Source organism: Epinephelus moara, chromosome 5, assembly GCF_006386435.1.
Source record: "Epinephelus moara isolate mb chromosome 5, YSFRI_EMoa_1.0, whole genome shotgun sequence".
In the NCBI taxonomy this organism is placed as follows: domain Eukaryota; kingdom Metazoa; phylum Chordata; class Actinopteri; order Perciformes; family Serranidae; genus Epinephelus; species Epinephelus moara.
Window position 1 is genome coordinate 26,897,352 of NC_065510.1, and position 72,089 is coordinate 26,969,440.

General features: G+C 41.4%; 3 protein-coding genes across 5 annotated transcripts in view; 2 read left to right on the forward strand and 1 right to left on the reverse strand.

Annotated features, from left to right (window-relative positions):
- iqce (IQ motif containing E) overlaps positions 1–1,693 on the forward strand; it is a 14,027-nt gene extending 12,334 nt beyond the window's left edge. Inside the window, exons 20-21 of the mRNA XM_050045211.1 lie at positions 362–460; positions 624–1,693. Of these exons, the coding sequence (XP_049901168.1) occupies positions 362–460; positions 624–748 (224 nt within the window). The 3' untranslated portion in view covers positions 749–1,693. The remainder of the gene's footprint in view (positions 1–361; positions 461–623) is intronic.
- A 1,720-nt stretch (positions 1,694–3,413) lies between these two features.
- On the forward strand, positions 3,414–34,273 carry ttyh3b (tweety family member 3b). 3 transcript variants are annotated; one of them, XM_050044328.1, is made up of 15 exons: positions 3,414–3,965; positions 5,300–5,485; positions 13,608–13,804; positions 20,644–20,755; positions 20,861–21,081; positions 22,286–22,381; positions 22,537–22,609; positions 22,746–22,821; positions 24,554–24,609; positions 24,768–24,860; positions 25,052–25,144; positions 25,232–25,368; positions 27,252–27,425; positions 29,276–29,351; positions 31,058–34,273. In XM_050044328.1, the coding sequence occupies exons 2-15, from the start codon at positions 5,360–5,362 to the stop codon at positions 31,190–31,192; spliced, it is 1,665 nt and encodes a 554-aa protein (XP_049900285.1). In that variant the 5' UTR covers positions 3,414–3,965; positions 5,300–5,359; the 3' UTR covers positions 31,193–34,273. The 3 variants fall into 3 exon arrangements, with proteins under 3 accessions (XP_049900285.1, XP_049900286.1, XP_049900287.1); XM_050044329.1 differs by having other exon boundaries at positions 3,414–3,592; XM_050044330.1 differs by lacking the exon at positions 3,414–3,965 and adding an exon at positions 4,117–4,242.
- Positions 34,274–40,991: 6,718 nt separating this feature from the next.
- On the reverse strand, positions 40,992–53,956 carry LOC126390818 (beta-1,3-N-acetylglucosaminyltransferase lunatic fringe-like). The gene is made up of 8 exons (XM_050045288.1): positions 53,454–53,956; positions 46,831–46,879; positions 44,958–45,060; positions 44,722–44,875; positions 44,314–44,399; positions 43,709–43,868; positions 43,528–43,613; positions 40,992–41,743 (listed from the first exon to the last, which is right to left on the reverse strand). The coding sequence occupies exons 1-8, from the start codon at positions 53,826–53,828 to the stop codon at positions 41,677–41,679; spliced, it is 1,080 nt and encodes a 359-aa protein (XP_049901245.1). The 5' UTR covers positions 53,829–53,956; the 3' UTR covers positions 40,992–41,676.
- Positions 53,957–72,089: the final 18,133 nt, after the last annotated feature.

Sequence of the window (72,089 nt, forward strand, 5' to 3'; positions counted from 1 at the left end):
GCAGAGCAGCAATGTCAGCGTTTTTTCCCCAGCATACTCACAAGGCTGCCCCTGAGTTTGATGTGCAGCAGACTTCACTGACAGATTTCGGACTGCACCAGTTTTAGCTTCCTGATCTTGTCTTTTTCAAGGCTTTTTGCAAGGACATAGGGTTTCTCCTTTGTTGCAGTTTTGCTGAAAACATGCAACAATTTACACGGCACAGTGTCATTATATAAACTCAAGCATGACATGGCGAGGTCCACATATGCATCCTGGTAAAAGTACCATAGCTTCATCATCTGTATACACTGTATTTTTGAGGATGTATCTTAATGGCACCTTAATGACCGGTTACTGTATGTGTTGTGTTGTTGCACAGATGCTGCATCCCCCCATAAAGATGATAAAAAACAAACAGAGGAAGAAGACCCCTGGCTTGTCTCTAGCACGCACTCCTGCAGGATGACACCCACAACAGGTTAGAGATAGAGGACATGTTTTTGATTGTCAAAAGCATGTGAGATCTTTTGGTCAGCCCCAGTTTTGTGTGCAGATACAGTGTTGAAAACTACTTAATTTCACCTTTAATGACATGTTCATGTTTTTTCCAATTTATTGTTATGCGTTAATATCTCCTGCAGACCAAACAGAGCTACACTGCACATCTGAGTCTGGCGGAGTCGTTGCAGCTGATTCTGACGACTCTGATGACATCATCATGTCTCCGTCACGTCCTCTGAGAAGCAGAGAAGTCTTAATCTTATAGACCTTCTGGGTTGTTTGCGTGTGTGTGTGTGTGTGTGTGTGTGTGTGTGTGTGTGTGTGTGAAAGAGAGTGTGTGCAGGAAAAAAATGTGCCTGTTTCTACTCAGAGCCTGTATGTCAGAGACTTGCACAGTCACACAGTACCAAATCTTTACAGTTTGGGTTCTTACTGAACCTGCGGGGATATTCCAATATTAGCCATCGTAACATTGAACATACACTGCTGCCTGCAAAGCGCTTATTTTCTCTGCAGTAATAAGCAGAATATTCTTGGAAGCTGGGTGCAGGTTTATGACACGAAGTTAAGAAGCACATAAACACTTGTGTTGATCATGATCTTATAACGATACTGTCATAATACAACACGTTGATGCATCCCAGTGTTGACGTGAGGCCACTTTTAGCAAAGGAGAAAGCACTCACATGAACATGAAACGAACATCCCCTTTAACTTCGAGCTATTATTCTTGTGGGCTATCATCTGTGCCAAAGTGCCTACTGCATGGTTATTCAAATTAAAGTTACAGTAATGAATTTATTTATTTCTCTTAACCTGACTGGCCCAAGTCCGCTGGATTTCACAGGCTTGAAATAATTAATGAATCATATTTTGACATGCCTGATTTGTAACACACAAACGACATCACACTAATCTGTCATGTGTGCTTAATAAATTATAGCTGATCCTGAGGTATGATTGAGGGATGATTCTCAGCCGATGCACTATTGAGTCAAACTGTGAATAAATTATAGATCAGTCTGCTGCAATACTAAACACTCAGTCAGTACAGTGGAGGATACGCAGGGAGTGTGTCTTAACGTTTGTGTTCTGCAATAGACAAATGATAACCTATAGGGAGGTCTACAGAGAATGGATGAGTGCTGTTTTCCCTACATGATGTGTGTAAATTAATTTCTGAGACAGTCAATAAAATGCTGTTTTTATAATGAAACCTTTCATGTCTGCAGTTCTTGTTAGAAAGCATTGATGGAAAGTATCAAAGTACATTTACTTAAGTTCTGTAGTTGAGAATTTCAACGATTAGTTTATGTTTTAGAATTCTACTCCACTATACTAACATAGGAAATATTTTACTCTTTTATCCAGTTATTCTCAAGAAAAGCAAAGATTAGACGAAAGATTTAAATACTCAGGAGGTGGCAGAACAGTCAAGTAAAATAAAGTTGGTTTCTTTAGAGTATAATCACCTGTAAATAAGAACCGTTGTGTTTTTGTCACCTTAGAATAAGCCGTTTCTATCTACATCGGGAGCATGTCCTTGTCCACAGAGATCCTCATGTTGCACTGCCATGTTTCTACAGTAGTCCAGAACAGCCAAACAAACACTAGCTCTAGATAGGCTAGATAGAGCCATTTGCATTTCTGCATCAGCCGCCATAGTTAACAGCACCTCTGCAACAAGAGGAGACCTTTGTGGATACTTCAGCTTCTGGTAAAAACCTCCTGAACATCTGGATTTAAGTTATAGGAAAAAATACCTGTGACGTGCGGAAAAGCATTGAGAAAACACTGATTTGTAACATGAAACTGCTTTAGTCAGTTTTTTTTTTACTAGTTTTAATCACCAGGTCTATTTGCTTTGGAGAGGAGGAGACCTCTGCAGATAATTTGCCTCCAGCTATAAACCCCCTAAGCCATGAACACTGAAAGAATTCTAACTGGGATAAGTTTCAGCTGGTTGCAACTTGTAATCCTCAGCACTGAGATGCCACCAAATCCCCCTAAATCTTACACCCTTCTCCTTTAAATGGAAACTATTCCTATGGTCAAAGACAATCCAGAAATATTAGTAAAAATCAAAAACTCTCTCCCAGATCTGAAAACTAGAGCGCTAAACCTCAAATTTGTGATGTCATAAGGCATAAAGTCTGGAGCTGCTCCATAGACAGTGAATTGTGATAGATGTACGAGATGACAATGAGAGCACCCAGGGGAATGTTCTGAGGATATGGGTACTTTTTTGGTTCACAACCGAGGACATTACAATAGAATAAGGCTCATTTGGGTATAAAAAAGAAAACAAATATTCTGTAGGTCCACAAAATCAGCCTCCCTTTCACTGTCGATGGAGCAGCTACCCTATGACATCACAAGTTTGAGACTTAGAGTTGAGAGAGAGTACTGTGGTGGTGTTCCCATAAGAAACACTTGGCTATGTCTTTTATTTTTTACAACTCATTTTTGTCTGTTTTTCTTCTGTTGTGTTTTTTGTTGATTTCTATACATGACACAAATTTTCTTGAAGTATTGTATCCCTCTTTTCTTGACTGTAGGTGTTCCCCAGTTCTTCTGGGCTGTGGGTAATAAGCAAGCTACAACATTTGTATCTTCCTCTTTGTCTAATTATTACCAACACGGCATGACAGTACTAACACATCCTAACTTAGGGGGTACAGCAAGTACAAGTTGTGATACAGTATAGATACCATATTATGATATTGTACACATACCTCTGTGTAAGTTAAACATCAATGAAATAATGAAATAAAAAACAGTCAGGCTTCCCACTGTAACCTGTATTACCATCATTTTAACGATAGGGGGCGACCTCTTTGCACATTTGTTGTCCCTCATTCACACATACGGGCGAACACACGAATACACACTCTCTCTCTCTCTCTCTCTCTCTCTCTCTCTCTCTCTCACACACACACACACACACTTGCAGAGCTGGAGCTGCCGCAAAGCCCCGTCCTCCAGGGCTTTTTAAACACCGTGTTTGCTTCACGCTCCAACAATATCATCCAATTGAAGAGCCGCAGCGCTAAATGCACTGAACCGACGGTCACCGTGGGAACAGCACCGACGAGCTCAACCCGTTATGGTATTAAGAAAGACAACGACGGCATAAACTATATAAAAAAAGAAAGATACTGGGTTGCGGGTCAACGAGTTTAACCCCTAATCTGCCGTGGCATTGTTGCACTCGTGGAAGGCAGTCAAACCAGGAGGGCGTCTCGGTGAAATGTGAGCGGACCGGGGTCGCTGACCGTTATTCCGTCGTTTTCAATGTGGTTGGGACTGCAGCCGACTCGGTCGTTGCAGCTAGCTCGGTACGGCCGCGTTGATGCAGCAGCGGACGGCTGTGGTGTTCAAATCCACCACCGGATCTGGGAAGACAATAGGTGAAATATACGCCGGCCTGGACTCCCAAGACTACGCTACACGAGAGTCTGCATCCGCTTTGGCTTCACTAGGTAGGTTGTAACACGGTCCCTATTCCCCGACACAGCGGAGGCTCTGATGTCCCACAGACATGCAGAGCCCCTGAAGCGGATTCTTGCCGTTTCTCCTCCTTGTTGCCTTGACGACTCTGTGAGAGACTGCGGTAGTTTCAACGGACAAAGCAGGATAAAGCTAGCTAATCCGTTTTTTGCTAACAATTTATCGACACGACGTGTGAGAATAAATAAGGCTTGCGGCTTGAATATGTGAGGATACCCTCGACTGAGTTGACCTACATGCGGTGGTACAGTTAAGTCAGTGTAATAGAAAGAGTCGTGTCTGTGTGTGGGGTTTGATATAACGGCCATTTCACCGACCACAACACATTTATCTCACGAAGCCTGTGTTTTGCCGTATGGGCGTAAATTGGGTGATGCGAGGTAGCTGTCAGCCATGCTATTGTCTTGCTATAATTCATGTACAGTATGTCATATTACAATATGACCTTAAAGGTTTAATATATGCGTACAATGGGCTGTTTAAAATGACATTTTAGCACGAATATCATCATTATATCAATGCGTTTAATGGGTTGTTGTTGATAAGAGTGGGGATGACAGATTAGCTTTTTAATGATGCTAGTTTTGCCCATGTTATCGTGATACAGGCACAGTACATATAACAAAGCTGCCCATACAATAGGTTACACCAGGAGCTGTAAAGAAAAGCAGCCGCTAAATGGTAAAATATTCATATTGATCCAAGTCATTATGATGGACTCCAGTTGCACAGATTTTTAAAGACAACTGAAATGAAGTAATATGTCATATTGCAGCATTTTAGCCTATTTAATCACACGAAGCAGCATGTGCAGGTGTTTCATTGATAGATAAAGACATAAACAACTGCCAGATAATAGTGAAGAAAGGATGTGTTGCATAATTGATGAAAATTGACAGAAAAACAGGACATTATAATATGACAATGTGCAAGTGTATCTTCAGCAAAAGTCAAAAGAGCATGTGCAGTTTATTGGCATGTTGATATTGGATGGCATGTTTATCCCACCCTTGTCAGTGACTAATCACAGATAACTCATCACATTGGCTTTATAATGTCAGTCATGAGTAATTTGCTCCAGTCGATAGATGCAGGTTGTGAAGTTTTGATGGTAAACAGTATTAAGGACTGTAGATACCGAGCCTTCATCTTGCCTAATATGTTTGGTGAGATGACATCAATACCAGCTGTTTCCTAGCTCCATCTATCATGGCAGTTGGTGTGATTTGAGCATGAAGTCATTTCTGTGCCCTGTTAACCCTTAACGGTCCTGAACTTCCCATTATGGTCCTGAATTTCTCTACAGTGTCCGTGTGAGGAATCAGGTTAGAGAGTGAAGTGACAGCCGGCAGGTAGTTGGATCAGGATGGCTGCTGTGGTGAACTACTCTCCGCCCTGGTGGGTGAATCTGCTCCACCGGTTGCCTCATTTCAACATCGAATTCCAGCTTGTGAGCAGTGACTTCAGACCGGAGGACTCTGAGTACCAGAAGGTAAGACAAGTACAGGGGAATAATTACCTCCCACTCAGAATTCATCATCCAAGTCATCATGCAGCATCACCTTATCATCCCACCTCCTGCCACCTGCCCACACTGTAATTTCACAGCAGAGTGGCCAAATGGTGACTGAGGCTGTCACCCACAGAGTTGTGGGTTCCCTCACTGCATCGATCAATGCTTTGTGTGTGTGTGTGTGTGTGTGTGTGAGTGAGAGAGAGAGAGAGAGAGAGAGAGAGAGAGAGGGGAATGTCCTTGAATTAAGACACTGATCCCATACCTGCTCCATCATTGTTATGGATAAATATAAACAGGATTTATTGATTGATTAATCAATACTCAGGTGGTTCCCAGCCAGGGGGTTGGCACGCATAATTTCAATATAAATCACGCATAATTTCAATATAAATCTGCAAGCAACTACAAGACTAATAGCAAATAGGAAAGAAAAACACACAACATTTCTGCTAAACAAAATTATGCTTTTTTTTTTTACTGTTTTTTGGGGACTGTTTCTCAGAGGTTTGCCTTTTCCTTTGAAAATACTGGACAGTTTCACCTCCTCTGGACTTTAGAAAGTATTAAAATGACACTTTGATGTACTGCTTGCAGCTCCTACTCATCATCCTACCAAATCTGATGAGGGACAGTGAGGAGGCATTGCTTGCCTGGCTCTCCAATGATCATGAGACAAAAAGTGGGAAGCACTGGTTCTGTCAGTGGACAGAAAATGATCGTGACGATGACAAGTTGGATAACTGATTAATAATAGTTCAAGCAATTTATAAAGCCAAAATGCCAGACATGTTCTGGTTCCAGTTTCTTAAATTTGAGATTTGTCCTGCTTTTATATCATTGTAAATTTACTACTACAGTATTGGCTTTGGACAAAACAGGTTATTTTAGGACACAAGCTTGGGCTTTGGGAACCTACAATGGACATTTCTTCTATTTCCTGACATTTTAATGGTTCACTGATTAATCAAATAATTGCAAAGATAATCAGAAAGAAAAACAATCATTACAAGTTGTTAAAAGCTGCAGTTGCTCAGTCGTTCTGTGATTGGGCTAGGAGGAAATCAAATATCATGATATTTTTGGCCAAATACCTTAATATCAATATGCAGCAATAGCCTATTGTAGGTGTTTGTATTGTATTGGTGCTTTTACAAAATATTTATTTTTGATACATGATCATGAGTAATGACTAAGTGGGTGAAGGCAAATAATAGAACAGCTGGAACAGTCTAAGTCCAAAATATGACATCACTTTACTGTAATGCAGCCTTTAAAACCAAGAAAAGACAAAGCTTATGATATTACAGTATCCAAATACTAAGGTGATATGTATATTGATATCATACTATCAATTTATTATCAATATGTTGCCCTCTTCTGTGATAAAACACTTACTGATTCTGCAGTGCTGCCTTAGAGAGCAGCTCTGTCTCAAAGAGGGGCTTTGGCCCAGTTTTGCTGCATTTCATTTGAATCTTCAAACAAGGTGACTTCCAGGTCTCTGCACCAGAAAACACAGCCCCTGCGAACCCGCATAAAGCCGAGACACATCGTTTAGAATCCCACATTTCATGGGCTGCAGTCACCCCACAGTGTAGTTTGCTGACATGTTCGGGGGAGAGGAGGGAAGGCGTGCAAGTTCAAGAGCTGAGCGTGGGAAGGCACCCACGGCCATGAACAAGGGAGAGAGATGGGAACTGGAGAGGGAAGCAGGGAGAGAGGAGTGAGAAAGATAAAAAGAGACTGATTGGAGGCGAGCGGAGAGAGAGAAGGCTCGATGAGCCATGGGAGGTGCTTCTAAATTGCCAAATAGCCACTTCCTGCGAGCTATTCAGTGTTTCACTAAGGGCCTTTGTGAGTGTGTGTGTCAATGTGTGTGACCACTGGAATTTTAAGGACCCCCTTTTTAGACTAATTACATCCTGACATATTTTAGCAGACGGGACTGTTTCTATGTCACTGAGCATCCTGCACCATGATCATATGTTTGTTTGCACGTAATTTGTACGTACGGCAGTTGTGCATATCCTACAGTATGTGCTGTACGTATATATGCCACATACAGTATGTTCACTTTCTGTGTCACTGCGTATTTAGCACTTAGTGTTGTTTGTCGAGGTGAGGTCACAGATCTCCCTCAGGGGCTGTGTGTGTGTGTGTGTGTGTGTGTGTGTGTGTGTGTGTGTGTGTGTGTGCGTGTTATTGTGTGTGTGTGTGGGTGAATATAGGGGTCCCATTCAGGGTGAAATCATTAATTCTGGCTAGACGGAGGGAGGGAGAGGGAGGGATAGGGGGTGAGAAGAACAAGAAGAGGGAGGTTGAATTGGATTGGGGGAGGGAGGGAGTTAGTGGGGAGGGAGGGAAGGGGGGTGAGAGTGGGAAGGGGAGGGCTGGAGTCTGTTGTGAAAGAATGCTCTCTTTCTTTCATTCTTTCTTTCTTTCTTTCTTTCACTCTTTCACTGAAGCCCGTCTTTAGATTGGCTCAGTATATCTGTCTCAAAGGCTTTCATGCATCCACTCATCCAGCTGAGACACACACACACACACACACACACACACACACACACACACACACACACACACTCACTCACTCACTCACTCACACACACATATAAACAAGGTCCTACACAGTGTCCTTTAGTGCACTGAGTCCGTCACCACAACACACACTCTCACACACCCCCACACAATAGAGAGAGATTCTTCTGTGTAGTGTTTTTCTTTCTGATGTGATTTGGCACAGGTTCATTTGTATTCAGCTCTTGAGCTCTGAAGCTGCTCAAAACTTTTTTCTCACACAATGTCACTCACTCACTCACTCATGTTCTTGTTCGCTCCTGTGCAGAAGTTTTTGCTCTTAAACAAACACAATCAAAAAAACTGTTTAGCATTCACTCACAACGAGCAGTTGGTCTCTGATGACTTTGATTTTTATTTGGGATGCTGACTCTGTGGCTTTCTGCAAGAAAACTTTTTTATTTTTTTTCCTGAGGAGCTGAAATTGGAGCTCTTATCCTGAGGTTCTGCAAGGCATTGGAATAGCTTGTGTGTCTATCTGTGTGTGTGTGTGTGTGTGTGCGTTCGTCTGTTTGTATTATGGTAGAATCGCAGAGTCAGCTACCAGCCGCAGTTAAAGCAGCTGCAGAACATTACAGAGGAATCATGTGACCTGTAATAACACATACTGTATTCCCAGCTGTGGAAAGTAAGACTGTAATTGGTATTTTGAAAAGTATGCTACAGTTTGCACAGTGGAAGACATTATCTCATCGCATTTTAAAGAAGGATCAAAGTGGATCGATGTCAAAAGGTACCACTCTTAAATCTCTTTTTGTATTTAAAATTAGAAATATGTCACACAGGTCATCAAAGACTTTTGTCTGAGTACAGATTTTGAGGTTAAGTGCTCTGGTTGCCCTTTGACCTAGTAGCACAGGTGAATATTAGCAGAATGAACTTGAGGTCAGCCAGTGCCTCGGGAAAGAAGTTGAGAGGATAGCAGGCGAGGCCCGACTGTAGAGTAACACACAGGCAGGGTTAGTGCAAGGACAACTTACTGAGGTGGAAGTGATTGATCTTGTCAGCTCAAACACACACGTACATTCACAGGCGTGCACGTACACACACGCAAATGGACCGATTGAAAGTAGATCACTGTGCCTGGGCGTTTAACATTTAGCCCCTCCTCCAGCCTGCAAGCTGATCTCCAGTCGCGTAGATGTGCACACACACACACACACACACACACACACACACACACACACACACACACACACACACACACACACACACTTACATCTTAGTACACTGTACTACACACACATGCACAGTCAAGCTCACCATGCTTATTAGTAGCTAATTGATCCACGCTTAATCTGCTCTGATGGTTTGTCAGCCTGACAGTTAATCTAGCGGCCATCATACACAGTGGGGGTGCAGTGAAGTGGCTGCAGAGACCTGGTCCTCAATCAGATTACACGTTTAACATTAAACCCATACACCAGATATCAACAGTCCTGGATCAGCTGCTGTTGCTTTATATGCACATTAGCACTGACATGATAATGAGAATTTTTAGAGTCAATTTATTGTTAAAATAATTTGTCAGCACAAATGCCAGACTGTCATGGTTCCAGCTTCTCAAATGAGCATGCTTGTCTCTGTTTTGTCACAGTAAATTAAGTACTTTTGGGTTTTTGACTGGTTGTCAGATAAAAAACAAGCAATTTGAATACATCACCCTGGGTTTTGTGATATTGTGACAGGCATTTGCTTGATTTACTTGCAGAATGAAAAAAAAAAAAAATTTTGATTGAACAGTTTTTAGGGCTGCAACAATTAATTTTATCATTAATTTATTTACTAATTATTTTCTCGACAATTAATGCACTTTTTTACATAAAATTTCAGAACATAAAAAAAGATTTCCCAAAGTCAAAAGTCAGATTGTTTCACCTGACCAGGACTACAAGATCCAAAGACATTAAGTTGAATATCACATATGACAAAAAGTGCTTGATTAGTGACTGAAATGAGTCATTTATTATCAAAATAGTTGCCAAATAGTTTTCTGTTTATTGTATTATCAATTGACTAATTGTTTTAGCTCTACAGTTAAATTCATAATGAAATAACATACTTTCTTTATCATATCAGGTTCCTGTATATCTCTGTTTCTTTGTAATCCCATTGTCATTTCTGTAGCATGATATATGGTGGATGGATGTCACGAAAACATCCATATAGCATGAGGTTTCATTCTTAAAGCTTAATGCATTTTACTCTATATGGTATTAAGCCCTGACGTTGATTTTAAAGACACAAGAGATCAAACAATGCATTAGTGCAGCACAGCAATCCTTTGCCATAGCAAAACGTCTCTAGCAGTAAGCCTGTAGATAATAACGTAGGATAATACCAGAGACAAGGAATCTGCAGAGCTTATCTCCCCCTCCTCTCCCATCAGGACCCTCTCCTCCCATCCTCCGTTTATCTTCTTTAACCTGTTGGGAGAATACCAGTCTGGGAAAAAGCAATCAGCTGATTTCCTCTCACTCAGCGAGGCTTTACCAACTGCTTTCCCATGAGAAAATAATAATGCGGTGGTGACAGAAACACAGAATTGACACATAAATGCAGGCTTTCCTCACTGAGTATTTCACAAGTTGTAGCATAGGTTTTAATTGGATGAAGGCCATTATCACTCTGTGATATTTAAACTAATATTATGTCCATCACCTGTGCAGGGTGAATATTTAAAGTTAATTTTAATGCTTGCAATTAATATCTCCTAGCTGTGGGTGTGTGGTTAGAGAGCTCAGACAATAGAAGTACTTAGATGCCTCAGCAGGGACTGAGGGTTGTGGTTTGGACTGCTGAATGAAGATTAGCCCTCATCTCTCCCTTCAGATGTCACATTACACCACTGCAGGTCACATCCTATTATATATCATATTGTATCCTTTCTACTGTAGTGTGCCACTGACCCACTAGCCTGGCTGGATTGGCTGTAGCCCTCAAGGTTTGATGCAGCGCCCTTTGCTGGCCTGGTTATACATCTGTCACAGCTCTCCCTTTACTTGGAAATGCTGACCTTATTAGGCTGCATTGTTTCTCACTGTGAAAAGAGATTTGTTGCGTCGAAGACAAGCCAGTGACAGCACATCAGCTGGCTCTAGTGTGACTAAACAGTCATTTCTGTGGTGTTTCTGAAGTTCAGGAATTTCCCAGGAAAAACAGCATGCTATATCAGGCTCCAGAGATGAGAGAATGTGGCACCTGAAATTGGTTTATGACCAAATACCTGCACAACAAAGGGCATTACGGTTAGCTTCAGCTTTGTGTTTAGTGCTCTTTAGCAAATGTTATCATTCTAACACGCTAAACTACTATGGTGAATGTCTTCATCATGTTACCATTGTCTTTATGAGCATGTTAGCATGTTGAAGTTAGCATTTAGCTCTATCCCTGCTGTGTATATGTGCTACTGTGGTTGTAGACTTTTAAGGCCAAGACACACCCAACCACATCAAAGAACTAGTGGCGACGAAGGCTGACTGTTGCGTCGCCTCACGCCACCTGTGTCTCGGCCATCAAAGTTGCACCTGAACACACTGCAGTGACTACAGCCAATGAAATAACTCTCCATACCAGCCAGAGGCAGTAGTCTGTGTTTGTCATTCAAAAAAGGCAATTAAAAGACTGACAGGACGGATTCAAGACAGTAGTTCACCAGTTTGCACATTAACAACACAACCCCATGTCGAAAGTACAAATGATATATACTGTGCACTACACAAACATCTACAAACTGTTTCTGCTAAGCAGCTCAATGGCTAAAAATAAAATCTTATCTCATGTAACAAGTTTGTTTCGATCTCACACCCTCTTGACTTGAGCTGTTTGTTTGCTTTCCTCACTTCTGTTTCTCGTCTCGTGCACGCAGTTGAACTGCCAATCAGAGCGATTTTTCTTACCGACAGGCTCCGATGCCGATTCAACCTGCTGAATTGGCCAAAAAACAGGTGACAATGGCCGACTTGTCCCAAAAGTGTGGAACACACCGCTGAAACTAGGGCTACAGACGGCCCGACATTGACCAAAGGTCGAGCGTCAGCTAGGTGTGTCAGGGCCTTTAGTGTTGCTGCAGGGGTTCCCAGCCTTTTTGGCTCGTGACCCCTCCAAATAAATAAATTGCAATCCTTCATCAACGGTTGTATATGTTGACTGATTGTGACCAGTTCAGTTATTTAAAAAAAAAATAAAGTTATCCCATAAATGACAAGAACAAAATTGCAAAGATTAGAGGAAAGTAAAAAAAAAAATTGAAATAATTTTGTGTCACAAAATTATGTGGTTTTGTTATCGTGTTAATCATCTTGCAACTCCACAGATTTATCTTTTGGCCCATTTTGGGGGTCAAGGTTGGGATTCACTGCTCCAGACTATTATGCTTTCGTTGCATCCCCGATATATTTAAAAAAAAACAGAAAATAATCCATTAAATGCATTTTTGAATATGATGTCAATTTTGGCACATACACACTCATTGAATACACGCGAATATTTACAGTAGAGGTGCATAAATTGCTGCAGGGTGAGGAAATTGCTGGCTGGCAGTGAGGAAAAATTGAGGTCAGCACAAAAACCAGCAGTGAAGAAGCCTGGGAAGCCAGGAAGTCTGTGAGGATCTTAGAGGTGGAGTCAGATTTTGTTATCATTCATGAAGGAGTCCCCAGAATCACAGTGTTGCTGTTTCAAGCAGAACTGTGGCACCAATCCTTTGTCTACTTTAAGTAGTCTAGCAGGTGGAGATTTTAGGTTTCCAGAAACGTGCCTTAGTCTCCCCATGGCCCTGCAGTACAATGACTTTTCCAGACATTCCCAGAGGGGAACGAAAAACTAACATTGCAGTGTGTGTGTGTGTGTGTGTGTGTGTGTGTGTGTGTGCTAAAAAAAGATTTCGTCAGTTCAAGGCAAATTGCTGTAACAGCCCTCATCTCTGTCTTTGCCCATTTCTCCCTTTTTAGTGTTCAGTTCAGACATCTTCTCTCACGTCTTCTTCTTTTTCTGTCTCTCCAGCCTCTTTTTTTGTTCCAAATTTACCCCCCCCCTCACTTCTCCTTCTGTCTGCCCCCACCACCCCTACCGTCTTTTACACTTCAAAGCTTTTAGAGGGTGTGTGATCTGCGTGGTGGGTCTCTAGCGCACACAGCTCCCAAACTGCATTGCTTCCGTTTACTCCATGGAGGTGTGCGTGTTTGATGGTGTGCAAATGTGTTTTTCATGGTATCCATCAAACACCCATTTAACAGCCACTATTTTTTGTCCTCAAATAGCTGGAGAGAGGAACACAATTTGTGTATTTGTGTGCGTCTGTCTATACAGGAAAACTAAATCATGTGGTCTGTCTTTGTATCTGGTTTCTGCTTATATCAGCTAATTTGCTTCCTGTATATTCAACCCACTTCCTAAATTGTCCCCTTCTGTGTGATAAGGACTGAATGAATCAAAGTCAGGTTGACAGAAAAAAATCACAACATTAACTGTATTATGAAATCATACATTTCTTTTTCTCAATTTTCCCTTTTCTCTCCAGTCCATTTTGCTGCTTGGCGCTGTGGCGTTGCTGTGTTTGGGCCTGGACCTCCTCTTCCTCCTCTTCTACTCATTCTGGCTCTGCTGCCGGCGACGCAAGAGTGACGATTCCTCGCACTCCCATACGCACTCTCAGCAGCCCAGCGCTGACTGCTGCTGCACCGCCTGGTGCGTCATCATCGCCACGCTGGTCTGCAGGTGAGAGGTTATCCATATAAGAGTAACATGTCTGTACATTTATAATAAAGTCATGTGTATTTGAAGGTGTCCTCCTGCAACTGCTGCAAGTGTAGGATCTGTTTTATTAAAAAGGGTTGAGTAAGTTCTCCCTGACTAAAGGAATTGCCCTGTAGCCACACGAGGAGTTTATAACTTTTCTCTCGACATTGATACAGGATGATTGGCGCCTGATTTGTTGGCTCTGTATAATACAGGGTATTACTGCACTGTAAAATCTGACAAATTGATTTCATCCAAAAATCTAGGGAACTGATTTTCTTGAAAAAGCTAATTAAATTAACTATTAGTCTTAACTTATGTTTCATATTTAAATGTTAAGTTTACTTCAAATTTAGTTGTATTTGCTTACTTTTGTTACTGCAACTTATAAATGACAAGTGAAATTAGATTATTCTTTCAAAGTGTGTACAGTTGTTTAGACCTATAACTAAAACTGCGCAAGAGAGCCTCTATGTTTGATCATGTAGTTACCCAATTAACAATATGTGCTCCCATGGCAATGTCACTTTCCTTGTATTAATATTTAATACTTAATGTTTCCTTTCACCTGTTTTTATGCAATTTTAAAATCTGCACATAAAAAACTGTAAGGAAATGCCAGAGAAAAGGCAATTTCACAAAAAAAGCTTTTTACAATGCTAATGGGAACAATCTTTTCATGTTGAAGCATTCATGTCACCATTATGCTTCCACTCCACCAGCCGGAAAGGTAGAAAATAGAGGGGTGTGAGGGATCCAATATCTGCAGTCACCACTGTCCCTATCACCGTAGCAGCTGATTAAGAGACTTCATTGTAAATATAGATGGTAACAAACAAATACAGGCCGTGCTGGCTTGGAAACAACAATAAAATGTTATATCAGTTACTGGAGCTCACTTATTTGTGCAATCCTGTAATGTTTTATTTTGCAGAAATTTCAAAGACTTGCTTAAAACTTACTCAACATTTTAATATATACAAAACTAGTCTGCCTGACGTATAGTAAACTGTGTTTTGCAGTTGTGTGGAATTGCTAATTTTTAGTTCAGTAAAAGAGGGATGTGTTTATGTGTGAGTTTTGGGGAAAATAAGGGATACTGAACAGAAGGGAGGGTAGTCTGAGGAAACCCTTTAAAGACTGTTTGATAATGTCAAAAATGTATTTGTATCCAGCAGAAAACAGGGCTGCTTTTCTCTCTTTTTGCAAAGCCAACATTTTGAAGATACAAGGTTTTCACTGGGCAGCAGCCATATGCACTGCACATACTGTAATGACTGTAAATTTACCTACATTGCACCAATCAAGTCCACTCAGTCTTGTTTAAGCAAGAGAGCCCATGTGGTGCGACTGGGAGCCAGCCAGGTGGTTACACTCCACTGTTAGTGTTTATCTGACTCTGAGGGCTGTGTACACTCAGAGATCTTTCACCTAATCGACCCGGTAACAAGCCGGAGTGTATTTTGACCACAAATACTGGGCTGCGTGGACTGTGCTCTTCTCCGCCCACACAAACATACAAACCATTCCTCTTTCATTTACTCCCTCATCACTTCTTTGTTTTCCCTCTCCAGACATTTTCACCCTCTCTTCCCCTTTTCTTCATCTCTGTTAGTCTCCCTCCGTTATTTATTATTTCTCTCTGATCGGCCTTCTCCCTGGCCTAGAAAGGTTGCCATGGAGACAGAAGCAGATTTGATGCAGAGACGAGAAATGAATTATACAGTCAGGGGGAGCTATGTCTGTGTGTGTGTGTGTGTTCGCGTGACTCAGTGCTGAAGCCTGTTTTTTGCAGCTTTTAATATTTTATGATTAGCTATAATATTTCGTATTGAATATTTGATATGGATCTGCACGTGTGTGTGTGTGAGAGAGACAGAGAGAGAGAGTGTATGTGTGTGTGCTTGCGGGTGTGCTCATTCGATTCTTTGTCCACAATTTAATATGACATCATACTTTATTTTTGGCACCACACCAACCACATGTGGACTTCCTCCATTTGTGTGCAGGTGCAGTGTGTTTAGACAGAAACTGTATCTTACTGGGTTGTTTACTGTTTACTGTTGTCAGTATGTGTGCTGAAAAAAGGATTTTCAATTAATGGATTAGTTCATCAATGGAAAATTAATCAAAAGTTTTAATTATTAATATTAATAAAAAAAAATCCCAGTTCCAGTTTCTCAGGAATAAATTGAACATATTTGGGTTTTAGATTGTTGTCACCTTTTATAGGCAGTTTTGTGACTTGTCATGTTACAGCACTATGTGAAAGAACTTACACGGGTACTCTGAAGTAACTTGGAATAGCTATCAGTATCTACTGCAGGAAACAAAAGCACTGCCATTCTTCTGTTTTGACTGTGCAGTGGTTGATGCACTTCCTGTGTGCTGTAAATCCACCCTTTATTTTCTTAGTAGATCCTATCCGGTGGCAGACAAAATTGCACAGTGAAAGTGAGGCTTATAAGGAACCCAAGGAACCCACCATCTAAATGCAGATGGTGTCATTATTCTACAGCCATTACATTGTACAGTCAACATTTACTTCATAATGTTACATTAAAGGAAAAAACTTTTCTATTTCTGCTTTAAAAAATGATAGAGATTACATACTAACGAAACCAATTAGGGATACATCAATTCAACTTTTTGTCTCCCAGTACTTATTCTGATACCTCAACCAGTGTTCATTTTCCCCAAATTTAAAAACTGTATGTCACACTGCTCATTGTAGCTCATTGTAATCATTGTTAAGTGAGGTGACTACAATGAAAAAGAGAGTATTGGAAGTTATAATTCTCAAGATTTTGGTCCTGGTTGATTTGTGAACACCCATGGTTACTGGTGGTGCAGGTAGGGAATTTAAATCCGGCATGGGAACTGTGAACATCGCCAGTAATGATCAAGGCTACTAAACAGAGATGTTATCACAGAATTTAAATGCATTCATTAACTGTGAATAAATATCAGCCATACTTAGTATTGAAAACAGTGTTTGATATCGTAAAAACATAAGGGATTTTAACTTTGATGTGGATAGGCTATGAAATGACTGATACCTGACGTGCTAGTTAAAGTCAGTATGGGCCCCAATTCAGAACAGATTGGTGCATCCCTAAAGATAATCATTAGTATGCCACCCTCGTCTAACTGCTGATAACATTTTGTCACTTGTATGTAGTCAGTAGTGGGGTTAAGTGTTAGTTAGTTAGTTAGTTTGTGTACTCTGAATGCGCTGAAGTACTGAGTAGGAAATAAGACATGTCATTTAGCTCTACCACTAATTGGATGCTTTTATTTTGGATTCAGATGAATCAATGTGGTGTGGACTTGAACTCACCATGGACCCAATTCTGACTGAATACAACATTTACTCTCTCGACTACTGAGCTCCAGCTGAGTGCATTTTAGTGTGCTCATTTAGGTAGAGCAAAGCATTTTTAGCGTTGCGATGTCAGTCCGTTTCACCTGAAAATGGACTGAAGTAGAGACTCAAGCGGCGCTCAGTCTTCTTTAGTTAGCATCATTCAGAACAGGTTGCTGCTTCTCAAAGGAAAAATGATGTCGTAGTGATCTATGTGTGTTTTTCTATGTGGGAGCTGTTTTTAATCAGTGCTAAGCTGGACAATGTGTGCTGTCAGTCATTTGACTTATGAACCTTTGCCTTACTGCCCCCTGTCCCTTTCATATCTCATATCCTAAGCTGTTGGTTAATAAAGTCATGAAATCCCCCTGATAGGAGCAGCAGGTATTAAACCAGTGAGATGAAACTCATAGAGAGAGGAGGACAGAAAGGAGGGATGATGTGAAGTAGGGAGAGAAAGCTGTGGCAGGCAAGAAGAAAGAAGAGGATGAGCCAACAGGAGTGGAGGGAGATGATTTACTGTTAAAACTGAGATGACATGGAGGATGGAGTAAGATGGTGGGAGGCAGGGATGGATGAGGAATGGACAGAAAACAGAGAAGATATTTATATTCCAGCACATTAGTATGCCTCCACGCCTTTATTCATCTTTATTCTGTCCTCTTGTCAAGTCCATTTCCCTCTGTATTTGTTGTTTTATGTCACATGTACACATAAAGTCCGTCGTAAAGCTCCGAAACACACCCACACACACCTAAACAATGGCGTGTGTGTGTAAACCAGCTGTAACGCGGGGCTACTCAAGATCTAATGGGCTAGAATGAATTGCCTTAACAATGGCCATAAATATCCCTCTACAAATCTGTCTGTTGTTAGTGTGCAGACAGAGACATCATCAATACAAAGAGTGCAGTCATACACACACATGCGCACATGCACTCATACAGTACACAAAGACAGAAGAGGGGGCTACAAGAGCTTTGCAGGGTGAGTGAGAAAATAGGAGCATGGTGAGGAGGGGCTGAGTGGGGAGGGAGGCTTAGATGTGAAGAAATAGAGAGTGTAAAGAAGATTGTATTGGGGGTGATGGTGGTGGTGCTGGTGGTGTTGGGTGGGCGAGGGGTTGGTTGTGGTGTGAACATGGTTAAGGAGTACAAGAGTTTGGAAGAAAGGGTGTTGAGGCCCCGAACCTCAGATATTGTAGCATGTGTCATGTGTGAATGTGGATGCAAAGCTGCAGAAGGATCATATTATGTGCGGTCTGGTGACCCAATTATTGTGTAGACTCTGAGTGTGTGTGTGTGTGTGTGTGTGTGTGTGTGTGTGTGTGTGAATCATTCCTGGTAGTCCTGTGCCTGCTGGAGGCCGGAGGGTGACACCGAAGCAAGGAGCTCAGCGCCGCCTGTTACTGGTTAAAAGGGGAACTGCACTTAATAACTTAAGGGGGAACACCACCTAAATTAAGAATTCCGATTGGCTTAGAAAAGGTGAAATGAGTATGAAATAAAATAGAAAAGTGAAATAAATATTTGTGAACATGAGGTACTCTCTCTCAAAGCCTGAAACCAGAGAAGTAAGTCTCAAACTTGTGATGTCATAGGGTATAAGGGCCAATCCCAATTCTCTTCCCTTAACCTTACCCCTTGGTTTCAAGTGCACTCGCCAGATAGATTCCCCTCAATGATGAAGGGGTAGTGTTGAGGGGTAGGGAATTAAACCTACAAATTGGGATGCCACTTCATGCAAATTAGCGTAACAGACATGTTCACCTACGTCATGTGTATTGTCGATTTAGGCTTCTTACACGGAGAACTCTGTAGATATTCATGTCATCGTGAATTAGCAACTTTCAAGCATTCATATTCTAACTCAACGCTTACAGATAACAATGCATATGCAGAAACATAACACATTCCAACATAATTTGGAATTTTTGCATGCTTATTTGCGAAAATAGTACTTACAAATGTGCGATGGCTTTCTCATGGAGGCTGCCATCTTCCTGGAAAACTTGCCTGGCTGGATAGTTTTGCAATGCATCCTGGGAAATTCAGTCTTCCCCTCAGTTGAGATGGGTTCATAAGTATGCATCGCATGGCCCTTCAAATTAGGTGGGGGTTTTAAGGGCTGAAAAGCACTTCCCTAAAGTTTGCGACACCCTAGTCCTTCACGGGAACGTGCAAAAACAAGGGCTAGGGCCAGTTTTGAGGGGAAGTGTGAGTATTGAGACGGACCCTTTAAGTCTTACCTTTATATCCTCCTGGAATTTTACCAGGGTATATGGTACATGATGGTATCAATGTGTGGTGCTACTCCCCCCACCCTCGCGTTGCAGAGGCTTACTTTATGCAAGCTCTCTTACTATTTTCAGTCTAATAAATACACAACACACTCACAAAATGTCAAGAAAGGTAATATTCTTACACCTATTTTGCTTTTAAAACAGAGCAATACATCCATGCACCTTCTGAATTCAAGTTTCTCTCTTTCACCAAACTACTCCAAGCTTAATTGCCTCGTAACTCACAGGAAAAACACACTTTATTCAAACTCGGCAGAAACAGTGTAAAGCTCACAAAAACTGTCTTGGTTAGTCTGATTCGCAGTTTAGTTAGTTAGTTCATCGTTCCAACAATCACAAACTCTGGTTTGGGTGAAGTAGATCTGAAAATAAGAACATGGTGCGGGTCGGTGTTGTCTGGCTGTTAACAGTCTTTTAACCTTCTTGTCAGCTCAGCTGCCTGTTGCACCAGCCTGACCCCCTGTGTTGCGTGATGTGCACTACCTGCAAAACATCCTCATTACAGCCTCTCCAGTATAAAGTTAATAGTAAGATGAGGGTCTGTATTTTTGAAGGTAGTGAAAATCATACCATTGGGATTTCTTAATACCCTGGTATACCGAAATACAGTAACAACACCCAAGCCTAATCTGCAGCTGCTCCATAGACAATGAATGGGAGCCTAATTTTGTAGATGCACAGAATGTTTGTTTTCTTTTTCAAACTTGAATAGTCTTAATCTACTGTAATGTTCTCAGATCTGGAACAGAACATGTGCCCATATACGCAGAACATTCCCCTGGCTTTTACCATTTATTGTCTGTGGAGCAGCTCCAGACTTACTGTCTACCCTATGACATCACAAATTTGTGTTTTAGCATTCTAGGTTTTGTATTTGTGAGAGAGTTGTTCATTTTTACCAATATTTATAGACTGTCTGACTGTCTTAGACCACAGGAACGACATGTAGTAATTTTGAAAATGGGCGTAGTTCCCCTTTAACTGTCTTTGCTGCTGCTTTGTTGTGTGTGTGCTTGTGTGTGTATCACTGTGAGAAAAGGAAAAAAAATATATTATTGGACTCATTCATCCATATTGATTACTTTGATGCCATCCGATGGCTGAATTAGTCATTGTGTTAACACTTGGCACTTTCCGTTTTCTGCCCCCCAGCGCTGGCATTGCTGTAGGATTCTACGGAAATGGGGAGTCGAGTGATGGAGCCAATCGTTTGGCATACTCCCTCCGTCATGCCAACCGCACTATATCTGGGGTGGAGAAACTGGTGAGTTACCTGTTGTGTCCTTAAACTTTTCTTTTACAATACAATTAAAAAAAAAAATGATTTGTGGCACTTTCAAGGTTAATTCTCTTTCCTGTGAACGTCCAGGTGTCAGAAAGTGCCCTAGCCTTAAACCAGACAGTGGAGGAGAGCTTGGTCCAGTTGGAGACAGCTTTCCAGGAGCAGACAGACTACGTGTCCATCGTCCAAAAACTGCAGGGACAGCTGGACGAGCTGGTAAGGCTGATGGTGGATGTTCCCTTCTGGTCCAATACTGACATTTCCCTGGAGGACTTGGCCCGCAAGACGGAGGCTTTCGATTTTTACAGGTTGGTTCTAACAAGTAATGTTATGTGTTTTGTAATGCAAAAGTATTTGCTTGTTTAAGCTAAGCTGTTTGGAGGGAATTCAACCAACTTATAATATGATGTTTTTACAGTACACTACATACAGTATTATGCAAGAGTTTTGGTAGATAATCCTTTCAGAATAGCTGGAGGGTGTAAGTTAAAATCATTAAAATGAATCACTCTGACCCGAACATTAAGGTGTTGACCAATCATGGCATCAATGCTGAAACACTAGAAAGCCCAGATAATAAACTAATCGCCACTTTTCCTTGATAACCTTTTGATTCTGAGTCTAAAACCTTCAACAAAAACTAGCTAGTGATCTGACTGTGACCCTGGTATATGGGAAGTGTCCTACATGGTGTAGGTTAAAGGAACACTTCACCCACAAATTGATCATTTATATATCACTCACTCACCCCATGTTACCTTATATTAGTGAAGAAAGCCTTGTTTTTCTGGCATGCCTAGAGGGGGCCGTGTTTAACGACAGCAAAACTAAATCACAACATCTGTTTACAAACTCTCACACAACTCGTACAGTATAATCCAAATCTCATTTATCCAGTCGTGTGCTCAGTACTTTCCAAACACATGCATTTTTGCCAAAACCTTGTTGCTGTTTGTAACACTTACGCATATCAGTAGCGCGTCCGGGCAAGCGAGTAAGTTTGATCTCTGCCTGTACATTCCATTGACCATTCCATTGAGTTCAAACACACGTGCTTGCCCAGGCGCGCTACTTGTTCATGCCTGAGACTCCTTATGGGTAAGTGTTTTAAATAGTAAGGTTTAAACAAAAAATACATGTGTTTTGGAAGTACTGAGCATACAACTGGATAAATGAGACGTGGATTATACTGCACGAGTTGTGTGAGAGCTTAAAAACAGATGTTTTGATATAGTTTTGCTGTTGAAATTTCTCCATTTTTGGATTCTTTGTGGCATGTAGAAAAAACATTTTCTCCACAATTTCAATGTAATGCAGGGTAAATGACTGATATACAAATTCTAATTTTGTGGGTGACGTATTCCTTAAAAGGATTTATTAGCTCAGTCCCAAAAGACTACCACTGTCTGCGCTGTGGCTGATGTGTTTTGTTTCTGTGTAGCTAGCATGTTGAAAGTGTTGTCATGGCATATCCTCTGTTAGTATTAAACACTGTGGTAAATCTGTTTACAGGTGGTTGGGGTATCTTGGCCTGCTGCTGTTTGATGTACTTATTTGTCTCCTGGTGCTCTTCGGCCTGATACGCAACTCAAGAGGCACTCTGATTGGGTGAGTTACTTACATCATACCCCAAAAGTTGCTCCTATTGGACGATGCGAATCCCTTTCTAGACTGTGAATCTGTGTGTGTTATAACTGTGTAACGCATGTCACGTTGGTAAGCTGAATCTTGACTTAAAAAATATGTATTTTCGTGTCCTTCAGAGTGTGTCTGCTGGGGGTTTTGACTCTGATAATCAGCTGGGGGTCTCTCGGCCTGGAACTGGCTGTCGCTGCTGTAAGTGTAACCATGGCAACATTGCCGAGCTCTCTGGCTCTGCAATGATGTAATCTTTTTCCCACTGCTCGAGCGAGTATGTTCAGTGTGGATGGTACTGTAGCCTGATGTGTCATGTGTGCTTACCCTCTTACAGTCAGCCAGCGACTTCTGCGTTTCCCCGGATACCTACATTACCAGGGTAACCAAGGAAAATGCTGTCATCAACCAAGGTATGCAGAGAAAAGAACACAGAGCCAGTAAACTGGTAGCAGTAAGGGTTTTATGCCAAGACACAGCGTTTCCAAACCTTTTAGGCCTGTGAATTAAAAATACAGACCTGTCATATGTTAAATATATCCAATTGATGTTGGCAGTTCAACCAAAGGCACATTTTACTTCTCATGTTGTTTTATTTAGATAATTTTGATTGATTTTCTTAAGAAAAAGCTCAAAGCTTCTGTGTACCATTCCCATTTCACAACTGCACATACTTATGAACACTGGGAATGATTTAAGCTCTCCACTGCTTTGGAAAGACAACACATTTCATAATGTATGATTAGAAGTAATAATAATAATGATGTGTGTTACTTATAGAGTGCTTCTCAGGGTACTCAGAGACACTCTACATAGGTGTTGTTCAATACGATGCTGGAACATAATGGAGGAAGGAATAGTCGATTGGTCAACCATCAATTGACTGCTCACAGGCAGATACTGTAGTTTGACAAATAAGCAGAAGCATCTTGAATTGACTTCAGCTTTCACACTGACGGTTGGATCTCACCCTGACAAGTTGCTTCTATTTTAAGACATAAGTGTGTGTGTTTATGTGTGTATCCAAGGGGGTTGTGTTTGACTGACACTCTGGTATCTAAAAGCTCTTACTCTCTCTCTGCTGACTGCAATGCATCAGCAATCCTGCATCGCTCTCTTCCTCCCGCCTGTCCCAAATGTGAAAAAAAAAAAAAAAAAAAGCATATTCAGAGCACATTTTGGCTTTTTCGCTTAGGATCATTATCTGATTTGTTCTCTCTCTTCATCCTTTTATATCCCTCTTTACCTCTCAATTGCTCCCTTTCTTCCTCTCCCTCCCTCACTTCCCTCTTTGCACTCATCTAATGAGTTCTGTTGTCTGTCAGTTGTTTCCGCTCTGTAGAGCACAGATGTTGCCTCTGTAACACACACATATAATACGCAGGCACACAAACACACACACAGCATTATGCCCGAGTAATACTGCTAACAAGCATCCATAGAGATTCTGGTTTCAGAAAGTCTTGATACATACAGTGATAGTGTTTGCCTTTTGTTCATTAAACTGTAAGTTTTACAGGGTTCCTGCAGATCCTTAAAAAGTCTTAAAAGGCACTGAATTCATTAATATAAAAACTAGGCCTTAACTGGTATTAAAAAGACTCAAGGCAATCTTTCAAAGTACTTAAAATGCTAAGATATGGGAAGTTGGATTTATTTAAATTGCTTTTTTTTTCCTGACGTCGCATTGTAAAATCTTAAAATAAATGGTAACATCTATTTTTCTTAAATAATTTACTAAATGCCTCTCACATTAACACCACACAGATTAGGATAGTGGAGCCAACAACACTCGTATTTTATTGGTTGAGATGCTCAGAGCGGAGGATTCACTCTGTCTGCTACAGTAGCTAGCTGTTACCTTACTGCGGACGACACAGGGAGGTGCAAATTCAACAAAAATTGGCTATTTAACCAAACAGTAAACGGTTACAGTAAACACTATGTGCAAAAATTTTCCCAACCCTACATAATTGATGTGGTTTATGTTTTTTGTTCTTCAGTTTTGGTTATTGTAAAACTGTATTTCAATTTCAAGTGGTACTAAAAACGTCTGAAGTCTAACTTGCCTCAAGTTGTAGGAAATTTAATTTTAAGTGTCTGTATTATCTTTTTATCGATGTGTATCTATTGGTTCATTCCCAGATATCCTGCAGTATTACCTGAGGTGCAACTCTGGACAAATTAACCCCTTCCAGCAGGTAACTCCACCCTCTTGTCTTTTGAATTTTAGATTTTTATAGAATGCATTCTGTTTGCTTCTTTTATTTCAGGCGATTCACCTGCTTAAACCTGTAAAACAACCAAAAGATGCATTTTGTGTGTGTTTTTTGTTTGCGTTTCTCTGTATGTTTTTTAGAGGCTGTCAGGGAGTCACAAAGCATTGGTGGAGATGCAGGATGATGTGGCAGAGCTACTGAGATCAGCAACACGTGATTATGCCAACACCAAGGTGTGTGTGCGCTTGTGTGTGCAATGATCTGTAGGTCTTTATTTTCACGGATGAGTGGATTTGCGTTAGTGGGAACGTGTCATGAAAATGGTTACAAAAGCACCACGGGTTTATGTGGTGTGTGAGGATTCACATGAAGGCGGATATCTATATGTGAACGTGCATGTGTAACCCTTGCTTCTTGTGTCCAGGGGAGTCTCGACCAAATCCAGCTTGTGTTGAATTCCACTGAGGTTGGTCTTCACCAGCTGACTGCTCTGGTCGACTGTCGCAGCCTACACATGGTGAGTCAGTGTGTGTGTTGTGTTAGAGGAGAGAACTCCTTAAATCCACACTTTCTTAACAACTGACTCCTCTTCCTCTCTGTGTAGGACTACGTTCAGGCATTGACTGGGCTGTGTTATGACGGGGTGGAGGGTCTCATCTACCTGGTTCTTTTCTCTTTTGTCACTGCTCTGATGTTCTCCTCCATTGTGTGCAGTGTGCCACACACCTGGCCTGGCAAGAGGTAACACACACACATACAGTCTCTCTCACCAACACACACAAGACATGCACAAGCATTTGCATCGCTAAATCTCTCCTCAGTTAATCTGTACACTAACAGCTAACACGTTACTAGCTCTAACCTCTCTTAATTGTTGAACTAAACTCATCTTATGACCTGAAAACAGTGGAAAGACCCATAAAGAATATATGGTGCCCATGCATGTCATTCTTTAAGTGTTTTTGCCTCCTGAGCTGTTTTATCCTTCCGTACGTCTTCCTGCCTGTCTTTGCATCCATCCAGTTTTCTCTGCAAGTTTTGTTTATTTTATTGTTTGCCGTTAGCACCGCCAGTCTGGCTGATTGTTTGTTTCCATGTTTGTACTTATCTCTCATTTTCTTTTCTCCGCTGTGGACTTGGAGCACCAGTGTTGTGTTAGATTGTGTATCACCACGTTATTTTTTATTTTTTTGTCCGTGCCCCACTTCCTCCTTCTGTTCCGTCCCTTCCTCCTCTCTCCCTGTCCTGATTTGGAAATGCTTTGGGCTTCAGCGAATGATGGTGGATATCGAGGAAATTAAACGACCCTATGGTCCGATAAAACAGCCTGTTTAAATAGCATTCAAGCAAATAATTATTTGGTAAAAATCAGTGCAAAAAGCTCTAGACTATTTCATGCGGTGATGGGTTTCACTCTGGTGAACGGTTTGAAGTATGAAACACCGCTGTGCCACAGTAGTGGTGTTTTACGCTTGTTTGTTGGGTGTGAATTACCAGCAATGCTAATGCATGGCCCAGCAGGTATAAAACAATAATCCCTAATGTCCCCGAATTCAGCAAGAACAACTGCTCATGGGGTTGGTTGCATATTAGGCTGACTGTGCTGCAACTGCTGAGTCTGTTTGATGGGCTGCACAGCTTAGCTCTTTTTTGGTTGCCTGAGTGAAACACCTCCATCTGGTGGCCAGTCAATGCAGTGACTACTTTTGTGCCCTGCAAAAAATGTTCTTTATACAGCTCCCTCCCTCTTCACTGATGTGACCCTGTTAGTATGTTGACAGCTGGTATAGACTTCCCAAAAACAAGAAGGAAGATGAAAAAAATAGTCTTTAACAGACTCTACATATGCACATGTACATGTATTTTGTGGTTGACCCATACATCTTAGAAGCCAGTACATTTCTGTAGCCAGAGATCCAACTTCCAAATCAGCACATATCTTATTTGATGCCTCATTCTGTTACGTTGCTGGCCGTTTTACATTTTTGACCATTTTATGTCTGAAAATGGTTTGCCCAAACCAGCCATGTTATCTCCTTTTTTCCTGACGTTTTTGCTTTAAGTTTCATGGAGCACTTAGTGATGCATGAAGTAATTTGAAGAAAATGGATCTTTGAAATTTGACTCCGCTCAGACACTTTGAAATGGACAGTAACTATCAGGACCGAATCCTCTATGTCAGTAGAGGATGTCTGCATGAAGAAAATGACTGCATGTTTCTACGTATTAAGAGAACTTTGAAAGTATTGAGGAATCTACTATCATCATACAGTTTAATATTACGTAACCACACACAGCAACAAAAAACAGCTTCATGGGTCCACTCTGGGCTGTGTAGTAACACTAGAGACCTCGCTGTACTTGTAGTGGACCTGTTTGTAGATGAATGCTGCCCATGTTCCTTTTCTTCTTGTTCAGCTGCTTTGGTGCTGAAGGCATGGCCTTACCCAGTCTTTTGTATCAGGGGACTCCACATAGTACAAGTACACCTTCCCCTCTCCTAACCTCCTCTTCAACCACTTGTTTACACTCTGTTGTCTCTCTCGGATCTCCCTCCCCTCTACCTTTTCCCCTCCTATCCATCATGCCCTCTCGTGCCCTGCCCTTACCCTGACCAATTGAAGGACGGATGAGGAAGACGGAGAGGACGAGTCGGGTGCCTCACGGGGCGGTGTGCACGATAACCTGTACCGCGTTCACATGCCCAGTCTCTACAGCTGTGGCTCCAGCTACGGTAGCGAAGCTAGCCTGCCCGCTACAGCCCACACTGTCAGCAATGCCCCCGTCACTGAATACATGTGAGTTAGCACCTACCGCTAGCTAGAGGCTAGCAGGATCAATACACTGCCTGCCATAAGTAGCTGATGCTTGCCCCCTCGTGACCCAGACTAGCAGCATAGCAACGCTCACTGCCTGTGATACTGTGAGTTAGAATAGCTAGTTTTTTTTTTGCTTTGTATGGCTCGCATGTCCCTCGTGACACAGTGTCAGCAATATTTCACTCAGTAAGTCAAAATCCTTCACTAGCTTTCCCTTTGATGACAGAAAAAAAAACGCTGCTTGCTGTATCAGCCAGCCTGCCTGTTTCAGTCCATAATGTTAGCAAAAACCCTTTTAAAAGAGAATTCACTCGCAGTAGTATAAGTTAATACTTTTACCCTGCTTGCTACATGTTACAGTTTGCCACAGGACTGCTTGCTCTGAATACAACAAAGAAGAGAAATAAGCATATACATCTTTAGTCTGCTACTGCTTGCTACTATTTTAGCTGTGAGCCAATCAAGTACTATGTGCTGTTTGCTGCCAAGGAAAGAACTGTAACTGCAGCAATAAATAGACAGTACCTGTATTCTGAAAGTTATGTGGCATTTTGAGTTTTCTGGACCATTAAAGGACCATGTTTTCCATGATTTGGGCCATTAACAAAGCCTGTATGCTTAACAGTACTGATGATTATATTCTACAGGATACAGCAGGGTTTTAGAGTGATTTATTCCCTAACATGTAGCCAGGTAGTCAGTTTGGTTTCATACCAAAATGGTTTCAGACTCGCTTGCCTGAGATAGGTAATCTCCTGCACTGAATGGCATATTTGGTAATATTTGCTTTTAAGCCAAAGTTAAGCTATGATTGCATGATTATACAGTTGTGAGCAGATATTTTTTCTTTGTCGTGCTTGTGGAATCTGACATTTAAGAACAAGAGTCAGCTGCCAGACTACCAACGGCCAAAAGACCATTTTCACTTAATCCTAGGAAATCATTTCAGTATTTCACAGTGGATGTATACTTTGGAAAATGATTTGGCAGTAATATAAACTATACATTTCTAGTTAATGGACCAAAACATAGAAAACCCCTTATTTGTCCTTAAAGTTAAAGATCTCACATTTTATCTTAAACAGAGCTGTAAATACTGAACAATGATTTATACATGTTTTTATATCAAGCTACCTGGGTAAAAATACAGTTTTAGTTTAAAAACTTTGGACTGTGTAAGCTAATTGTGATTTATTTTCCTTGTGGAAACTTTAGTCATATCCTCTAGGTATGTCTTTGCGTTCATACTGTAAGTTGAACTATGTGCCTTTACGTTTTCAGACACTTAAAATACCTACCTGAGGTATGTAGCTGTGTGACTGTTAACATCAGTGATCAGTTGTGTTGTTAAAATAACAGAAATCAAGAAAATAGCCTTTATGTGGCTTTGAGCTTGCAAGGGACACTTGAAGCTTGATGACCAAATATGTTTAAAAGTCTACTTTTTTGAAAATTCCTTTATAGTTACACACTGCCATAATTTACTTCTATATTTCAGTTAATGCCTAAGACTTGTTTCCTGTGGGCACACACCCTGATAGAAGTACTGTTTTACTGAGCCTGTGTCCCATTGTGAGACTACATGTTTGTCTTTTGTGCATTGTTAAGAAAGAATGTTAACTATGTTGGACTGTGGCAGAGGTGTTTAACCCCTGGCTATATGGTACCAAGCTTCAGCTTAAGGCCCTGACTTGTAATTATTACTGAGGCCATTTGTCAGAGAGTCATTAAGTCGCAGACCACAGATGGACAACAGATCAACAGCTCAGCAACTGAGCTGAACAGTGGCAGGGTGACCACATGCAGTAACCTCTTATTCTATAATGCAGGAGCCAGAACGCAAACTTTCAGAACCCTCGGTGTGAGAACACCCCCCTGATTGGCAGGGAGTCCCCTCCACCCTCTGTAAGTGCACACTTTCTAGAACACACTCTCCCTCCACTATCTTCCAATACCCACTGTGCAGCTGGGAAATAACCAAAACCGCAGAGCCCACAGAGATGGCATTTTGTAATTTTAGAATGTAACGAAGGAAGCACGGTGTTGACAAATGTACTTGTATCTTACGTCTGATGTTTTTATAACATGCTAGTGTGGATATTGGAAGGTAGTCCCCTATCCCTACACCACTGCAAGTGTCCTCTGTGCTCAAACTAGACCGTGATCATGGATCGCCTCTATGAAGGTCATTTTGGCAGCCTGGGATAACTGGACGTTTGAAAAGAAGCCTATTGTTAGTAGGATTTGCACCTGCATCAAAAGAGAGGCCTGTCTCTTTTGATATAATTGTTGGGTCATGTTAGACACAAAGTTGTCCTCTATTTCTGATGTAAAAAGTCTGGTTGGTTTCACTGTGGCTGTCAATTCCATGTGAGGAGAACTTGTAGACCATGTAACAACAGATGATCAGCTTTGAGGGATTTTTTAAATATTTAGAACTGTAATGCATAAACTTTTTTCTTCAAAACCAAAAGACATAATTCTGCCAGTCTTGCAGGTGTCTGAATTGCACCTCTTTTTGTAACTATTTGCCACAAACAGGTTGATTATTCTGGCTTTGACAAGGTGCTGCTGGGCCTGTAGTTGTGGATGTTGTACCATGCAGTATCAACTGTGTACATTTGGGGCTACAATACTGTGGACTGACAAATTTTAACCCACAAATCTAGCAATATGTATTCTCTTAGGATACATTCCTTGCTCCATGTCAACTGGCCGTACTCTGCAGTGAAGATGAAAAATTTTGAGCCCAAACCTCTAAACTTCCTGCTCCCCCCTCCCCCCCTGTTCCCACAGTGTGTCTATGTGTGCATTTTCTTGTCGAGGTGTATGTGTCCTCTGTTTCTGTGCCCCCTCACCCTTCACCATTAAACAGTAACAGGAGCACACGTCTCCCACCTCCACTGTTGAACCGTAGCGGCCGCCAAAATGGCCACGATTCATCACTCTTAGGCAGGGCTGTCGACCCCCGGGCTGCTGTCCAGAGTGCTCGCCCATCATCAGTGATCTGCAGTGATGTGGAAACCAGAGATCCTCCAACAGTAACTAGCTAGCTGCTCAACGAGAGACCACTAACTCATACCAGGCTAACCTGCTACATCAGAACTAGAGCACTAACTACAAACCACTGACAAAATGAACCACATCTGCTAATTTACAATAACATCATCCAGACCTAATCAGCTGTTATATGATGAATGACTGATTGTAATCAAACCCCCGGCTGTCCAAATGACTGGTCAAAGTATTTCTGCTGTAACTGTTTGTGTTTGTTTGCCTCACGTCGTCATCCTATCTATCTATCTATCTATCTATCTATCTATCTATCTATCTATCTATCTATCTATCTATCTATCACTTACAACCATTTACATTGCCTGATCCAATGTACATAATTTAACTGTTAAACTGTTTCTACTTCTCCACTGTAAATAAGGCTTAATTGTAATACATGCATGTTTTCCCTTCTCTTGTTGTCTTTATGTGATCTTCCCTCGTGCTTCTAATTGTCTCTTCCTCTCCCGACATATTTCCCTCTGTCACCCACTTCTCTTCACTCCTCCTCCACACCCCCTCTCTCCTGTGTTCCTTGCTGTCCTCCGTCTCTCCAGTACACCTCCAGTATGAGAGCAAAGTACCTAGCCACCAACCGACCGGACCAGAACCGACGCTCCGTTCCCAACGACCAACTGGACCCGGCTAGCCGGCCTCACCCCGCTGCCCGACCACAGTCCTCAGTCCACTAGAGACCAGAACCGCACCAGTCCATCCCAGTACTGCCTGAATCCAGTTTTCACAGCCAATAACGACATCTCAGTGTTCACCAGAGCTCAACCAGAGCTGTTTAAAGCACCAACAGGACCCCAGGTTTTTCAAGGTCCACTGAATTTCACCTACACTAACCGGTTCACCAGAAACAACACAGCACGTCAGAACTCATCAACCGAGCACCTCAGCAAAGGACTGCACTTTGAAGGTCAACCTCTACTTCTCATCCACAGTCATCCAAAAGCCGAAGCCCATCCCGGTAGATCACGACTTCTACTCCTCATCTTACTGGACACACACACACCCCAAGCTGCTTGTTTCACCATTGCTGTGATGGAGTAGCCCTCATACCCACAATGCACAGCAACTAAAGCGCCTTGGCTCTGTCTACAGTTTCCTCTTCTGCTTTTCAATCCTCTCTCCCTCCGCTGGTTTCCGTACGCCGCCCTCCAGTGGAGACAGCTCTCACCACCACTCAATCCCCTGACACTGAAACATTCAGACCATACAGTCACACACAGACAAGTGCACACACACACACACACACACACACATACACACAAACACAAGCACACACACAAGCACACACACACGCTGTACAGACCTGTAAATAGTAAACATGTGCTTTACTCTGATTTCATGAGAAGTAGACTGTTGAATCATTACTGGTAATGTGGTGTGCTGCGTGTTTATCATGGAAATTTTTGCTGTATCTCACATACACACACATACACACACACACACACACACACACATAAGTAGGCGGACGCATCTGTATAAATACTAAGCCAGTGAATCAGAAAGCCATGTTTAGATAGAAACAGTACCACCACATCCTCTTTAGCTTAACATTGTCGTCTAACTAAGACTTGAATTGTGAGCTCGAAAAGTGTGTCCACATCTCTCTCTCTCTCTCTCTCTCTCTCTCTCTCTCTCTCTCGTGTTGGTTTACGTGCACATACAGTACACGTGTCGATTAATGCAGTTTGAACACGAGCCAGGAATCCTGTTGTGGAATAGCTGATTTGAATTTTGGGAATTGGAGCGAGACACAAGGGACATATAGAAGGCTCAACCTGTGCCAAAAAACTCTGAATATGAGGGATGCCTGATTCTGTCCTCCTCTTCTGCTGCCTCCATGTGTCTCAAAAAAGGGAAAAAAAAAACTCACGTTGAATGTTTTCCCTGTGACTGTAAACGCAAAGGGAACGGAAAAGACACTTGAAAAAGGAAAACAATGGGCAGAAATCGATTAAGACTCACTGAAAACTGCGACTACACATTTGCCAGGTGCTATGGAAGCCAGTCAGAGTCCCAGGAGATGATGAGGACCGAGGGGGGACGGAATTTTTGTTTTTTTTACTTAAATGTTTTGTTTTTATTCAGGGATGTGATCAGGAATATAAAAAGCAGTAAAAATAAAACAGCTGTCCGTTATTACTGAATGGAAGTTGTGTCCCGAATCCTGAAAAGGTAATTTCCCTGATAAATAATGTTACGTAAAAGTGTTACAAAATGAAGGAAAGTGGGTGTTTTTTTTATTTTTAAAGCTTAAATTCAGGATGTGATACTGTGACCAAGTAGTATTCTGTTTCTTATTCTTTACTGTTCTGTTCTTCCTTTGCTTTTATTTTGTCAACTGGTGACCTTGGAGCGACCTTTAGCCACCAGTAGTGAGTCTGTTTTTCTTTAACTTTTCTTTTACCCACAAGCACAAATTCTCTTCAAGGTGACTTTGCGAGACGGAGAAGTGATACACACTGCCTGGGACACTGCCAGTGGTTTTCCCTCCCGCTCCTAAACTCTCTGTACAGTGTATAAAAACTGTATTCGTGAACCCGTGTGTGTGACATCACTGCAGCGTGATTGGCTATTGCTCTATCTCAGTGTTACTGTGTGTAAGTACAGTGATGTACTGTGTGTCTGACTGGCATCAAGCAAGGGCCAGCCTATCTAGCCTGAGTCATTTCTACACAGACGCCGCGCATGCCCTCATACACACGCATCGAAACACACACACATACACATGCTGTACAGACATACATACTCAATACACACACACACACACACACACACACACAAAACACAGTTTGTTACAAAAATCCATCCCTCCCTACTTTTGTCCTGTTTACATTCACATCTAGAGCTGTAATAACTGCACGCCCTCCCACAGCTGTGACATCACACTGACAACCATTTGCATTATGGGTGATGTAGTAGATAGAAAGCGCATTTCAGAGAAACCTGGAATCTAGTGATTATTAGCTGAGTGAGCAGAGCCCTAACATCCAAACATCTTTCAACCACCATCACTGTACAGCATTTTAATAATTTTATTATTAATCAATGACCACTTCTCGTATTAGCGAGACAATCTTACATGTGTGATTTTACTAGAAAGAAAATGTCCATGTTATGGTAACAATGCTACCTATGGTCTAGTACTTTACAGTGTTTTTTGCACCATAAATGCAAACAGTGTTAAGATCTGTGGGACTAGTCACTGATTAATGGCCTTTCATAATGTTTTTAAACTCTTACAACACTCTTCATATCACAACATGTTTTTTTTTTATTTTTCTCTGTCTTGTAAAAATCAAACTTTAAAGATAAAATAATAGCTAGCTGTTTTGTAGGAGAATAAAGGCAAGAGCAGCGTTTTTCCTCTCTTATTAATGGTGAATGACTCTCTGTCTTGCAATGTTTTAATAAAACTATTCCAGTGTAGTCTGCGCACCTGACTGAAAGTTGTATTTGAATTCCTGTGCGAAGCTGTTTTGGTTTTAAACGGCCTGGTACAGTCTGTCTTGATGGGATAAAAAAAAAAAAGATCTGTGGTCATGTTGAAGAGTCAGCAGTGTTTGTGTGTTCATGTGGTATTTACAGGACTTCAATTACAGCTCCGTCCAGATGTGACAGACAAACAATGTTTTCTATGGCTGTTTTTATTTTCTGATGGTTAACTAAGATATTAATGATGTACATGTCAAAACTGTGGTAATGATATCATTCAGCCTGGAATAAATGTTTTAAAAAAAGAAATTAAAGCAACTTTAACGTACTGATCAAGACTGCGGGTTCTTTTCAATGAGTGAATGGACAGAGGCGTCCACTTGGTGTTCATCTCTTTATTGACGTCATTGTCAGTGTTTTATTGAAGCTGAGTGCACCTGAAAAGCCAAGGGGATACACAATAACAAATGTCAACTGAAAGATTAGAAAGAAACAGTTGAATCCTGGCTTGGACGTCGCCCAGGTCAGTGAGGTTTTTACACAACCATCTCTAGGGTTTACAGAGGATGGTCCCAAAAAGAGAAGATATCCAGTGAGCAGCAGTTCTCTGGGTGAAAATGCCTTGATGGCAGAGGTCAGAGGAGAATGGCCAAACTGGTTCAAGATGATAGAAAGGCAACAGTAACTTAAATAACCACTCATTACAACCAAGGTCTGCAGAAGACCATCTCTGAACCAACAACACGTCCAACCTTGAAGCAGATGGGCTACAGCAGCAGAAGACCACAGCAGGTGCCACTCCTGTCAGCTAACAACGGGAAACTGAGGCTACAGTTCACACAGGCTCACCAAAACTGGACAATGTAAGTTTGGAAAAACATTGCCTGGTCTGATGAGTCTGGATTTCTGCTGCAACATTCAGATGGTAGGGTCAGAATTTGGCGTGAACAACATGACAGCATGGATCCATCCTGCCTTGTATCAACGGTTCAGGCTGGTGCTGGTGGTGTAATGGTGTGGGGATATTTTCTTAGTACCAACTGAGCATGGTTTAAACACCACAGCCTACCTAAGTANAATTAAGGCAGTTCTGAAGGCAAAAGGGGTCCAACCTGGTACTAGCAAGGTGTACCTAATAAAGTGGCCAGTGAGTGTATTCAGGCGATAAAGGTGATATTTAAAAATGAAATATTGATATGATAATATTACACATATGATGATATTGTGTAAATAAGACAGGGCCTCTTTAATCATTTCCATTTTTGCTTTGTCGCCTTTCTTCAGTGCCAGCAGGTCACCTTTTCCCTGTGCATTAAGTGTAATAGCTCTTTTTGTACAATTTGGTACACTTATGGTCACAGACTCTCTCTCATCCTCCCTACACACGTATTTTGAGTGTAATTCATTTCCCAGGAAAAGAGAGAAAACCTATAATTAACAAAGTTGACGATGATTTCGACTGATAGCATTATTATTATAATTATTGTCCAAATTTTCTATAGATGTCACGATAATATCATTATTGTGAACTCTTTGGCTATGATAATCATGTAGTGAAAATATGACATCATGCCTGCCCCAACTATGCATCACCAATTATGTCAAGTAGAGAAATGATTGATGGTGATGAAATGAGGGAAACACCTCCATTAATCTGGACTCAGTCTTCACAGTGATGAGTGCATTTAATGTGATGTCTTAAGGTTCAGTTTATTTTACTGCAGCTGTTAGATGTAAGTATCATGTTGGGAAATCAGAACAATGTGTTATCAGTTTATTGTTTGCTAATTACCTCTCTGATGTTTATTATCAGCAGTGTTAACAGATTTTGATAGAAAAGAAGTGTCTGACTGATTACAGTTGCATTTTGGACCCCTGGACTGTGAATAATTCGTCCTCAGCCTCAGTCCTGTGATTCATTTAAATATACATACAGTTTCTAGCCTAAGCGTGGACTCAACCACATGACTTGGACTCAAGTCAGACTTGAGTCACAACTTTGAATGCTTTAGACTCAACTTGACAAAATCATAAAAGACTTGCAACTCAAGTTGAACTTTAATGGCAATGACCTGTGACTTCCCTTGGACTTGAACCTTTTGACTTGAAAATACTTGATACCTTCCACCCAAGACCAAAAAATTTAAGTGTGTTTAAAAAACTTTGTCACAAGTTCTATCTTTGTAGAAAATGTCTTACAAATTTGGGAAGAGAAAGTCATAGACATTTTTCATATATGAAATGAATCAAATACAAGACAGGACAGAATATACAAAATTCATTCTGTTGTAGTAATGGTTAAAAGTGCTGTATGAAAGTGCTATGTCGGCACTACGTTTTTATGATTAAGTTCAGTTGGACTTGTTGGACTAAACTTGTTTAAACAAATAAGTCCAAAGTTTTAAAAGCATCCATGATTTTTGTGAATTTAATATATTGTTACTCTGTTGTCAAAATGGCATTACATTTGCTGAAGAGCGTGTTAATGCTTGTTCAGGACTTAAATCTTTAAGTGTGTGTGACTTGGGACTTATCAGTCTTGATTTGTGACTTGCCTTTCTTAACTTGGGACTTGAGTGCAAAGACTTGAGACTTGCAAAACAAAGACTTCGTCCCACCTCAGGTATATTGAGAGTTCAGTTTTTAAGTATGAAAGCAGAGTCCAGAAGGAAACGCATTCAAATGAACTCTCAGCTGATGGAGAGATATAAAATGTGAATAAAAGAACATCAGACATACTTAAAATATAATTCGTTTAGTTGTAGGTGTGATATCAGGAGTGAACAATATTTTACCAACCTACACTGAACCTCACACTCTGAGAAATTGCCCTGTTGTCTCCACCTAGTGGTATTTACATGCAATTACATCACCCAGCAGCCACACTACTGCACATCCATCCTTCTGTAATATGGAAGGACTGTTTCAGACTGTATGTGTGTGCAGCAGCACTGGATCTAATCAGGGTCAGTTTAGTAACAAAAATGTGAATTCAGGTTGTTCAGGTTACTGCCAACACCATGTTTGTTTCCACTGACAGACGGTAATTACACAAGATGTCTGAAAATAGTCGTCTCAGTGTAATCACTCTGGATTTATCCAACCACAACACCAAATCTATCACCTAAACATTTCACCTACAGAAGGTACAAACATGAACAAGACACTCAGAGTGGATCTGTGAAACTTGAGACTGACACTGTAGATCTCATTTACAGTAAGAAGTGTGCAGGTTGATCTCAGCCTCCAGCATCAAATTCTCCACCTCTAGATATGTACTGCATTATGGACTACACTGGACTGCTCTTAAAGTTTTTTGGTATTGCCAACAACAAGAACAAAGTCACACACACACACACAGAGCATCTACTACACTGATTGCAAAAGAGCTGATTTTGTGGCATATTAGTGTAACAGCACATTTCATTTGCTGTCAGCTGCACCTCACACAACACATGCTTCACTCTGTTTAAATGCTGTACAGTCAAACAAAATGTCACTGACTCAGACATTCATATATCACAGCAGCTATCTGGACTTTAAAACCTTACATTTGTACTCTCACAGACAGAGCAAAAAGCCTCAGTCAAGAAAGTCTCCACACCATGACTCAGCATACAAAGCTTTTTCACACAGGTAATCATGCTTGTCAGGCTATTTCTGGTGATGGTAACCTACTTCTGAAATGCAGAAACAGCAGGAAAAGAGGGCAGGTAGTTACACCATGTGTGCTTTACAGTTAGAGGACTACCTGGACTAATTTAATCTTGACTTGACCCTTTTAATAAAAGTGAAAAAAAAGGAAATATGGAAAATGAAGCTCATGTATTGTGAATGTGAGGGATGTTGAATATCATTTCCATCTTTGTCCCTGGTGTTTAACACAGTCCATGGACCCTTACGAAGATGTCACACCTTTAAATTACCTACGTCTGAAGGAGCATGATAACAGGTCTGTGTGTAGGTCAACAGCTGAATTTACAGCTAGCTATAAAAATGGCTCAAGACAAGCACCAGTGACTTTTAATAGACAAAACTACTCGTTGCAGTACCACATGCAGCCAGCAGGTGTCACTCAGACGCATGTTAAACCTCAGAATAACCACAAAATCACTACTGTGTGTGACTTTGTCTAAACACTCCCAATGGTCCACACAGTCCGACATCTCTGAGTTCACAGTAGGAGAGAGGCCGTGACACACACACACACACACACACACACACACACACACACACACACACACACACGCAGCTAATGTTTTGGTTCTGCCTTTATCTCTCCAGGGCCTTGCGTATGGCTCCATCAGATAAGACGACGACTCTTGTTTCAGCGTTCCAGATGCAGGAGGGGGGACGGGGGGGGGTCTCCAGACAGGAACCCAGCAGTTCATAAACAAAGTCAGAGGTCAAAGATGGAAGCTGTGTCCCTTACAACCCGATTTAAAATCCCCCCACAGTGCAACAGCACAAACTCTCACACACACACATTCAAATATTACAGGCCAAAACCTTTTTATTATTACATGTCTACATACAGTCCAGATACTGGAGAGAGCATGTACGCTTCAGAAGCAACAGTTCATCATATACATTCATTTAACAAGGGACAGAATTTAACTTAATAACTTTCCTTCAGTTGTAACAACTGCTTTCAATTCACAGAAAGATAGAAGACGACCCAACATGAGTCATTTGGGGAAATCCTTGTCACACTGCTACTGTGTAACCAATGAAAAGCAGTCTAACACATCACTTACATTTATTATCCACCTGTTTAAACGGATCAAGGCGGGTGATGTGCACCTTTTTCGAAGGGTATTTTGTAACAGAGGCCTCACTGGATGAGTTCAGATTGTGAAATAGTTTGGGGAATACCCGTTTTTGTTTTCTTGCCATGCGTCAGATGAGAAGATTGATGCCACGCTCACATTTCACAGCAGGATCAATCATTTCATCTACCTTTCATCAAGAAAACAAATGAGCATGTTTTCCCATAACGTGAAACCTTTTTTTCGGGATGTGTTTTGAAAATATGATGAATAGCAAACAGCGGAAATAAAACAGCAAAGTGCTCAGTCATGATGATATACTTCAGAGAAAAGATAATACTGAACACTGACATGATAAAACTTAAGATCAAAATCCCCCACGCCTAGTCACGCTGATGAATAATGAATGTTGTTCCTTCATCTGTTCACTGTAACAGCGTCATGTATTGAAACCAACCTGATAAACACTGGAGCATGGAAGAGGCGCAGGGTGGGAGACCAAGTAACTTACATTCAAAAAAATTAATCTTTCACAGCAGAGAAAGTGGAGACAGGACAGTGACAATGTAGGAGAGTGTGAAGGAAAGCAGAACAAGCTACATTAAACAGCAGCAGGGGATATTAATCTTAATCTGTCTGCTCGTCTGTTGGTCCAGCACTTTAGTTTATAGTCAAATATCACAAAAACTATCAGGTTTAATGTCAATAAACTGACATTTACGGTCCCACAGGATGAATGCTGGGGATTCTTTGACTTATCCCACCCCACAGGATGAGGGTAATCCCAGGTTAGTACAATTTGGGTCTTACTTTCATGGTTTGGGCCATCATTTCTTTCCCCAGTAATAAAATTGTCACTCAACACAGTAATAACAAAAATCTGAGATTGTGGCAACATTGCTAAAAAAGTTTTGGAGTGACTCAGGTTTTAACTGTACCCTTTCAAGATTAGTCGATCCTCCCTGGAAGAGCAAATGAAGGCGAACAGCGTGTTCACGGTAGTTTACGATGACTTCATGGTTCAGCTTTGACCTGCTCTATTTACTGTAGTTGTGCAATGGAATATTAACATTTCAGCTTGCACACTTTCAGTTTCACTTACACATAAACTAGTTCAGAAAATTTGACTTAAAGGAATAATCTGACATCTTGAGAAATAGGCCTTTTCGCAATCTTGCCAAGAGTTGGATGAGAAGATTGATTCCACTTTCATGTTTGTACGATAAATATGTAGCTACAGCAGGCAGTGGGTTAGCTTAGCTTAGCTTAGCACAAAGACTGGAAACAGCGGGAAACAGCTATTCTGGCTCTGTGACAAAATCTGCCATCCAGCACCTCTAAAGCTCTCTAATTCAATATCTTACATCTTGTTTGTTTGGTCCCTATAAAAAGTGTAAAAATGACAGTGTCATCAACAAACAGCCTGACTGCTCAAGTTTCTTGTCATGCCTGACTTTGTTGTAGCTTGTTCAAGGATCTCAGCAAATTATTGGAGAGTACAATCTTATAACAACTTATAAAAAGATGGCCAAAATATTAAAACAAGCTGCAATAGACCAGAATAACCCTGTTAGCCGCAATATTAAAGGTTACATATTGTGATAGCAGTTAAGGGTCAGTTCATCCCAAAATTAAAATTTCTACTTTTACCTGTAGTGCTATTTATCAGTCTAGAATGTTTTGGTGTGAGTTGTGAAGTGTTGAGATGTCTGCCTTCTCTAGTGTATAACAGATGGCACTTAACTTGTGGTACTTAAAGCACCTTAAAAAAAGACTCAACAGCAATAGTAGAAATAGCAGAAATCACAACCTGATTACTCCAGATAATCCACAGACCTTGTTGTGAGCAGTTTCATGTGGGAACTATTTTCTTTTTTATCAAAGTACATCCGCCAACGGCATCACTGGGCAGAAGGAAGCGTTCGTCTACTGCTAGCTCACCTAGCACTGGGCTAGCTAATGTTACAGCTCAACCGGGGAGGATGCCTTTAATGTTTACATCCTGTGCTGTTATGAACTCAAGCCTCTCCTCCATGAGTAGATGCACACTTCCTTCAGCACAGTGATACAGCTGACGCGTGGAGTTCAATAGAAAGAAAATAGTTCCTACATGAAACTGCTCACAACAAGGTCTGTGGATTATCTTGAGTAACTGGGTCATGATTTCTGGAAAGAGACACTGCTGTTGAGTTCTTCAAATGTATTTTTTTGGCGCTCTGAGCACCACAAGCCGAGTGCCATTTAATTCCATTATACTGAAGAGAGGGCAGACATCCCATTTAATTCCATTATACTGAAGAGAGGGCAGACATCTCTAGGTCTGATAACTCCAACACTCTGCAACTCACACCAAAACAATCTAGTCTGATAAATAGCTCTATAGGTGAGAGGAACGAATATGTATTTATGATTTGCGGGTGAACTGTTCCTTTAACCTCAATACACAGCTGAGCCTGAGTGCAGCTGAAGGTAACAAACGAGAGCAGAAACTGACAAACGACAGCTGAGTGTGAGACAGAGGAAAGATAAGGCAGGTCTGACAGGGCTACAACAGGGCTTTTCCTCTTGTGCCACCCTCAGGAAATGAAAATATGTAAAAAGTAAAGTGAGTCCTCTCCAATTTTCATCCATCCAAGAACTGTGACCTTCAGTCTTCTCTTGGTGCAATTTTTACCATTCTGACACCAGACAGGGTCAGAGTTCAGGTGTCAAACTAATAAAATGATAGTTCCACATAAAAAGTCAGCCTTCTACTCAGACTGCTGTTGGACGTGAGGAAAACATTTATGTTTAAATGTTCCACAGATTCTTCAGCACTTGAAGGCCAGAGGAGGGCAGCAGTGACACTCCCTTTTTTCCTGGATGTCTGCAATGATTTCCTCCTCCATCAGAGAGAATCGAGTTACGCCAGACATTAACTTGTTCTCCTCCACCAGTCTGCCTGAGCCTGTGGATGGGTGTTAAAGTCGCCGGGGGCTCGGGCACCAAGCAGTGTCTGGGTACAGCAAACAATGGACTGACCTGAACCTGAGAAAGAGAGGGAAACAAGTGTCACAATGCCTGGAAGCCGCCAACTGGGGATGTCAAAATAAAACCGTGAATACAATTAGCCGTGTACATACATTCATACACACACAATGAACAAAGACAGGAAGCTTGTTGTAGTAGTAAAACATACACGACGAGAGGCGCTTACATAAAGGAGAATTGTAGTACACGTTTAAAAGCTTTTCCTGAAACACGCTGAGCAGCTGCAGGACTGTGTCGAAAATATTTTTAAAATTACAATAAACAGTATCTGTTATTGATTGTTCAAAACCATTTTTAATCTTTTTCAATTAACCCGTCCACCAATAGGTCAACAAGCTTATCTCATTACCTCCAGCCCATCCCCCGCCCCCTCTGGGCACACTGCCACCAGTGTCTATTGACAAGCTATAGAAATAATGACAATTAGCCCAATTCAGCACACAGTAATACAATTACTGAGAAGAGGACAAAGCAAAGCAGAAAGACAAAGAATGGAAGCTGGACAAATAAAAAAAAATCTCCTTAATGTCAGGAAGGCTTAAGATAAGATCAGTTTGATGTTCTGTTTCATTGTTGTGTCGGCATGAATGGTGTTCCTCTCAGAGCTGTGTTAAGTACCGTTAATATTCACAGAGAAGGTTGCCTTGTGTGTTAGACTTTCATAATTCTTTTATAGGGATGGGAATAGAGAACTGGTTCCAAATTGTATGATGAATCCAAGCTTATCAATGCTTTTTGTTAATGCTGGCATGTTTTTCTGACAGTTTTGCAAGACATTACGCCAAACGCATGTGTCTACGCTGCTGGAAATCTGCAACAAGAGGGAGTCATAGCAGAGAGGGTGAAACAGTCCAATGTGTGGCTTCAGTTCATGAAGTAAGATGACAACAGTGCTGCTTGTAATGTCTGTCAAATGATCATTTTGTGTCACACCGGCAATATGCTGAAACATCTTTCCCCGCAGCATGGGGAATGACACTCCACATACAAGTGTCACTGCTCCCCAACTGAGCAGCATGTCTGTTACCGAGGGTAAATATCCTGCTATAATAACAAGGAGGGCAGGCTTAGCAGATTTTTTTTGACTAAGAAACACTAAATGAAAACAAGAATTCTACAAAATTCTCTCATTTCATCCATTTTCGATGATCACAGACTGTATCATCCATCCATTTTCATCCACTTATCCGGGGCCGGGTCAGAGGGGCAGCAGGCCAAGCAAAGCACCCCAGACGTCCCTCTCCCCAGCAACGCTTTTCAGCTCCTCCTGGGGGAACCCAAGGCGTTCTGGGCCAGATGAGACTGTATCATGCATGGCTTTTTTTCTAATCTGTTTCTACACTGTGCTCAGACTCACAGACTCACAAAACAGCTGTGTTGATATTGAAAAATCTTATCAATTCCCATCCCTTATCTTTCACTTAGCATTTAGAATACGTCTATTTAAAGAGCCAAAATAAAAGCTAAAAGCAAATTACTGACAGAAGCTTTGTTGATAATTGATTAATTAGGCATTAAACCTTTTTAATTCCAGCTTCTTAACTGTGAAGATTTGATGCTTTTCTTTGTCTTGTGTAATACTAAACTGATTATCTTTGCTTTTAGTATTGTCGGGCAAACAAAAGAAGCAATTTGATGCCATTGGCTGGCTTTTGGATTTTAAAAAAAAAAAAATTCTAACACTTTCTAGACCAAACAATTAATCCACAACTAACTATTATAGCCTTAGCCTCATTGTTTGTCGAAGGAATAAACTAAACCGATACACTCAGATATTTTACCTCGTAGGATCTTCATTTATTGAAAATGGTCCTTTCACGTTGACAGTGTTCCTGCTGTTCTCCACTGTGCCGTAGCTGAGAGTCACCTAAGGGGGGCACGACAAAAACACGTGCTGATTAGACAGATGCAGATCAGTGAGTCAGTTTGTGTGAGTGTGAGAGTGTGTGTGTGTGCGTGTACCTGGTTGTGTATGTCTGACACCAGTCCCAGGTTCTCCAGGTGGGAGTGGAACAACGCTGAGCGGATGAGGCTCACGCCAAGCAGCGCTTCCACAATGTAACCGACGGTGCAGTCGTCCGGGAGGCGAATGTGCTCAGCTGTCGCCATGAAGGCGCCATCGCTAGACAGAGAAAGTAGGAGAGAGAGTAAGCAAACTAGGATTACCGCCTCGTGGTTGTATCTCTCCACCAACCAGTCAGGTAACAGTTTAACTGCATGGCTATTCACACCCAAGATTAGTGTAATCAATTCAATGAAATTTTGTCAAAATTAGTGAATAAATTCTTGGGATGAATTCTTGACTTATGGCCAATTCATGTTTGTTAGGTCACAGGGACATCTGACCACTGAAAAATAATCTAGTTCATGTGCTAAACTAGTTCATCCTTAAATCCAAGTGGACATTTGTGCCAAATTTGAGGACATTCCCTCAAGGCGCTCCTGAAATACTGCATTCATGAGAGTGGGACAGACAACCTGAAAACACAACGCCTGCAGCCACGGCTGTCGTCAGCACAGAGGCATAAAAATATCTCATAATAATCTAAAATAAAATGGAGATTTACCTCGCCCAGGGTTTCATCTTGAGAGCGAGGCCATGGCTCAGACAGAATCCTGCTCCTCCTGTGGCGAACCAGAAACGCACCTGTTTCTGCACACAAACACACAGCACGAGTGAAGGAGCTGTAATCATAATTGTGCTTCTTGGGACCAGTGAAGGATGGACTAATGTTGATCTCACTCTGTGGGGAGCTGAGCTCAGGAGAAAACCTGAGTAAATATATATTTCTATAATCACTTTTGCAACTTTAAGAATGTTTTTACAGTAAGAAGTGAGGGACTATACTGCGACTGAGATATAGATGCATGTTTTAGTTATGGGACACTGAATAAGGAAACTGCAGAATTCTAGTTGGAATCAAAGCTGCTGTCTGAGCAGCTGCAATGTAAATCATCAACCACTTTAAGTTTACCATGTCAGTGGTGCCGAGACTCTCTGTGGCTTCTATTGGTCGCTCCAAGCTGGGCCGTCCGATGTAAACGTCCTGTGTGTGACTGTACTGAGACAAGAGCTTCAGGAGGGAGCCGACGTTCAGGTAGTTATCATCATCGACGTGACAGAACCACCTGCAACAGAGGAGAGTTAGTGAAAAGCTCTTTGTGCATGTTTATGACAAGTGTTACTGTGTGTGTGAGGAGTATGACTTACTTCTTCCCAGAGTTAATAAAAGTGTCGTATTCCAGAGCCATCTTACAGGAGAGGGCCTGACGATTGTGAGCCGCTGAGCAGTTGGTGTTGATCAGGTGAGCTCCTGAGGATCAATGACAAACAAAAATCAATTGCTAGCACTAAAACAGTGATAGTTGAGATAGGTAAGCTGTAGTGATCTGTCTCATGCCTTAAAAGAAAACAACAACAATCCAACAGCATACGTCCTTGTCAATGTTAGTATAAAAGACTGCATCGTAGTGTGTAACCTTATCACTCTCCTGGACAAATGTACACATGCATTTGTTGACAAGCTGAAAGATTTGAATCCGGCGATTACGAAGTCAAAAGCCAAAGAGCCATGTCGACTGACAGGTAGAGTAAGGGCTCATTTATACTCCCTTTATGTACGAAAATAGATAAATGTCACTGCCCTCATACTTTCTTGCGCCATTTAGGATAACATAGATACAGCCAACAGATGGCACTAGAGGGCAGGGTCAAAGAGTTCACACAACAACAAACGAGACTACCATAGAGGAGGTTGTTATAATGTACCCTCTGATGGTGGCAACGTTGTAGACAACGGCTCTCCGTGAGGCCATTAAATACACAGGGACAGGTGAACGGAGAGTTCTTTTCACTGTATTAGCGATTTGTTCCATTTCGCCATGTTTTAAAATGTCCTTTTCGTCTCCTACAGTCTTATCTCGCTTGAATTACACTACACTGCCCCCATGATTTGCTGTGGTATTGCTCTGTTTTGTCTGTAACTGTATAGAAAACATGCACAACTATGGATGAAATGAAGGCAGAGTATGGACAGAAGGCTCCATCCGTGTCTGTATACTCATCTAACGTTGAGCATAAATGTGCCCTAATATTACAGGCTGTTGCCCAAATATGACTCTGCAACGTTTTTATGACAACACACACGCACAAAGGACAAAGCTTTGCTGAAATACTGCTAGTGATTTCAGCTCACAGTTTGCTAAACGTTTGAATCAGGAAAAACTACAAAACTGCGATGACAGAAAATAAAGTAACAGCCTAAAGTGCAATATTTCAAATATAAGGTTGGCAGGGATTTACACTCTGCTGTCGGATTGCCGTTATTCTCCCATTAGCTGGGAAACAAATCACCACAGCTTACGTCAGGCCAATAACAGTTTGCAACTGCCATTAGTTTGTTTGTTAGTTTAGTCTTGTCCAACCACTTGCTCTGTCACCCTCTCTCTTGTTCTCTTACTCTTTACCTCCATCAGCGTTCTCTTCGCCTCGGTCCTTTGAGAGCACTGAGCTAGCTTCTGTTTTTTAATCGTTATTTCAGTGTCAACATACATACTATTAAAGGAGGCCATCAGAATCACACACATACAGATGAAGCACTGATAAAAAAAATAATGAAAAGCAGTGCCAAACAGCTGAGCTAGCTCGTGCCATGAAGCGTCATGCTTTGGTTATCCGACCCCCCTTACCACAGTTACACAGGGCAAGAGCAGGTGTCTGGGGAGTGGAGTGGGCACGAGAGAGAAAATGATATTGCTATTACAAGTGTACCGTCAAAATGATATTCCGAGGTAAAAAAAAAAAAGTTGCATAAGCTGCACAAGTGTTTCTGCGCTGAGTCGCACAATGTGTCCAAAAGTAAGAAGAATACCTCATTGAAAGTAAAACAATTCCATGAGTAAGATGAGGAAAGGCCTGTTGATTAGACTGAAGTGACTTCCTGCACTTCATGGAAATACAGTATTGCCCAGTCAGCAGCCTGGTTCCTGCTTTCCTGCTCACACACTGCAGATAACACTGCTGCTACTCAGCGAAACAGCTCCGTGTGTGTGTGTGTGTGTGTTTATTTATGTGTGCAACTCACCCATCCTTTTCCTCAGCTTCTCGTCCTCTCCATCAGTGAACACGAACGTCTGTGGAAAAAAACACACAGTTCAAGTTATTCCAGCGGCCTTCAGTGACCAGCGGGGAAACAAAAACACCACCGTACAGAAGCTCTCACTGTTTCACCATCATTGTTCGTGGATGATTGTTTTTGATCTCAGGTGAGTCTCCACCTGTTTCCTCGGTCACACACACCGACACACACAGCAGCAGCAAGCGATGCTAATTTTGGATGGAGGCCAAGACAAAGGTAAGCCTCATGTCTATCAGCAGCAGAGCAGCTGGCCCCAACTCCATGACTGTGTGTGTGTACATGTATGTTTATGTGACGAGTGACAGGGTCGAGGGTCACTGCGCGCTCAGGAAGCCGTGTAGACCCCTCAACTTTCCACAGGAAGTAAACGTGCACCCTGGGTGCACACATGCAGAGCGGAGTCTGTAAATATTGTCTCAGCTCTGTGTTCCAGGACAATAGATTTGGAATGAAACAATGACACTGAGGTTAAACTGCTGAATCGTAGCTTTAATTAAAGGCTGTTTACATCCACACTGAGTCCACAAATTTTGGGATAATGCAGCAGGAAAATGATCCTGAACACATTCGACAACATATCCAAACAGTTATTATGGCCAAACAGTGTAGGGCTGCAGCTAATGAATATTTTCATTGCTGATTAATTATTTTCTAGATGAATCGATTAGTTGTTTGGTCTATGAAAATGTCTTGTTTTGTCCTCAACTTAAAAATATTCAGTTTGCTGCATAGACTGTAAAGAATAATGGACGTAGCCACCATGACGTCACCCATTGGTTTGTGGAGTCCTGTTTTGAAGGCTTGAGTTTGGCATTACAGCCGTCGCCATCTTGTTTTTGGGGGGTTAGAAGTGATCATATTTGGACGAGAGATGGATCTGACTGAGAAACTGAGGAAACTTCTTGCAGGCAGCCTGTTGCTCAAAGCAGCTGCCCTTAATTATGCCTAATTTAAAGACTTAATAAAATCTAAATGAGCGATTATATTAAAAGTCACCCCTGTCCAATTGTCATGAATATTGAAATTAGCTGTAGAGACCAAAAATGTTTTTTTCTACCAAGCTGTAGACATGATATTCTACATTTTGCTTCAAGTGGTCATTCAGTGAACTGCAGTTTTTGGCGCTTCGATATTGGCTATATTTTAAAGCTTCAGAGGTTGTTGCTTGGCTTGCTGTCATAGAGGAGAAAAGAAACCACAAAATGTTTACATTTAAGAAGCTGGAATCAGAGAATTTTGACTTTATCTTTTCCTAAAAAAAAAAAACGACTCAGACTTCTATTATCACATTAATATTGATTCATTAAGTGGTTGACAACTTATCAATGAATTGCTGCAGCTCTGAAAAAGTGAAATGTTCTTGTCCAATTCAGTCACATTGCCTCTTTCTAGCTGAGAGGCAGTTCTACTTGCTGAAGACCAAAGTGAAAGCAAAAAATCCCCTGAAACAACCAAGAGGTAGTGATGCCCAGTAAACATGATTTGGGTGATTTAAGAAGTGGCTGGTTGGTTGTAGAGTAAAGACACTGAAATATAGTCATTTAAGTGCTGTTAAAACAATAGCAGCATGTGTCCTTGAAGTCTATGAAGCTTTTACTTTAGAGACATCGATGCCAAGACGACTTTCGACCTGCAGATCAATATTTAATGGGCTGCTGCAGTGCAGGCCTGGCAGAGCATCAGCAGGGAGGATGCCAAGAGTCCGCTTATGTTTATGCATTGTAGTCTTCAGGCATTAATTAACTGTAAAGGACTTTACACCAAATAAATATATAATGACTTAAAAGTCAAGTATGTAGGATTTAGGGGCATCTATTGGAAGAAGTGGATTATATTAGTCATAACTATGTTTTTGTTAGCTTATACCTGAAAATGAGACTGTTGTGTGTTTGTTAGCTTAAGGCCCAGACAAACCAAACTGACATCAAAGAAATGGTGGTGACGAAGGCCAACTGTAGCATCACCTCATGTCACCTGTGAACTTGATGCACTGCAAGGACTAAAGCCGATGCCCAACTTTAACATACATTTTGCGCCTGTGTGAGAGGAACCTCTTCATACCAGCAGGCGATGATAATCTGATCTCACTCCCTCTTGACCTTAGCCGTTTGTTTGCTTTCTTTACCTCAGGTGCCCTGAGCTGAACTACCACTCAGAGTGATTTCATTCACCGACGGGCTCCACTGTCGATTCAACATGCTGAATTGGCTGAAAAAAAGCTGACACGGGCCAACTAGTGCCAACGGTGCAGGACATACCACCAAAAGTATGACAACAGACACTCACCAACAGCTGATGGTTGGCTCTATATCTATATACGGAGCAGATCCTCTGGATCACACTGGACCTTTCATTTTAATTTTGTGTAATTTGTCTTTTTGGTCTCAGTGCCCTAAGAAATCTGAAATTCATATTTTGTTCATCTGATTGTAAACACACCCACATTCAAGCTAGAAATCAGCACTGTAACCTCATAGTCATTGTTTCATTTCATATCAAATATGCTGCAGTAAAGAGGCAATAAAAAATGTGTCCTCATACTGTTCGACTTCAATGAACGCACCCCCCCAGTCAGCAGACCAGGCTTAGAGGGTTTCCACTCTGCAACCTTCCCGCCATGCAGCACAAATTCAATAATAAATCTCTGGTGCAAGTGCTGTGTGATCACATCACTGCCTGTGGTAGAGAGAGAAAAACATATCTGTGTGTCCGGCCAGCTGTTGGCTTTTGTCAGCCTTTTTTTCTCACTCTGAGCCTCTTAAGCCTCTGGAGAGCAGTCAGCTTCTGAGTCTGCCTCAGTGTGTGTCATAGCAGTGTGTGCACGGGCCAAGCTGGGAAGGCAAGAGGAGGAGGAGGAGGAGGAGGAGGGTGAGGGGGGTCAGAGTGAAGAGAAAATGTGGATTTGAAGTGGGGGTGGGGGGTCGGTGATTCGTCAGGAGTTGAGCTTTACAACACAGGAAACAGCAGCAACAACAACAACCAAGGAAGGAGAAAGTGGTGTGTGTGTGTGTGTGTGTGTGTGTGTGTGGGGGGGGGGGGGGGGGGGGGTGTGTGTGTGTGTGTGTTTACTCTTGTGATCAGACACATTTTTAACTTCCCATGAGAAATCTGGTGAGTTCCCAGGGCATCTGGGTATGTGAAGGTAACACTGTGAGAATGTGTGTGTTGCTGTATTTCCATTACTCAGCAGTCTCACAGTATAGAGGTGTGTCTGGGAAACAGGTAGAGTTACACACACCTGACTGTGAGAGCAGATGCAGGAATGTGTCACACACACAAACACACACACACACACACACACACACACACACACACACACACACACACACACACACACACCAGCTGATTTCCCCTCCATAAGCTCTATTTACATGTCAACAGTCTCTGTGCAGCATGAGATGAGACTTGAACGAGGTCTTCCTCAAACACTGAGGTTTAAATGGAAATCAGAGCGACCGCCGTGCGCCCCACAGTCATGTCTGCATTCGATTACGACCTTTGAAGCTGCTGGGTGCAGTTTACCACAGTCCCATGTGTTTTACAGCAGCAGATTCATCTTTGACTCACTCACCGCTGTGATTCAGACCAAACTGCTGTCTGCTCATACCGTTTGATCTCAAATATTCATCTGTGAGGCTCAACGTCTCTCTTTCAAATCCAGTAGGCATGTTAAAACTCCTCCAGATCACAGGATGGCTGGTTTAATGACTAGGAAAAGATGGTTTCTAAATGGGCTGCCCTATGAAAGTCAAAGATTCGGATCATCAGTCGGAGACCCCTCTGTGGAGATTCTTTAAGTTGAGCAGTGTGTTATTTTTTGTCAGTGTACTTTCTGTCCCCAGATTCAGCTGCAGAGTGAGCGCTCTCACTTTCATGCTGCTCTCTGGTACAAGCAGCTGCAGACCCAGACCCAGTGTGAGTAAGTCTGAGGCAGCTGCCCAGAGGAAGAGGGGCGTTGCCTGGTCGGGCTCCGAGATGATGTCATCTTGTCTTCTGCCCAGAGGTGGTGAATTTATAGCTCACAGCAACTTAATACGATACAGCCTCTGGCATTTGTTTGATATCTAGTGTCTTGTTGCACTTTGCCGATCCATTTTAGTGTTGTTAGCACCCATTAGCTCGGAGGGATTGTTTGGCTCGTTTGCTAGGTTATATTATGTGAACGTCCCTGTCACCCTGAGGCCCTGTTTAGACGACAACGGTTTCTCTAAAAACGGAAAAGTCTGTCCTTTGCGTTTTAAAAAACTACTGCGTTTATATGCCGACGTTATTGAAACGATCTCCGTTCACACGGAGCCGCAAAATCTACTGAAAACGCTGTAGTATGCACGCTAGGCCAATGGGTGGCAGTGTAAATTTGCAAAGCAACACCACGGCATGACGCCATGCGCCTGCGCTGAAGCGCCTTCCTCTCCAACGTGGTGATTACAAACCAAAACAAAGAAGACACAATGGCGAAAGCATGCATAGATAACTTTGTCTGGATGGATGACGAGGTGGAGTTGCTACAGTAACAGATCTACACTTCACTTCAAATCAACAGGGTGAGCAGCACAAATGACGGCTGGCATGCCTAGTGACTGGAACCGTAATGCGCATGTGCGAAAAGTCTTCGTTTTCAGAGGAACTGCATATTGCAAGTTTACATGACAACGGAGGCGCTGCCGTTTCCAAAAAGTTGCACTCTGGAACCCGTTTTCGAATCGTTGCATTTTCAGCCACCCAAAACGCAGCTGTCATGTAAACGATCGGCCAAAACACAACTAAAGTTTACTGTTTTCAGTTGAAATCGTTGTCGTATAAATGGGGCCTGACTGTCTCGCCGAGGCCTGTTCAAACTCTTTAACTGTATAAGGTGAAAAGGAACAAATAGTTAAGTATTCGTGTTAAACAGCCACATCTGATTTGACTGACATACTTCTAAATTGGGTACAGCTATAGATTCTAATATGATCAGTGGGGGAGGAAGAATTCAGATTTAGTGCTGCAATGTATTAGTTGATTAATACACATTATTTCAATGATTGTTAAGGTCATTTTTAAAGCAAAAATGGCTAAAACAATCAGCTTCCACCTTCTCAAATGTCAATATGTTGTGGTTTTCTTGACTCTCTGTGAAGGTAGAGTGAATATCTTTGACTTTTAAACTGTTGGCTGGATAAAATCTGAAGTCAGCAGCTTGGACACTGGGAACTTGACAGGCATATTTCACAAAATTTAAGCAATTAATCAAACAAATAATTGGTATATTAATCAAAAATGAAAACAATTATTAGTTGCAGCCCTATTAGGCACTACTTACTTGATTGAATAAACAAGGACACAACAGAAAAATACTACATGAATGAGTAGTAAAGTATAAAAGGTCAAAGTAGAGAATGGCTCCTCTGTAATTAGTGGGTTAGGATTCCAATAATTAAGGTGCAAGATGTTGAACCTGTTCCAGATGAGGCATAATCTCAACTTCTTTATCTGCTGTTGGGTCATTTTTTCCACAATGAATCATATCCTATGAGCTTACAGCAAATGTTTCACATGCAAATCTTACTGCGGAAATAACTAGTAACTACAGCTGCAGTCTCATAACTCTATGAAGTAAAACATTTGACTCTTAATGTAGTGGAATACAAGTAGAAAGATGAACAAAAAGTACAAGCACCTTCAAACTTTATTACTTTCTACATCAGAAGCAATTTAACTTTCTCTTTTATTTCAGAGCTGTGTCATCTCAGTTTTAACCATGTTTGAAGCGTGGCTGTTAAAACGCAGACTACACGGAGTCCCTGCATGTCGATGACAGTCTGAACTACAGCTGAACAATAGTTTCGTTGTATTTGCAGCCTTGAAACAAATCTGCATCTCATATTCTCATCGACACTATTTAATAAGATGCAGGGCTCACTCATGCATCTACAGTATAGTCTTTCCTCCTCTTTATGTCCCCTGCTTGAGTCATGTCAACACATTAACGACAGTGTGGTTGCCCTCAGATCTCCCTCTCATACATTACAAAGGCATCTATCTTTGTTTTACAGTTCACTGGCAGGCTGGATCAAAGAGCCGGTGGACCCTGTCATGGCAGGGGGGTTAGTGCTCTCTTGCAACTGCAGCAGGAGATGAGGGAAAACTACTATACATAAAACTTTCCTTCATATAGGAACTATTCACACACTGTATAAGGTCTCATAATGTGCATTTGAGCTCTTACAGCACTGAAATACAAGGTTTCCCCCACGTGACCCTTCACCAGCTGATGAATCTCATGAACACAGCTTAGGATCTCAATAGGTTACAAGTTAATTCAATTTACTATCTGGTAACATGTTTACTTTGCTATTGTGTGACTAGAAATTGCACATAAAGGCTGCTCTGCACTGGTTTGGAGCAGCATTAATGTAGTTTCTAACAGCTGTAATAGTCATGTTCAAGTCATGTTTTTGTTGAGTTGTTGTTAAATTAAATCAAAATATCTGATTTTAACAGTATCTGTGTCACCTGTGTGAGATTCAGTTGAATTGTTTCCAATAACAGGTATCAGGTAACTTCTAATAACGCGCCCACTGGCTCACCTGTTGCATGTTCCTGGAGATCCAGGTGTCCAGCAGGAGCTCCAGTCTCTGCCGGTGGTATCTCCCGGTCGTCTTCACCGCTATGAACAGGTCACCCGGGGAGAGATGCTCCACCGGCCCGGGGGGAGCGCTTCTCCGCGGATGGTCGCTCACCGCTCGCCTCTCCCGGGTGAGTTTCCGGAAATACGCCGAGAAAACTTTTCCGCTGGTGGCTGCAGCAGCAGCTGGAGGCTCCACCGGGTCTCCTGTGCTCGGCTGTCCCACAGTCACGACCAGCATGCCGGTCACGAGCAGACAGGTGACCGCGGCGGCAGCAGCGCGCGGTCCCGCGGCAGAGCTGAAGGAGCTCTTTGGTTCACCGGTAAGTCTCCACATTGTGACGGTGAGGACGGTTTACAGCTTCACTCATGGACTGAAACACTTCTCTTCAGTTTACAACATCTCCACAGTGGAGACACAAGTTACAGACACCCTGCTGTTCTCCTTCAGTGGGTGACCTCCCGCTGTGTGACTCTCTGCTTTATTCCAGTGAAGTTATAAACTCCACCAGTGGGCAGGACGGTCCCGTGTTGGACCAATGGGAGGTTTGAGCGCTCAGTGTGGGCGGGGCTAAGCAGCAATGAGGCGGTGAGGTCTCTGGATGAACATGCACATGGCAACATAGACTGACTCCAGCAAACAAGCAAACCTCTAAGATCTATATGTGACATCCAGAGCAATAATACTGCAGCAAACCACTGTCTGTTATCTTTTTTTTTTTTTTTTTTGGCAAAGATTTGTTTTCATTAATAGTTGTTAATAGTTGTTACAGTGCAGGAGCAGTCCCAAAAATGTGTCAGGTTTCCATTTGTGCATTTGAAAATATTCTTTTAAAAAGTAAAACTAAAAGGACAAATATCCTTATCCAAAAACAAAGAAAAATATTCAAATTAAATATAAGAATACGTACAAACATGTATTACTAAATTCACAAATGGATCAGAAATGATCAAAGTCTGGAAACAAAAATAAGAAGCTGTTCAGCATCAAACCCCCAAGTTTGATATTGAATACACAAGACCAATTTTAGTGACAGTAACAAAATAAGATGCTATTAATTAGGAAGCACTGGGACTTAATTATTATTGACAGTGTTTAGTTTTTTATACTAATCAGGTCTTACTGATCCCAAATAGCTAGGATAAATTAAAGATGCATACCGAGCAAATGTCTGGGTCTCAGGAGGATATATAATGAAATCACAATGAAAGCTTGAGATAAGGTTGGTCCAGGAAGAGTCGCATCCCTCTGGTTGGTTAAATCCAAAGAAAGCAGAGTGTTAATAAAGGGACCCCAAATTTTCTGAAAGTTTGAGGGTTTTTTCCTTACATTATATAATATTTTTTCAGGTGTGCAATTCTGCAAGTGGCCACTGATAAAAAATTGGCTGCAAGGCTGAGCTCATCCTGTGGTTACCATTCATATCGTGATGGCCTTATTGTGTCAGTGTGGCGCACAACACTGTTAGCTCTGTTGTTTACCGCTGCTTATGGAGTTAGCACTGTTAGCCGCAGGGTTGGAAATTAGCTCCAGCCACCTGCAGCTAAATGCTGGTAAAATACGCAAGTGTCTGGTAGATGTGCTTCACTCACCAGCCAGACAAACAATGGTAGTCTATTGAGTAGCTGGTAGATTTTGAAATCCACCAGCTACAGTGGCAGGTGGACATACAAGTCAATTTCCAACCCTGGCTGTTCTCTGCTGGCTTTGTTCTCCATGTTGAGATTCAAGTCTAGACAACTCATACACTCTGAATTTCCCATCAAACCCCTTTAATTACTGGAGCCTATATAGCAATTTTCAAAACAGATGTTACGAAGTGCTTTGCGGAGAGGAAAAATGACTGAGAAGACAATATAGGCTACTGTATAAAACCAACAGAATTATGGCATATAATTGAAACAGTAGCCTAAAAGATAAAAAATACAAAAAAGGCTAAATAAAACAAGATTTATTGTCGGTCATAGGTGTTATAAGTTTGTGCACTGATTTGTGGTCTGTGAGATTTTGCAGGAGGCTTCATTTTTCAGCTCTGACCTTGAAACAGCAAGACGTCCCTACACTTTCTAAAATTCTGCTGAGTAAAGTCGCTTACTTTCTCTATAAGCCTGTGTGAATATCTGCAAGAACCTTATTTTACGGTGATATTTTAGCTTAATATGGCTATTTAAAGATTCCATTTTTGGTCTCTTTTTGGGTTTGGTCCTGTATAAACCTACAGGGGGATGTATTTGCTCTCTGATGGTATATTTACACAGATGCGTGACAAATTAAAGGAAAAAAAATAACAACAAAAGTTTTTTAGTATTCAGGTTTTTCCTTTAATTTAGCACCTGTCTGTGTTTGCGTGTGTGGTGGTGTTTTTAACCACAGAAAACTGGTTCGTAAAGGGAACACAGGGGTGATATAAGCCTGTATCTCAATGCTACTAATGCACTCACAGCCTTAATGATACGACTAGGATTAAAATATGACTGTTATTGCAGGTTTTTCATTTGCAAAGTAATGCGTATAATAACTCACCGCATTAAAGCAGTTTGGAGTCACTGAAGTTGAAAGCAGCAGTTTTTCTTGTTGGAGAGCAACATGCCCGCAGCTCCTCTGTGTGAGAGCCTGGCGGGTCATCCTCCAAGTGGACAGATGTTGAAGACGACCGTGACATCGGAGTGTGTGTAGTGCTGCCAACCACACACGCACACACACGCAAACACACAGAGGACAGGCGTGCCAAGCAGCCAGGTTGCCAGATCCACCAACCATTTGAGGAATGCTTCCTCTCTAATAATGTGCAGTTTGTCTGTGCTGCATAATCTGTGCTGATCCCTCAAGCAAAGTATAATATTACATTTTAAGACACTCCCTGACCTCTGAAGGATGGCTGGGAGTGTGGAGGGTTACATTATGCTTTATTGCACTCAAACAAAGTATGTGTCAGACTTTTGACAGCTCTGGTCCTTATAAACCACAGAAAACTGGTGCACTAACACTGACATGGATAAAATATTTAATTTGACAAAGCAATTCAAACTCAAGGTCACCTTACTGTAGCTTTTTAGTTTGCTAGTTTTGCAGACTTGCTCATGTTGTCTTATTATTTCAACATTAAAATGAATCCTTGACCTTGAAAACAACACTTTGAGTTGCACATTTTGTCATTGAGAATGACCTGTTTACACATGATCTCCAGAAAAAGCCAGTGAGTGGACCTTCAGCTGGGGTTGAGAAGTCTTAAAGGTGGTGTGAACGGGATCATAACAACAGCTCCTGAGCTTGTATGTCAACAGGTCAGCTCTGTGTTCTGATGACCATGTGAAATGACTCAGTGCTGTGGAAAATGCAGGTAGATGAACCATTCTTAAAATGTATTGCAACATACCTTAAAGCGAAGCATACAAACATCGTAACATAAAATCATTTCTTCACATCCTGTAGTTTCACATCTTCAAGATAAACAACATGTTACCAGAAACTCTTTACTGATAGTAAAGTTTACCAGGAAACACAGTGAGCTTGTTAGCACACTTCTCATTTTCTGTCACACGAAACTAAAACTTCGAAGCTTCTCAATATGGAAACTCTGCAAGTTCCAATATGACTAAACATTCATGACCTTTGCTGTAAAGAAACCTGTTTGATGGCCTTATATTTGTGCATCATTAGAATATTTTATATGGGTAGTTTATGTCAGAGGTCACATTATCTCACACAATCTGATCATCAGTTAGGGTGGCGCATTAGTCACCATCCTGTTGATCACATTAAAGAAGATGGCTTCAGGCATTCTTTGAAAATTATATGCATACGTGTAGGTGCACATCAGTTAAAAGTGCTTTCCCTAGTTGCATTTGGTTTATATTTGTTCCCCCCCCCCCCCCCCCCATTTTCCATGTATAGACATCAGTGGTTCTCAACCTTCTTTATGTCAAGCACCCCTTAATTGATACACATTAGGTCAAGGACCCCCATTTGATGATATTTTGCTTCAGGGGCCTCCATGTAAAAAGAATTTGGTTGTCAGATATGATTAAGACTAGGATTCTCTCATTGTTAACTTTAGTTGAGAAGATAACTGAAAAGGAAGTGAAACCAATGACCAGAATAGTCCCTCTCATGACTCTTACTCACAGTGGGCTCACTTCCGTAGTGAATTAAAAAGTGAAAATAGTTTGAAAAGTCTGTTTGTCTGACACTACATATATCCTCTGTAATCTGTCTAATTTAAAAGTTTAGTATCAACAATGGCCTAGCAGTTGTGTGTACGTAGGAATAGTTGTACTTTGAGCTAAATGATAACACTCAGGTACTTTTAACTTCGCTTAAGTGTTTCCATTTTATGGTATGTCCACTCCACTACTTTTTTGTAGATTTTTTTTGTATGTACAGAGACATACTTTGTGATATCAAGATATAATAAACATTGACTCAAAAACATTTGAGAGGGAAATATTGTACTACATTTATTTGTCACTTATAGTTACTTTTCTTTACATATAAAAACATAATATATGATATGATGCAGCACACATAAAGGTGTATAACATCTCAAGGGTTTCACCGATCACCACGCAACTTTGTAGGCATATGACCACACATAATCTGAGGGGACCCCTCCATTATTGACCCGATCAAACAAAATGGGGGCGCTAGAGAGCTAATTTCTTATCTAGGCCTAACCGCCATATGGATTTTTCCTAAACTTGGTAGATATGTAGAACAGGACACCTCAAGGTGACTGGAGAAATTTAACTCTAATGGGCAACTGGGTGGCGCTATAACAACAGAAAAATGCTTAAAAATGGCTAAAATGCGCCCAATCGCTGTGGCTCCCCCTGTGGCTGAATGTTGTTGTTTTTTTTCTAATTTTTGGTATGACTAAGTCATGGTATGCTGCACATAATCACGGAAACTGTCAGTCAGTCATTCTGTCTGTCCCACGTTTTTTTACTCACTGGTCAATCTATGTGAAACTGCACATAGGCATTGAGGTTTGGCATAGGTAGAAGGTGACAAAGCTACCAATGGGTATGGACTAGTAATGCCTAATTTTGCTTTTTGATACCTCAAGTACATTCTGATTCTGATTTCTGATAATACTTCAACACTTTTCCATACAGGTATACTATGCAGGCTTGTGGGTTACTGTTTGTAAAGGAGCTCACCAGTGAAAGTGAAAGTAAAAGCCAACCCCATGTTCACTCTTGTTTGGTGTTTGGCCCCGCTTTGTGTTTCTTCATGCTGTGTCTCTTGGATGTCTGCTGCTTACAGTCTGGCACCTAGTTGCTAAGTTTTTCATAAAACCCCAACCTCACCTGAGTGCTGCAGGACGACACGCCCATAAACTTCCCGAACACTGAAAATAAAAATAAAATAAGAAAATACAGGCTGAGGGCAGAGTCTCTGCAGAGATATACACCACCACACACCTGTTGTGGGTCATAAGTGATGATTGACAGGGATTACTTTTGTATAAGTCTATACATTATATTTAGGAACTATCTTTAAATAACATTTGGACTCTTATATTTCTACTTTTTCTCTGAGTACTTTGCCCACCACTGCAGAAACAATGAAACTACCACAGCATAATTGCAGCACTTTCTTTTTCTTGAACACGTTACCAGACTTAAACTGATAAGATTAGGTATGTAAATTTTGGCCCAATAAAGGGGGTTTGCTTCTGTATTTCTTATCGCAGAGGCAGATTTCCTGCTCTGCGCGACATATAGAGGAAACACTGCTGATAACTTAAAAAAACAGACACATATTGAGAGAATCAGCAGCAGAAGAGCAAAGCCAGGCCTCCCATTATTTCCCCTTCTGTCTGTGTGTCTGTCCTCTGTTTCTTTGTCATGAAAAACTACTTTATTTCCTCCCTTCAAAGATAAGAGCAGCTTACTGCCTTCGCTTTCATCCTACTGCAGATCACGTGGAGCACAACAGCTGAACTGCACATGCACTTACACACAAGTCCCCCTTCTTTATGATGGCTTTAATTTCCTCTCAAACCATATGAGTGCAGCCGCAGTGTGAGCTAGAGCTGTGTTTGTGTGTGTGAGTGTGTATATGGAGAATGTTGTGGTTGCTGAATAGACATGGATTGAAGAATCCCTATTTATAGTCCTGTCAGATGCTGTGTGTATGTGTGTGTATGTGTGCGTGCTGCTCCTTTTCCCTTTTGTCTGTGTGTTTACAGCGCAGAGGGTCTCTTTGGCTCTGTGTGTGTGCGATATGTGCAACAGTAACATACAAGGACAGTCGAGCGAGCTCAGTTTTTCCCCTTGCTTAATCCCTTTCTCTTTGATTCCTGCCTCTCAAATCTCCCTCCTCTCTCCCCTTATTTCTTTGTTTTCCCTCCCGTCTTTCTCCCCCCCTCTTGTTTCATCTTGTCGTCAATATGTTGCAGGATTCAGAGTGCAAGGTCACAGTTTTCCAAGCCTCAAGTTGGGACTTTTCCCCCCGTTTCCTCTCACTCTCTCCAAACGGCACAAATGGACAAGGAGAAAAAAAAATCCCTACACATTCTTGAGTTTTAAATGTGCCTTTCATCCCTCTGTTGAATTAATCGAAGCTCAACCGCTGCTTAAATGTGGTTATCCCCGTGAAAAGAGAAACTGTAGAGCTGTGTGATTGCGAGTGGGAAGGAGAACAAACAACAGGGACGTTTTCATCCTTTCTTCTTGCCAGAGCGAGGGATCGCTCTCAGACCACATCTAGAGGAGAGAAGGATGCAGTGATGAGGGGGGAGGAAGCAAGTGATCAGAGATGGGGGAGAAAGGAGGAGGGGGAGGAGTTAGATATGTCATAGGTCACAGTCTGGGACGGAGCTTTGTGGCTATTGTGGCGTCAGTCACGATTTCAGGGGATTCTGGTCCACAATGTGATATTGATTAAAGTTTTTCTCTGCCCTCCAAAAATCACGAGGATCAGGAAACAATTCATCTGCTTGTGGATTTGAGCCTGTGTGTGTGTATTAAGGAATACTGTGTTTTTGGAGCTGGCTATGTTGCTTCTTAGCGTTGTAGAAGACAGCAGCTGTAGTCAGTTTGTATTCACAGCAGCTACAATCGATTCTAATAAAGATCCACTGTAATATCAAGAAATACCTTGCAAACGGCTCCAGCAGCATAATCCACGTCTCTGGTCTTCATCCAAAGGCTCAGTACACAAAGCTGAATTACAACCAGGTAAAGCTGGAAGCTTCCCTGGAACCTCAGGCCTTTGTAGAGGCTCTGCACTGTGTGTCAGCTGGTTCTCAGCCATGCTGGTGTCTCAGCTTTAAAAAAGTGGAATTTCCCAACAAATACAGAAGGGATTGCAATCAAACTTGTGTGATCCCCAGATGATGAATCCTGCTCACTCTGGTGACTAGCATGGCTGGAGACTCTTAAACACTTTTGACACTTGCAGTGCAACTCTGAGCTGTATGTGAGAACACAAATGTCTGAATGTTGGACTGTACATTAGATGGACTTTACTCAAACAGCTTACAATTGCGGAGATATATAAAACCTGCAAACTTGTTGATCTCTGTCATCATTTTTAACATTTTTGTAACGTTTAAAGATGTTAAGTTAAACACCGGTGTCAGACCTATCACATGTTTCTGCTGTGCTTATTTTATGTACTTTGTTGCCTTGCCAGTGGCTTTGATAAACCAAATCTACCAGCATGAAAGCTAAACAATGTTCTGCTTTGAGTGTACGCTGTATTTGAATATTTGCTGTGTTTTACCACACTAACCAATAAATGCTGCAGCAGACCAGCAACCTCTGTGTTCTGCTAAGTTAAATCACTGTTTTTTACAGTCTGGTAGCTTTGATTTAATTTAATAGCTTCAGCTGTCTGATGGCAATGAAAATATTCTAAATATATGTCCACTTAAACTGATATTGATTTTTTTTTGTGGGCCTTTTTTAGGTGGCTAAAAACTAATGTGAGGCATGTTTGCCCAGTGCCATTTGATTTTATATATGTGCTGCAAGGATTTTCTACCCAGAAGTTGTTGTGAATAAATATTGTGATTCAGCCTATTGTCCACAGTGTGTTGATGACATTTATGCCATGTGACTGGCGTGAAACCAGACGAATACAAACATCTGAGGATGAAGAAGAAGGATCACTTACACAAAGATGCCAATGAAAATGTCAAACTAGAGAGACGACGAGATTCAGGAACTTCTGTCGGTAAGGGCCAGAGCCGAAATTGCAGACAACTTCAAGGGATGGCAAGAGACTCAATTGTTTATGACCAAATTTCAACCAGCTTCATAAACAAAATACTGGGATTTCCACAGTTTAGTTTATGTGTCATGTCCTGCCTCCTGTATGCTCTACCCAGGCACCAACCCTCGCCTAAACCAAACAGTACGTCCAGTAGGTGAGAACACTTTTGATATGGACAGTCTCCTGTTGCGTGCTGCATGTGTGGAAGGGCAACTCCGGACATTGTCTGGACTTCATATGAGAAAACTGCTTCAGCCTGTTTGGCATTTGAATAGTTGCAAATGTGTTAGGTAATTAACACTACTAAAGCACAATATCAACTACAGAATAAGTCAGTATTATGGGAAATACACGTACTTACTTTCTTCCCGAGAGTTAGATGAGATGAGTGATATATACAGTATCTTGTGCCTGTGAGTTAAGTACAGAGCTGGAAACAGGACAGGGACAACCTAGCCAAGCACAAAGCAAAAATAGTAGTTACCTGGATGTAACTCCAGTTCTATGGATCTGTGCTTCGCCCTCTAGCCAATAGCAGAGGGCGAAGCACATACAAAATAGTACTACAGAGGTCGCATGGTTAGTACCTTTGATGCACTTGAAGCCATGATAATACAGTAGGTGGGTTTTAAAGGAATAGTTCGACATTTTGGGGAATACACTTCCATTGCTTTCTTGCCAAGAGTTAGAAAAGAAGATTGATACCACTGTTGTATCGGTCCACTGAATATAAAGTTACAGCCACCAGCTAGATAGCATAGCGTAAAGACATGAGGCAGGGGGTCAATAAGGGCCCAAAAGCAAAGTTGTACTCCCAGGCCCCCATATAACAGGTTAACTGGGCCATTTAAGGCCACAAACAATCATTATTTTGTCAAGTATGCTACTTCCTATTGAGTTTCTAAGTTTGACAAGGCAAATGTGTGACAAGGAAGAAACCTATGTATGTGCAGAGAGTGTCTGGAGCATATTAAACCTATTAATCAACAACAGAGAGGTGGATTGTCTTCAAGTGTGGTTTGCAAAGATGCTCTTTTGACTCTTGGTCCTATTAGAATTAATTAGCTGCTGTGACTCTGTACTGCTGTCCCCTACAAAAAGTGAGCTACACAACTTTTTCACGCCACCTTTCAAACTAAAGGATCAGCCTAGTGAAAAGATAGATTTTTGTATTCCTTAACAGCACGGCTTCTTTAGATACTGCACAATCATGATAAGAGGCAGCATAGATGTAGACGGGGCCAGACAGATACTTAACTCATTAGGCTGAGTTCAGTGTCGCTTTATTGATGATGGAAAGCCTGCACAGCCTTTAAGAGAGGGAGAGAATAAGATTAACATTTAAAAGAAAGCTGTGTTTCAGCCTCAAGGACGGCCAAATGAGTACAATCTGGATGGAGCGCTTTTTTTCATTCTCTAATTTCTCTATTTTTATCCATCCTGCTCTCTTTTCTCGCTTCCCTCCATCCACTCACTTCGGTTCAGCACATTCATTATCTCATTCTGAGTCTGGGCTTCACCATCTCTCTGGTTCTGTGCCACGGTAGGTATTTTCCACTGTGAACCACCCAAACAGAGGAGGGATGCAGACTGTGTGGTCATGCCAAATGTTCCCTGTTGGCTGCTTGTGTTTCTCATCACCCGCCTGTTTTCATACTGTAATGCAATTAAAACCACATTAGCAGTGAAATATGTGTGTGTTTTAATCTGAGACCTTCTGTTTCTTCTCCTGAACAAATAAACCCACAGACAAGAGACATTTCCTTCTGCTACATGGGATGTCTGACTATTTCCAGTATGTGTGTGTGTGTGTGTGTGTGTGTGTGTGTGTGTGTGTGTGTGTGCGTGCGCGCAGCTACAACAAGAGGTCTTGTCATCTTAACCAGGATTGTACAGTCATGTGCTTCTCATTAAAATACTTTCCTCAGTTTTGGATAGAAGGACTGATACTGCACAGTCAATATGTTAATGAAAAGTAAGGCTGTGTGTGTGTGTGTGTGTGTGTGTGTGTGTGTGTGGTCTTTGTATTATCTTACTGCTGCTGTTGGTTGAAGTCCTAATGAAAAGCTTGACTGGTGTTTCAGCCCCGGTGGAATAATGAACTGTGTCAATACTATTTAGCCTGACATGGTGTTATATTTGGTAGATGATAGTGTGCTAAGGCGGATGATGATAATGATGATAATGATGATTATAAAACGCTCAGAGCAGCATAAGTTTCCAGACTGAAAGAAAAAAAGGGAGTCACAATCATATGATTAATCGAAAACAGGAATAAATCTTCATGGATGACCTACCAGCTACTTACGCAAAGCTGATTAACTTGGACCATGTGAGTCCATTAAATGATATCGCAACTGCACATACCACCCAGTGTGTGTGTGTGTGTGTGTGTGTGTGTGTGTGGTGGGGGGGTCAAAGGCGCCTCCCATGAGCAGTTGGAGACAGTGTATGATCCGCGGGCAATTGAAGCATAGAATCTTTGATCACAAGATTTCACAGATGTTAACTTAATGAGTCTGTTGTGTGTGTTACACTGTGTGTGTGTGTGTGTGTGTGTGTGTGTGTGTGTCTGTTTGAGAGGCAAAGTGAAATGGAGACAGACGAATGATGTGAGAGATTGACATCTGTGACTTTTACAAGCTTGCTGGTGTGTTGAATGAGTTCAACTTTGATATATAAAGACAGAGTATGAGATGCACAGAAGACCGAGATGGAGAGACAGAGAGGAAATGGCTGCTTAAAGATCTTAAAATAAAAATCCCCAAATCTTCAATTTGTCTGGTTTTGAGCGATTCATTTCTGAGATTTCTTTTGCCACCACAATACAATGGATGAGTCAGGGAGTCTGTATCTGGTACAGGGAGAAAGCAGCAAACTGTGAACACAAAACTGACATATTATCACTTTATGAAGTTTGCGTGACAAACATGTTGGCAAACAGTTTACACCTCTGTTTTGGCTTCCACTATATCCTGAGGGATATATCTGACTCTTTACCTGCTAAATGCTCCATTATGTTCACCAGCTCGTCTGTATCTGTGCAAGCTGTTCTCATACACTGTTCCTATATATACTTACGAAAAGTAATGCACCACAATGTGTATAACACGCATAATCATGAGCCAGTAATCTATATATAACCCTAATATAATTGCAAAGGTCAATGTGATCAATGTGCTGACAGGTGCAAAGAAGGGAGTAGTATGACGAGCAAAAGCCCGCTTAAGGATGCAGGTTGGGCTGGTGGATGGGTCAGACAGCACATGACTTTCCCTCAGGAGACTGGTGTTTGAAACTGTGTGAAACCATGTGAAATTTGCATTATTTTTAGGTAGATCCTCGCCATTTTCTTTTGCTGAGCCTAACCTAGATAACTTTACGTGAAGAGCATCATTTGTGGGGTAATTCATTAGATAGATAGATGTATGGGATATATTGATCTATGTCTGTCTGCTCTACTGAGCAGGTAGTGTACAATTGGGTTTTTAGAGCATTTCATCTTTCACATTGTCGCATTGTTTTCATATTGTTTTCTTTGCTTAATTAGAATGTGTCGTGATCTTTTAACTTCAGTTATGGTCATTGCCAATTGCCTAAAGTACCCTGACTCCACCCATAGCAGTCTTTTGCACCATAAAGTGGAAACAGACAACTCTTCAACTTTTCCTACCCTAGCAACAATAAGATTGCTTTCCATTTTCCTCAGAGCCAACAACCACAATTTTCACAGTTGCTTTGGTTGTTTTGCCACTGGATCTGCCATTGGATCATTGCCACTACTGGGGATAGTAACTGCAAAGAACTTACTTAAATAACTGGCAATAGCTACTGATCACTACTGGGAAAACAAAGGCAGTATCCTCTCCCAGTTTTGGTTGAGCAATGGTTGATGCACTTCCTTTGTGTCGTAAATCGAGCCTTCATGTTCCCGGGAGATTGAACCCAGTGGCAGACAAAATTGCACAGTGAAAATGAAGCTTGTAGGGAACCAATTGTAACATAAGTGGTGTCATTATTCTATAGCCATGACATTGTGCATCAACATTTACTTCATAATGATGATTGTAAAGCAAACAACATGCCTATTTCCATTTAAACAGCTGAGGTTAAATCCAATTTGTCCTTTAAAATTCATCGCCAATGACGATCGGCCTTGGTCTATTAGACCTGGTGGGCAAATTTGCCTAAAAATATGTGCTTTTTTTCCCGATTGGAATCTGTAACTTCAACCTCAGCAGTACCAGTAGCTGCGCTGTCTGCTGGTGTTGTGCTGTGTTGTGTCAGCATGCCATGTGCTGTAAATCCTAAGGGGTGCATTCATGTTCAGAAGTTGCAAACTGATGTCCTCAGTTCACCATTCACCAGAAATATGAGCATGTTTTGTTGAGTTCTGTACACATGCCATTTATTGCATGTCTGTCCATCTAGGGAGAGAGATCGCTCTTTAGCTGCTGTTGTTTTTTTCTTTTCTAATTTTTTCCCCTTTTGGGGGAGTTGATCCTGATCTGAATTGGGGGCCTAAGGACAGATGGTGTCATATGCTGTACAGATTGTAAAGCCCTTGAAGGCAAATTTGTGATACTGATATAAATCAAATTGGCTCGGCAGATTTCTGTAGTACATCTAAAGGCATGTGTGTCTCTGAACGAGCATATGAGGCTGTTTAGATTCTGAACAGTGAGCGTGATTCAATAAAACAAGCTATTGCGAGAGACTCGGGAGTCACGAAAATCGAACCTCTGGGTGAGAAATGTAGCAGAGGAGTTGTAAAGGTTGACAGAGCCGTTATGAGGACAGGTCTGATCATTCAGTGTTACAGTAATAGACTGATGACCCTGTAATGCAGTACATGACACCAGAGAGAGTCAAATAGGATTTTGTTTTCCTTCATCACCTTTCACTTCCTGCCATCACCTCTCCCACGATCGCACCACAGGCTGCACTGAACCCCCACTGCACATCAACTCGACATTATCACACACATCAAAGGCAGCATGATAACATGATAAAGCCCACTGTGTGTGTGTGTGTGTGTGTGTGTGTGTGTGTGTGTGTGTGTGTCTGTGTTTGAGTCTAACAGTGGGGGCGAGAGAACCCAAACAGGGCTGAAGAAGACTAATAATGAAGGGGAAGATGGGGGGGAAATTAACTGCTGTTTCATTTGGGTCTGAGCCAAAAGACATCTAATCAGTCTGGATTAATATCACCACACACACACATGTGTACAGAGACACACACACGGACACACACAGAAAGGGTAAGGGGTGAAGGGAAAATAACAAATGAATTAAAAGAAAACAGATGAATATGAAGGCGAGAGGTTCATATGTCTGGTGGTGGCGAATCCAAACACTTTCCCAGGGTGAGGGTGAGATAGATAGATAGATAGATAAAAAAAAAACCCCTTACAAATAACCACTTTTTCTCATAGGGCTAAGATGCATGACTGATAAGGTATACATTTGCATCACCTTAATATCCATATTTTTCCTTTTATCTCCCTTTTAGACAGCTTAAAGGTTGGGAAAATCATCCAAACCCTCACTGTGACAGTGTGGCATTCATGGTCTGTATTCAACCCGGTCTCACTCTGTAGTCGTCGAAATCTAGTGACTGGGCAGTGACTTGCGGCGTCAGACACTGACGGAAAAAAAAACATCCTTTAACATTGGCATGATACGTGGCCGGTCGCTGTTATAGTTTAACAGCGCTCCAACAGACACGGACTTTCACATGGGAGACCGGTATTTGCATCCCATAAGATTCCAAAGCTAAACCCTGTTCTGTTTTCCTAAACCTAACCATGTGCTTTTGTTACCTAGACCCAACCATGTGCATTAGTTGTGGGAGGAAAAAAATATCAATTCGTGGTGTTGTACTGACGTAGTGCATTTATTTTGAAAGAGACTGTATGTAAACGTTAAATTTGCTGTGAAAACAAAAGTGTATTTTGAAAGAAGACAATGCATGTAACAGGCAGAACTTGACACAGTGTCCCAGAACGTCAACAACCAACGCACTCAGGGTACCTTGCATGTCATATCTGGACGTGAAAGGTCCATGACCAAACATCGTTATATAACTAGGTCGGAGTGAGAATGTGTTGCTTTACTGGCTCTTTATTGAGTTAAATATTCAACCCAATTGCCAGAATAAATGTTGGTATTGTACTTTTCTGCAAACCACAGATATGCTACATTTGTACATTTCATATATGAATATGTTGAAACTTCATGTTTCTTTATGTTTCAGTTTTGAATTTAATGGGTAACACTTTCTTTGGATAGTCTGCCTACAGATAGTTTACAGAGTATTTGTAACATTTTAACAGCTTAATAGTTGAGATTCAACAATTCAACAGTTTCTCTCCATTGGTTTGTGTATATGACATTTCATGAACATACCTGCATATTCTCAGAGTAATTTAGTTGAACTTGAATTGTTCACTCAGCCAATGCAACATAGCTTGAGTGAATAGTTCAAGTTTAACCAAATATTCTGAGTTAATAATATAAACTTTATTTAATTAGGAAGTCACACTGAGGTTAAAACCTCTTTTGCAAGTGAGATCAAGCCAAGACAGGGTCGTATAGCAGCATAAATCAAACATGACATCAAACCACAGCAGCAACAATAGGTTATGTGGTGTTCTACATTATTTTATGTTGCGTCAACACTGTAGTTATTGTGTGGTTAGGTTTAGGCACAAAAACTACTCGGTTCCAGTTGGGAAAACATTATGTTTTGGTCTAAAATACCCTGTTAAGTTGCTAAAAACACGTCTGGAAATGCCCGATGTTGGTGAGAAATACCCGCATTTGTTGGTCTTGGACAGCAGTCTGCTGCTTGGCAGCTGTCTCTCCTGGTGTCACAACTTCCACCTTCTCTCCACATTTCCTCATCCTTCTGATGAGAAACTTAGCTCATATAGCTTTTATATAATCTGATTTACAGCACTTTAGAAATGTGGATATGATACTATATATGAAATGTACAAATGTAACAAATCTGTGGTTTGCAGAAACATACAATACCAACATTTTATTCTGGCGGCTAGGAGGAAATATTACAAATCCAAAACCCTGTGTTTTTAATTGCTGATCCATTCCATCAAATATGAATATTCCTAATGTTTTGTGCATAATTTTATTCACATTTACCCAAAATATGAGCTCACATATTGGCACCATTGGAAACTCTTGCATTTCTATGAGGAATAGAAATAAAGTTCTTTGTGTTGTTTGCCTGCGTATGTTTGTAATTACCCACCAGCTGGTCATTGAGGTTTTAGAGGTTAAACTTGTTTTCGTTACTTCTAACTAAAAGCTTCGACCTTGCTGCCTTTACCTCAGCGAGCCTGTGCCCTCAGTGCCCATCCTCCAACCATCGAAATCTAACGGCTGATTTGTTCCCCCACCCCCGGTGATTCACCCTTAACCCCTGCCTTTCCTGGTCCCTGAAATCCATACCTCCAGCCCTGACCTCCCTCAACACACACTGACTTCCACATACACACATCTAACAACTTTAACCTCATCCTCAGGCTCTGTGAAATCCAGCCAACCAGCTCTAAGCCATGACAAATGCAAGGGAGCCTCTGGTCTGTGTGTGGAGCCTCAGTACGGTCACGGTGTCACAGCCATCATCTTAAACTAGAAAGTGAATCTGCTTAACTGATATGAGACTGAAACAGATAAAAGACCCTTTCAACCTCTGTGGTGATGAGGGTAAAGCTGCGTTATCTCTGCTTTGAAACAAAATCTTTTTATGATAGTAGAATTTAAGGACAGGAGGATGATGATGGGGTAAAAGGAGAAAAATGAAGCAGCAGATCAGGTTTTGTTTGCCTCCACAGAGTGATAAATCTACAGCTGTTATTCAATCTTAAACATACATATCTTTTTCGACTGGACCAGAGTGTGTGAGAACTAAAGTTTACTTGCTTAAAGAAACTTTCCATTTTACAGTGCATGACACTTATGGCAACTGGTGACCTCCCTGTCAGTGTGTGTGTTGTAAATGTAGCTGCATGGGAACATGGATTCATTTTCATATATAGTATGTCATGCTATAAAAATGCAATACTATAAAAACTCCCTCCACAAATCACCCAGCCCAGTATGTAAAAACAGAGACAACAAATAAAACAAAACTAGGCAGCTACAAATAAACTATAATTCACACTCGTAGCAGCAGGAGTCCTGACATCTGCGTTCTGCCAAAATACTCAGCTATATCTCTTAGTTCTTAAATTGTGTTTGATGCTGAGATCTGTCACAGACACAGAGACAAAGTCACTGTCTTAATAAATCATATGTCACTTGTGATAAATGAGCTGTGGAGTCAGAGTTAGTGTTAAAGTTAGTGCTCAGTATAGGGAGAATTTTGCTTTGACAGTTAAGGGATGAATGTAAAATAAGTTAATAAAATCAGCATCATTGGAAAGTTGAACCAAAAGTTAAAGAAAAAGCTGAATGTTCAGGCTTGCCAATGGTTTCACATTACTTCCCTGACCTACAGGTGGAGGTAATGCACCAAGAAACGCACCAGTGTGCCAACAAAGGCAGGGAAGAAGAAGACTGCCAGCAAAACATGGATGCACTTAAAAGTGCCAAAGTTTTGAGCAGAATTAACTTTGCAAAAGTTTAATTAGGAACATGCTAGACCTCAAGATTTCGCACCGTGTGCCTGTAAGTAACACTAGACGTAAACTTTTGCTTGTTAGTCTGTGGTTGAGTATATTATTATCCTGGTAACTGATATCTGCAGTCCTATTGGCCACACATGATGCCACCTCAAACATTTCATGATCTTAGAGCCAATAAATAGAACAACGTTGGTGTCTGAGAAACACGTGGTAAAAGTGCTATTATCAGCACAAAATTCCAGCATCACACATTTAATTTTATGGGATTATATTATAAAGGATTCAATCAAATTCATCAAATGGAGTGTGTCCCAGTACTATTAAAACAGCTTTGAAAGAAAACAAAATCGAAATCCTCTAGAAGTAGTGCCATGTTATTAATGAGCATGACGAAGCCTGCACACACTCGCATTGTTTGTTGTTGTCTTGTGAGGACTTGAAATATAATTTGGATTTATCTTAAAGGACTTGAGACTTGGACTGGACTTGTCCCAGGAGACTTAAAAAGAATAAGTGTCGTGATATTCTCTTTTATTTTAGTGTCTAAGTGTTGTCTGTGTAGCCAAAACCTTATACAGCTTGTTCCTCTGTGCCATAAACCTCCATTGTTGTTCTGAAACTTATTAAATCACATAAATAAGCTCCCGTGAGCTATATCATACGTCATGGAGCAAAGGAGAGAATCTGCTGTGTGGAGGTATTTCACACTATTTCAACAGAGAATCTGCTGTGTGGAGGTATTTCACACTATTTCAACTGCTGTTGCACAATTGTTTATTTTTATTAAAAATATATAGTTCATCATTGCATTAATCTGTTTCATCTTGTTTAATTTTATCTTAGGAAAGAACTGTGTGGTCATCAATGCCTGATGCCTCTAGTCGTTTTTGTTCTACATGTAAAGGTATATAGCTTTTTAGGTCAACCATGGTATCGGATCGGTATCGGGATTCGGCTGATACTCAAAGCCACAGCATTGGGAACAGTATCGAAACTGAAAAAGCTGGATCGGTGCACCTCTAATGTACCCTGGAAATCCAGAGTTCTCGCGAGAGCACAATTTGAATTTGCTCAGCGAGTCACTCTGGCAATCAGTAATGATGCTCATTACCCATGCCGTTGGAGCCGAGCTGCACCAATCACATCGGTGTATCTGATATAGGCGGGCCAGAGGCGAGCTAAACAGATGACGACAGCGCTGCGTCGACGAAGTCCAGAATCAGTCTGTAAACATTGCAAGATGGCTACGGATGAACACCAGCTGTTTGTAACGGCTTTGGCTGCTACAATGAACGAGTTAGACTTGGCCTTTTCTGTAAAAGAGGAACAGAAGACGGCGCTCGAATCTTTCCTTTGCAAGAAGGACGTTTTTGCTGTTTTGCCGATCAGATACAGCAAGAGTCTAATCTACCAGTTAGCTCCGCTGGTAGCTAAGCTCTGGATACGTCACCCCGTGTATTGTTCTGATTGGTCGTAGTGTTATCCAATTGCGTGCAGTGATATTTTGAAATGCATGCTTGGTGCTGCCCCTCGAGTTGGGCCATTTGCATTACTCATAGCCAGACCCTATATCTTTCTAGATTTGGGTCTGGATTTCCAGACTACCTCTAATACTGTTAATGTGCCAACTGGCTAACCAGCATATTGAACCAGTCTTCCAGTTTACCTTTTTTAATGAATGAATACAGACTTTCTTTAGCCTGCTAGTATTGAGTGTTATTTTC

Excerpts from the sequence above, each read along its gene's own strand:
- ttyh3b (XM_050044328.1), top strand. The coding sequence starts at position 5,360 with ATGGCTGCTGTGGTGAACTACTCTCCGCCCTGGTGGGTGAATCTGCTC. Across the intron at positions 22,382-22,536 it reads TCAAGAGGCACTCTGATTGG|AGTGTGTCTGCTGGGGGTTT; the intron begins GTGAGTTACTTA and ends CGTGTCCTTCAG. Across the intron at positions 24,610-24,767 it reads AAATTAACCCCTTCCAGCAG|AGGCTGTCAGGGAGTCACAA; the intron begins GTAACTCCACCC and ends TATGTTTTTTAG.
- LOC126390818 (XM_050045288.1), bottom strand. The coding sequence starts at position 53,828 with ATGTGGAGACTTACCGGTGAACCAAAGAGCTCCTTCAGCTCTGCCGCG. Across the intron at positions 46,880-53,453 it reads TCTCCAGGAACATGCAACAG|ACGTTCGTGTTCACTGATGG; the intron begins GTGAGCCAGTGG and ends TTTTTTCCACAG. Across the intron at positions 44,876-44,957 it reads TTTATTAACTCTGGGAAGAA|GTGGTTCTGTCACGTCGATG; the intron begins GTAAGTCATACT and ends CCTCTGTTGCAG.